The sequence below is a fragment of the Dipteris shenzhenensis genome, chromosome 7 (genome assembly GCF_047967505.1).
Source record: "Dipteris shenzhenensis isolate YYH24624 ecotype China chromosome 7, Dip_SZ_1.0, whole genome shotgun sequence".
Lineage (NCBI taxonomy): Eukaryota > Viridiplantae > Streptophyta > Polypodiopsida > Gleicheniales > Dipteridaceae > Dipteris > Dipteris shenzhenensis.
The window spans coordinates 13,289,957-13,362,045 of record NC_141602.1 but is presented as its reverse complement, the minus strand read 5'-3'; the positions used below and the strand labels follow the sequence as shown (position 1 = coordinate 13,362,045).

Sequence of the window (72,089 nt, the reverse complement as noted above, 5' to 3'; positions counted from 1 at the left end):
TCCCACCCCCCCCACCTCCCCCATTCCCACTCCCTCCCCCATCCTCCCACCCCACCCCTCCCACTTCCACCCCCACCTCCCCCATTCCCACTCCCATCCTCCCACCTCACCCCTCCCACTTCCGCCCCCACCTCCCCCATTCCCACTCCCTCTCCCACTCCCATCCTCCCACTCCCACTCCCCACCCCTCCCACTCCCACTCCCATCCTCCCACCCTCACCCCACCCCCACCTCCCCCATTCCCACTCCCTCTCCCACTCCCACTCCCATTGTCCCACCCCCACCCCCACCTCCCCCATTCCCACTCCCTCTCCCATTCTCCCACCCCCACCCCCACCCCCACCTCCCCCATTCCCACTCCCTCTCCCACTCCCACTCCCATCCTCCCACCCCCACCCCCACCCCCACCGCCCCCATTCCCACTCCCTCTCCCACTCTCCCTTTCTCCCACTACCACCCTCCCACACTCCCTTTCTCCACTTTCCCACTCTCCCTTTCTCCCACTACCACCCTCCCAACTATCAATTCCACTATTACTTATGAATTCTAATTAAAACTATTACTTAAATAAATGATATTACTTGGAAACACTCATAGGATTTAAGGTTTAGGATTTCGTGGTTTGGGTTTAGGATTTGGGGTTTGGTGAGTTAGGGTTTAGGGTTTAGGGTTTGTGAGTTAGGAATTAGGGTTTGTGAGCTAGGGTTAGGGTTTAGGGTTTGTGAGTTAGGGTTTAGGGTTTGGTGGTTTGGATTTAGGGTTTGGGGGGTAGGGTTTAGGATTTAGGGTTTAAGATTTGGGAGTTAGGGTTTAGGGTTCAAGGTTTGAGGGTTAGGGTTTGGGGGTTAGGGTTTAGAGTTTGGTGGTTTAGGGTTTAGGGTTTGGGGGTTAGGGTTTAGGATTTAGGCTTTACGGTTTAGGATTTAGGGTTTAGGGTTTAGGGTTTGGGGGTTAGGCTTTAGGGTTTGCGAGTTAGAGTTTAGGGTTTAGGGTTTAGGGTTTAGCGTTTGGGAGTGAGGGTTTAGGGTTTAGGGTTTAGGGTTTGGGAGTTAGGGTTTAGGGTTTGGAGGTTAGGGTTTAGAGTTTAGGGTTTGGGGGTTAGGGTTAAGGATTTAGGGTTTAGGGTTTAAGGTTTAGGGTTTAGGAGTTAGGTTTTAGAGTTTAGGGTTTGGGGGTTAGGGTTAAGGGTTTAGGGTTTAGGGTTTAGGAGTTAGGGCTTAGGGTTTAGGGTTTAGGGTTTGGGAGTTAGGGTTTAGGGTTTGGGGGTTTGGGTTTAGGGTTTGCGGGTTAGGGTTAAGGGTTTAGGGTTTAGGGTTTAGGGTTTGGGAGTTAGGGTTTAGGGTTTGGGAGTTAGGGTTTAGGGTTTGGGATTTAGAGTTTAGGGTTTAGGGTCTGGGGGTTAGGGTTTAGGGTCTAGGGTTTAGGGTTTAGGGTTTAGGGTTTAGGGTATTGGCAAATAATCATGCCAATACACGTGCAAATAGACGCGCTGATAAATGCAGTGTTAGACGGTCCTGTATTTTCTCAGTTTAGATGTGCAAATAGACGTGTTAATACATGCGCAAATAGAGGAGTTGTTAGACGTGGTTTTAGACATGCCCGTAATTCCTCTAGTAAAGCAATGCCTATAGATGCGCCCGCTATTTTGCACGTTTACCAAGCGCGTCTATAGTTGCTTTGTGTTGTTGTGAGCTTGCTCCATTGTGGTTGCTCTATGCATCCTTCCTTGCTTGGAGAGTTGCCTCGTTGTGTTCTCCACCCCGGCTACTCTCTACCCCATCCTTCCTAGCCTTGAAGCTCTCTCACAATTCCTACATCACCTTTCTCGTTTCTGCATTCTCCCTTTTCAGCTCCTCCATCATCTAGTATTTTTCAATGTTCAATGCATTTTGCATGTTGCAAAGCCGTTTGTAAAGACCCTCCTTTTTGGCTCTCTAATCTTCAAGGTCCTTGTGCATCTTTTCTAGCTTCTTTTTTGGCATGTCCCTGTCATCTCTCACTTCTTCGAGCCTATCTCGAAGCTCCTTCATGCACTTCTCTGCTTCTCTTCCATTTTTGGAGTGACCTCATCTTACTCTTGTGCTTACAAGGCCTTGCTTGTGGTTCCTCTACCTTGGCTTCCACACCTTCCCTGACACTTTTCTCATGTTGCACTGCCTTTGCTCCATCGGTGGCTTTCTCTTGTAGAAAAGTCACCTTCTAAGACATCTGCATATCATATTGTTAAAAAATCCCTTTGAGGGTAGATGCCAACAGGTGCATTGCAACTCTAGCGGACTAAGGTGAGAATTGGGATTTGCCATCGATGCAATTATTTAGCTTGGTTAACACACTCTTGGAGATTGCCCTTAAGAAAGATACATCATGTCCTTTGAGTTGCTCTACTGCTTCTTGAACCTGGCCAAACTTGCAGGTTACTCTCGTATTAGAAAAGAAGTGAATGGTCTTCTTCAACACATCTTGGAGGTCTATTGGCAAGCTTCAAATCTTGACTCCACCATCTTTACTAATCTGAGCATTGGGCTATACATCTAGTATATCCTATCTTTTCCACTGCTTCTCAAAAAAGTGTGCTTGCAAACTACTCCAGAAACTCCTAGAGCATTTTTAATCATGCTTTCATTGATGGTAATCTTTTGACCTTGATAGACTAGTTGCCCCTCCTTCACATTCTGAAGTTTTGTAGAGCATCCAAATTGGGCTTCTAAAGTGCAACAGAGGAGCTCCCATATGTCACGATTTCAAGATTAGGGGAGGAGGGGCTCTTGCACTATGCTGTAAAGGGGGAGGAAGGATTGTGTGAGGAGCTCCTGGACTATGCAGGGTCCATTATGAGAGGGGATAGAAGTTGCAGGAAGAGTGCAAGGGAGATAGACACATATTTCATTAATTTTGGACTTTTTGTGTTGTTTTTGGATGAAGCCCAAAAATCCTTGCCAAATGAAAACTTTACTTTGTGAAAATATCCTTCCCAGATCAAAATTTTACTTTCTGAAAATATTCTTTTCAAATCAAAAGTTCACTTTGTGGCACTATCATATTCACATAAAAATATTATTTTTTCAATCTATACTTTTGCACCAACATGCAAGAATTTGAAATAATCCTATATTAGAAATTCTAGCTATATCTAAGTTATTTGTTAATTTAATTATTTTTAATATTTTTCCTTGACGTTTTTCCTTAACGTGATAAATTTATAAATCCATGAAAGGAGACTTAAATATTTCATGAAAATAACATTGTCACTTGCAATATGCAAAATTTTTAAAACTTTTAATAAATAGAAAAAAGACATGATGCCATAAGACCCAAGTTTTATATTGAACCAAAGAGGTATAATAGCAATTATAGCTATTATTATATGATTACATTGATAGACGTTGCTCTCAGCTAGAGTCTTTATATCCAAAATGATATAGATTGAACATATGTTTACAATTTAAATTGTTGCTCTTAAAGAGCCTCAATTTGTGTCATCTACATAATTTGACTCCCCATTGTCTTATTGCTCAATGTCATGACAGTCCCTTGCCAGGTGCCATCTGCATAATTTGACTCCCACTTGTCTTGCCAAGCCTTGCCCCTTGGGTGCATTGACTCCCCATTGTCTTATTACTCAATGCGATAGTCCCTTGCCAGGTGCTGCTGTAAATGTTGTAGCTCTCCCTTGGTCATCTCTTTGCACATCAACTACTTTTGCAACCCAAAACTTCACATTCTCATATTCATCATCCGATGGCCGAACCACAACAAAACAATCGACCTCTATATCTACTTATGGCATAAACTCTCTCTTCTTCGGTCCACAATATGGACGTGGGAGTAATGATACAAATTCATTTTCAAAGACTAGAGCTGGGCGCAAATCGTTATGAACATTTGGCCAAAACATATTGCATTCTTCTTTGACATCCTTTGAGCCTCGCATTCTATCAAGGTCCTTTATTAAATTTCGTGTCTTGTTAATTACAGTGGTAGTGTGTTCCCTCCAAGTAGGCTTCGAATCAGGATATCTCCGGAGCATTTCCTCTTTGTATGTAATAAATGCTTTTAATCCTTCTATTTCACAGTTAGACCTCTCATTGAATTCTTGTATAGGAGCCCATGTTGGATACCTTTCCTTGCTGGGAATTGAAGTTAAGAGACTGTAAGGTTCTTCAGGTTCCCATTTTGTATCATGAGAATACTGTGTCCATTGCATTACGGGTTTTTCATCTTTAGAAAAAAAACGAAAGTAGTGTGGATTGGTATGACCTGTCAATGCATCACCACCCGTTTGTATGAAAGGTAGAATGAAGCTCTTCCAATCATACATTCTTTCGAGCCTCTCACATACTGTACTTTCCTTACGACCACCAACTTGCCTGCCACATCTTCTTACCAAGTCATCTATTGTCTCCACATCCTTGCATTTAAGCTCCCTTGAGACTGTGCTAAAAACCTGATTGATATCCTCATGTGTATGCCCAACATACAAAAATCCACATTCGACCTCATTGAAGATTCGATGAGCAACTAGCATGGAGCAGAATGCAAACATGAGTACATTCTTATTTTCTCGCCAGCAATTATCAGCTTGTATTCTCAAAGTCGATGGTAGCGACCTTTTTCTGCATGTACATTGCAAATTGCCTTCATATTAGATGTTACAACTTGATTGCTATCATGTAGATGCAAGGAATCAATCCATATATCTGCAAAGAACTTAATTCCATGCACTAACACTCCACATAGATGTGTCTTTAGAAAGTGCTTTCCTTGTAATTTAGGTGGAGTGGCAACAAAATGAGGCAATGTTGTTGTATTCTGATCCATGCCATCTACAATAAGGCACATGTAGTCATCGGGATGCGAAATAGCCTGCTCCTTCCAAAATGCATATCTTTGTCTGGAATGTCGAACAAAGTCATGATGAGATTTTTGATTTTTTTTGTATAATTCCCTTTGATTTGGACATGTTGCACTCTCAATCGCTCACTTTAAATCATCATAGACATTGCACTTTGAATTTTTTGCCTCCTTGGGATTTTAACATATCCAAAGTTCTTCTTCCAAAGAGTATACAAAGCATGAGAAGAAGCTACGGCATCCCCTCTTTGCCTTTGCTTTTCTGCAATAGAGTCAAATACTTCGAGCTTTGTCAAGCCCATTGGAAGGTGCATTTTAGTGATCGCGTCACCGTTAGGGAGTTTGGTAGATATATGGGGTTGAGGTAAAGCATTTTCATGTATGAAGTCTTGCAAAATTGCTGCTACCCTGACAGTTGAGATTCTTGATTTGGACCTTCCTCTATTACCGTGAATGCTAAATTTGTTGCCGCCCTTTGCCTTGGTGACTAAATCCCAATATGTACCATGGGATAATCCAGTAATATTGCGACATGCCTTATTGCAAATCCTTTTTCCATTTACAAGAGGTTTTACCTTTTGTCTTGAACTTCGCCTTTTATTGCCATTCTGAAGAAAGCAAGAGAGACTTGTGAGAAGGTATTCATTTCTTTTGCTTCCTCTTCTTTGCCACACGTGTCCTCTACATTCCCTGATGTCTGGAAGATCAATGAAGCGCATACATCTTCACTTGCAACATAGATATCCCAATGCATTTAACATGTTCTCCTCCTTCATACTCTCTTTCTCTTTGGTTGCTTTTGTGGATCTGCCTGGATTTGCTTTCTCTTCATGCATATGTATGACTGTTTTCGTTCCTCGTGCACGTTGTTATCTGTATTTATGCACTTCTTCTCCTCACATTTGTTTGTAACTAAGCATCCATGATTGGTTGTTGCATCCTTGTCCTCTGTTGATCTCATCCTCTGTTTTTAATCCTCTGTTGATCTCATCCTCGTTTTTAACATACTCTTAGGACCATTCAATGAATAATCCTCTATTGATCTCATCCTTGTTTTTAACATACTCTTAGGACCATTCAATGAATTCAATATTCTACAAGAGTATTGAGAATCTTGAAACTCTTCCACTCCTAAGAGAACATCACTCATTGGGACATCTTGCATGGCTTTCATAAATCCACAAGCTTGATTGACACCAGGTTTGTTAATATGCGTGAACTCATCCACACTTGACAAGACATTGCTATTGAAACCTTTGCCCTTCTCACTGTGCAAGAATTCATACACCCCAGATAAGGCTTCGCTTCTAAAATCATTTTGTTTCTCGGAACCAATGAACTCATCCACTCTAGTTAAGATGTCACTTCTATAATTGAGTATATTGAAATCATCCACATTTGAAGTGATAGAGCTTGGCACATGGGCATGCTTTTTAGGTCCTTTGATATTGTAGTATACCTTGTCTTTATCATTGAAAACCACGTCCTCTTTCTCATGTTTAAGAATTGCATGCTCCATCTCATATTCTTGCCTACCTCATAGTAGGGATCACATAAGGATGTTATGTTATGAGCCATACCATCATCAGTGACTTTTAGAATCCTCATCTGTGCAAATCACCATTGCTCCACTTGTTCAAATCCCAATACTTCACCTTCTGCTACAATCTTATTTGCAAATGATCTCATTTGTAAAATGTCCCCTATAGTAAAATCCAAGGTGGTGCACTTTGTATTCTTGATAATGTCTGTTGCATAAGTCTCATCTTTGTCCCATGCTATAAATGACTTGTTGGATGTATTGTAGGGCATAACATCTCCAAGTGTTTCCATATCTCCACATTTCTACTTTAGCTCAACATGTGCGCTAAGAATCTTTGATACAGTAACTGCCACCTTATCTTCGCCAAGTCTTCAAAAGTGACAAACTGAATTGGGATCACTATCATGGATTGTAGCAAATCCAACTACTTCTCTTTTGCTACATAAAATCACCTCCATCCCTGGAACAAAATCTATAGCCATCTCCTTTGTGAGAGTCCTTCGCAAGCAAGCTGCAGTAGCAACAATTACATAAATATTAGTCTCTTTTTAATAATCTACTCATTTTATAATTTTTAATTAGTACTTAATTTATTGGTAGGAGAAGTTATCTGATCAAGTACTCATCAGATGGACATGCCAAGTTATCCTTTGCATGGTCGATCGAGCATTAAATACTATTTTTGCTCGTGTCATGCACATCCGTAAAAAAACACGAGCGTGCTAGGTATGTTATCCAATCAAGCACTTATGGGATGGGTGTGCCACTTTGCATGTAAGTCCATTCCACCTAGTTGAAGGTGTGTACAAAGTATTGTGCCCATTGGATATGCTTTGCATTGTCGATCAAGCATAAACCACCATTTTGGCCTTAGTGTCATGCACAACCATGAAAAAACACGGTCCTAGGTGTGTTAATCAAACAAGTACTTATTGGATGGGGGCTCCACTTTTCACGCAAGTCCGTTTCAACTAGGTTCAGATGCATGCAAAGTATTGTCACCATTAGATATGCTCTACATGGTCGATTATGCATTATACAATGTTCTTCCCATAGTGATATGGACATCTGCAAAAAAAAACGCCCTTAGGTATGTTATCTAACCAAGTACTACTTATCAGATGGGTGTGCCTCTTTGAGAAAATTTCAATACCACCTAGGTTAAGGCGTAGGAAAAGTATTGTTGACATCGGATATGCTTTGCATGGTTGATCGAGCATTAAATACTATTTTTGCTCTAGTGTCATGCACATTCGTAAAAAAAACACGTTGCTAGATGTGTTATCTGATCAAGTCCATTTCAACTATGTTGAGGTGCATGCAAAGTGTTTTCACCATCAGATTTGCTTTGCATGGTCGATCATGCCTTATACACCATTTTTTCTCTAGTGATATGCACATCCGTAAAAAAACACGCCCTTAGGTGTGTTATCTGACCAAGTACTTATCGGATGGGTGTGCCTCTTTGAGAACATTTCAATACCACCTAGGTTGAGGCATACGAAAAGTGTTGTGCCCATCGGATATCCTTTGCATGATCGATCGAGCAATAAATACTATTTTTACTCTAGTGTCATGCACATCCGAAAAAAACACGCTGCTAGGTATGTTATCCAATTAAGCACTAATGGGATGGGAGTGCCACTTTGCATGTAAGTCAATTCCACCTAGTTGAAGGTGTGTGCAAAGTATTGTGCCCATCAGATATGCTTTGCATTGTCGATCAAGCATAAAACACCGTTTTTGCCTTAGTGTCATGCACAACCATGAAAAAACAGGGTCCTAAGTGTGTTAATCAAACAAGTACTTATCGGATGGGGGCTCCAGTTTGCACGCAAGTCCGTTTCAACTAGGTTGAGATGCGTGCAAAGTATTGTCACCATCGGATATGCTCTGCATGGTCGATTATGCATTATACAACATTTTTCCCGTAGTGATATGCACATCTGCAAAAAAACATGCCCTTAGGTATGTTATCTGACCAAGTACTTATCGGATGGGTGTGCCTGTTTGAGAAAATTTCAATACCACCTAGGTTAAGGTGTAGGAAAAGTATTGTGCCCATCGGATATGTTGTGCATGGTCAATCGAGCATTAAATACCATTTCTACCAAGTACTTATGCGATGGGAATGCCACTTTGCATGTAAGTCAATTCCACCTAAATGAAGGTGTGTACAAACTATTGTGCCCATCGGATATGCTTTGCATTGTCGATCAACCTTAAAACACCGTTTTGGCCTTTGTGTCATGCACAACCCTATAAAAACATGGCCGTAGGTGTGTTATTCAAATAAGTACTTATCGCATGGAGGCTTCACTTTGCATGCAAGTCCGTTTCAACTACGTTGAGGTGCGCAAAGTATTGTCACCATTGGATATGCTTTGCATGGTCTATCACGCATTATACACCATTTTTTCCCTAGTGATATGGACATCCGCAAAAAGACACGCCATTAGGTGTGTTATCTGATCAAGTACTTATCGGATGGGTGTACCTCATTGAGAACATTTCAATATCACCTAGGTTGAGGTGTACAGAAAGTGTTGTGCCCATCGGATATCCTTTGCATGGTCGATCGAGCATTAAATACTATTTTTGCTCTAGTGTCATTCACATCCGTAAAAAAACACGCTGCTAGGTACGTTATTCGATCAAGCACTTATGGGATGGGCATGCCACTTTGCATGTAAGTCAATTCCACCTAGTTGAAGGTGTGTGCAAAGTATTTAGCCCATCCGATTTGCTTTGCAACATCGATCAAGCATAAAACACCGTTTTTGCCTTAGTGTCATGCACAACCATGAAAAAACACGGTCCTAGGTGTGTTATTCAAACAAGTACTTATCAGATGGGGAGTCCACTTTGTACGCAAGTCTGTTTAACCTATGTTGAGGTGTGTGCAAAGTATTGTTACCATCGAATATGATTTGCATGGTCGATCACGCATTATACACCGTTTTTTCCCTAGTGGTATGCACATCCACAAAAAAACACGCCCTTAGGTGTGTTATCTGACCAAGTACTTATCGCATGGGTGTGCCTATTTGAGAAAATTTCAATACCACCTAGGTTGTGGTGTAATAAAATTATTTTGCCCATCGGATATCCTTTGCATGGTCGATCGAGCATTAAATACTATTTTTGCTCTAGTGTCATGCACATTCGTAAAAAAAACACGCTGCTAGGTATGTTATCTGATCAAGCACTTATGGGATGGGTTCTCTTTCCCCCTTCTCTCATTCTCTATTTCCGCATAAGCATAAGCATAAGCATGAGCATAAGCATAAGCATAAGCATAAGCTCATGCTTATGCTTATGCATGAGCATGAGCTTATGCTCATGCTTATAAAGCATAAGCATAAGCATAAGCTCATGCTTATGCTTATGCGGAAATAGAGAATGAGAGAAGGGGGAAATAGAGAAGGGGGGAAAAGAGAAGCATAAGCATGAGCTTATGCTTATGCTAGCATAAGCATAGGCATGAGCTCATGCTTATGCTAGCATTAGGATAAGCATGAACTCATGCCTATGCTTATGCTAGTAAGCATAAGCATGAGTTCATGCTTATGCTTATGCATGAGCTTATGCAGAAATAGAGAATAAGAGAAGGGGGAAAGAGAGAAGCATAAGCATGAGGATAAGCTCATGCTCATGCATGAGCATAAGCTCATGCTTATGCTCATGCATGAGCACGAGCATAAGCATAAGCATGAGCTTATGCTTATGCTCATGCATGAGCTTATGCGGAAATAGAGAATGAGAGAAGGGGGAAAGAGAGAAGGGGGAAAGAGAGAAGCATAAGCATGAGCTTATGCTTATGCTTATGCATGAGCTTATGCAGAAATAGAGAATGAGAGAAGGGGGAAATAGAGAAGGGGGAAAGAGAGAAGAATAAGCATGAACATAAGCTCATGCTCATGCATGAGCATAAGCATGAGCTTATGCTTATGCATGAGCATGAGCTTATGCGGAAATAGAGAATGAGAGAAGGGGGAAAAAGAGAAGGGGAAAAGAGAGAAGCATAAGCATGAGCATAAGCTCATGCTCATGCATGAGCATAAGCATGAGCATAAGCTCATGCTCATGCATGAGCATAAGCATGAGCTTATGCTTATGCTTATGCATGAGCTTATGCAGAAATAGAGAATGAGAGAAGGGGGAAAGAGAGAAGCATAAGCATGAGCATAAGCTCATGCTCATGCATGAGCATAAGCATGAGCATGAGCTTATGTAGAAATAGAGAATGAGAGAAGAGGGAAAGAGAGAATAAGAGGGAAAGGAAAGAGAGAAGGGGGAAAGAGAGAAGGGGGAAATAGAGAAGGGGGAAAGAGAGAATAAGAGAAGAGGGAAAAAAGAGAAGGGGGAAAAAAGAGAATAAGAGAAGGGGGAAGAAGGAAAGAGTTTGAGGGGAAGAGAGGGTTCCTACGCCCATCACTGCAGCTAGCGCTTAAGGCGCTAGCTACAGGCCAATGCAAATAACAAAAATAATAAATGGAAAAAAGAGGAAGCACTTACTTGAAATAGTATGTCCCGCTCGGTGTAGTGAACTGGCCCTACAAAAGAGAGGAAACAACCCATTTTTTCAAATAAGATGTTAGAGGAAGGAGGAGATTACAAAAGCAACTTCTTGAAAGGAGGAGATTGAGGAGACAAGGAGAAAGAGAAGGAAGAGAAATACAAAAAAAAGAGGTGAGTCTTCTTTCTTTCTTGAAATCTCGTTTTTTGTTTCAATCCTTTGAAAACAAGCATGAAAACTAGTTTACAGGTTTAGCAATACAAGAAGAAGCACTCACAAAACTGAAGCTAACAAACAAACAACCTACATTGTTGAAACAAACTCACCTCTTGAAGAACTTCCTTTCAAGAAACCAAAGAGGAAAAAGGGTAGAGAGGGAGTACAAGAGCTAGGAGAAGGGTGAGGAGTGGAAAATAGAGTAGGAGGTTGCTTGAAATAGGTGGGAGGTCATCGAAAATAGGTGGGAGGAGATATTGGCTTGCTATCTTGAGAGATTAGAGAATAGTATAGAGAAAACGCCGCACGACGAGAGTTTCGGGTTTCAACCCATAGCGTCGCTATATAGCGACTCTTATTCGTCGCTATATAGCGACGTTTTTAAATAAAAAATGTTGTTATAGCGACGGAATAGAGCAAAAAGTCGCTATATAGTGACGCTTACAGTCACTTTTTGTTGTAACATGAAAAGAAGCTCATACATGCTATTTTATAACTGTTAATATCTCTTCTTCATGCTTATGTTGTGATTTTATAAGTGTAGATGGAAGGGACGAGTGGAAGCTCATCTGATGATGCGCCAATGCCCGGGAGCACGAAGTGGCTTACGGAGAGGGTATACTATCATTGCACTCATTGCAAGCCAGAAGTACAACATCAATGTCATATTATCATGCGCCACTTGCGGATGTATGGGGAGGAGCCGGAACCAGTATCCACCGTTAGTGTTGCACATGTTGATGGACCATCGGTAAGTCAAAGCTATTTAAGTTCGCAGTCTTATTGTATACCAGGAAATAGAAGATCTTATATTTACACGAAATCTTAAAACAGGATGAGGAGGGTGACGAGGGTACGCATATACCTTCTCACTTTCAGCAAGACTATAGTCTCCCGGATGATGACGAGGGTATGGTCGACATGATGGATTCCATTTTTAGGGGCACTACATTCCACGTACACATGATGTTAGAGTCTGAGGTCAAAATGCGAGAGTTGCAATCAACACAATTGTACAAGGGTGCTAGGATGTCTAAACTACGTATGTGATAGGATGTCTAGGCAGTTCACATTTGTCACCGAAACAAGAGCACAGGTGCAAGGTACATAGTTGCTTGACAACCACGTTTTATGTTGACACGTTTAATAGTATAGTCACTCACTTTTAGAAAATTGTAGATCCTGCGGGCTGGGGATCTCTAGAGAGCGCACAACTGTTGTTGGATTTGCTTGAGCTGGAGAGCTACCTTGGGTAAGAACTGTGTGCATTGTTTAATGCTTTATTTTTGTTAAAACAAAAGTCTTTTTGGATTATATTTGAGTGAGAAAACATGCTATTGTTTGTCTTTTAGGACTGTTGCTGATTCAGGGTTTCTAATGAATCTCCACGTCCACAATCCTTTCGATGGACGAGTCCATTTGGGATATTACGCTGTCCTGGCTTGCCGGCTTCATAGGGATGATGGACCACAGACCATCACTGTTCGTTGGCTGGGATACTATGAATGTGTGTGGACACGAATTTTCTATCGAGGGCAAAATGGGGACTACACGTACACCTTTGCCAGCATTGTTGACAGCCCTTTGCGTCTGAGTAAGTACTCTAAAGAATGAGTTGGGTTTTACCAACATACATGTATAAAAGTTTTATGGCTCAATAATTATAGTTTCTAAGTTGTCTTTCTATGTGATGCTGGTCCAGATACAATTGTTGGTACTCCGTTGTATGTTCGTAGCCGTGGTGGACGCGGCGGACGTGGTGGACGTAGACTGAATGGCCGTCGCAGGCTTTTCCCTGCAGTACATGGCCGCAGACTTTTCCCTTAGGAATGTTTGTGTGTGTATTGTAGATTTTGTATGTTCAGTTATGACTTTATTTTGTGGCTCTGTATTTGGATATATCAGTCAGTTCTTTGATGTAGCTATTGCATGTTCAGACATGTGATTGCACTTTTGGATGTGATATTTTTTGAAGTACTCTATCATAGAGAAATTTTTTATTGGACATGGCAAATGTGGAGTACATGGCCGGCAAAGGCTTTTCCCTATAGTACATGGCCGCAGACTTTTCCCTTTAGGGATGTTTGTGTGTCTATTGTACATTTTGTATATTCAGTTATGACTTTGTATGCGGATGTGTATTTGGACATATCATTTAATGCTACGGCATTGAAGGCAATGCCCGGTGAGGAAAGGGAGTACCTAAGTGCAGACTCAGTGGACAACTTAGGGGGAGATTCCTTTTCGTTTGCAGTCCAGTATTTGAACAGTCTTGATCTTGGTGGTGGATATCCCCCGCATCGGTTGGTTTTGAAAAGAAATGCTCCTATAATTTTGTTGCGTGATTTGAATCCTCGCCAGGGTTTGTGCAATGGGACACGGTTGATATGCAAAGAGTTTCACACAAAAGTGTTAGAAGCTGAAATCATTACTGGTAACAATGCTGGTGATAGAACCTTTATTCCAAGGATAACATTCATTCCGACCAATGTTAAACTTCCATTCAACATGAGGAGATGGCAATTTCCTATCCGATTGGCATTTGGCATGACAATCAATAAGTCACAGGGCCAAACATTGTCAGTTTTGGGACTGTACTTGGCGACACCGGTATTCAGTCATGGCCAATTATATGTGGCATTTTCACGTATCCGAGCATCAAACGCTGTTAAGGTTTTCATTTCACAGAGTGCGTCTGATGCCAGGGGTGAGGAGATGGATAATACTTCTACCACAAATGTTGTGTACAAGGAAGTTTTGCAATTGGCAACAGCAAGAGCCTAGGAGTATGATGACATTGCTCTTTCAAGCCCTTCTTAGACTTTCTTGGGTGGAAAATCTTCATTTCGGTAATCTTTGTATAGCTTTTTTTAAGTTCTTTCAGTATTCCAACTATGATAGGTCTTTGGGAATGTTGGCTATTTATACAAAGATGAAGTGAGACGTAATATTTCATGACTTTGTCCTTGATAATGTTTGGATTTCATTTTTAATTTGAGTTATGGTTTTGCAATACACTACAGGCTATTTTCTCTTCAAAGCCTATTGTTTTTTTCCAGTATATGTAGATTGACACGTGCATTCTTTTTTTGCAATGTGATAGGATGTCTAGGCAGTTCACATTTGTCACCGAAACAAGAGCACAGGTGCAAGGTACATAGTTGCTTGACAACCACGTTTTATGTTGACACGTTTAATAGTATAGTCACTCACTTTTAGAAAATTGTAGATCCTGCGGCTGGGGATCTCTAGAGAGCGCACAACTGTTGTTGGATTTGCTTGAGCTGGAGAGCTACCTTGGGTAAGAACTGTGTGCATTGTTTAATGCTTTATTTTTGTTAAAACAAAAGTCTTTTTGGATTATATTTGAGTGAGAAAACATGCTATTGTTTGTCTTTTAGGACTGTTGCTGATTCAGGGTTTCTAATGAATCTCCACGTCCACAATCCTTTCGATGGACGAGTCCATTTGGGATATTACGCTGTCCTGGCTTGCCGGCTTCATAGGGATGATGGACCACAGACCATCACTGTTCGTTGGCTGGGATACTATGAATGTGTGTGGACACGAATTTTCTATCGAGGGCAAAATGGAGACTACACGTACACCTTTGCCAGCATTGTTGACAGCCCTTTGCGTCTGAGTAAGTACTCTAAAGAATGAGTTGGGTTTTACCAACATACATGTATAAAAGTTTTATGGCTCAATAATTATAGTTTCTAAGTTGTCTTTCTATGTGATGCTGGTCCAGATACGATTGTTGGTACTCCGTTGTATGTTCGTAGCCGTGGTGGACGCGGCGGACGTGGTGGACGTAGACTGAATGGCCGTCGCAGGCTTTTCCCTGCAGTACATGGCCGCAGACTTTTCCCTTAGGGATGTTTGTGTGTGTATTGTAGATTTTGTATGTTCAGTTATGACTTTATTTTGCGGCTATGTATTTGGATATATCAGTCAGTTCTTTGATGTAGCTATTGCATGTTCAGACATGTGACTGCACTTTTGGATGTGATATTTTGAAGTACTCTGTCTTACAGAATTTTTTTTTTGGACATGGTGGATGTGGAGTACATGGCTGACGCAAGCTTTTCCCTATAGTACATGGCCGCAGTCTTTTCCCTTTAGGGATGTTTGTGTGTCTATTGTAGATTTTGTATGTTCAGTTATGACATTGTATGCGGATGTGTATTTGGACATATTAATGAGTTCTCTGATTTCACTTTCGGATGTAATATTTTGAAGTACTATGTCGTAGACATTTTTTTTGGTTAGAATATGTTGCTGGTTTCAGACATTTTAGCATCTTGAGACCCGGCAGGGCGGGTCGCTAGCCCATCGTAGACGGGTCAGGTTACTCGAAAAAGTTTCACACGAAAGTGTTAGAAGCTAAAATCATTATTGGTACCAATGCTGGTGATAGAACGTTTATTCGAAGGATAACATTCATTCCGACCAACCTTAAACTTCCATTCGACATGAGGAGATGACAAGAGCGCAGGTGCAAGGTACATAGTTGCTTGACAACCACGTTTTATGTTGACATGTTTAATAGTATAGTCACTCACTTTTAGAAAATTGCAAATCGTATGGGCTGGGGATCTCTGGAGAGCGCGCAACTGTTGTTGGATTTGCTTGAGCTGGAGAGCTACCTTGGGTAAGAATCGTGTACATTGTTTGTTGCTTTATTTTTTTGTTAAAATAAAAGGTTTTTTTTCGATTATATGTGAGTGGGAAAACATGCTATTGTTTATCTTTTAGGACTGTTCCTGATTTAGGGTTTCTAATGAATCTCCACATCCACAATCCATATGGGATATTACGCTGTCCTAGATTGCCGGCTCAATAATTATAGTTCCCAATTTATCTTTCTGTGTGATGCTGGCCCATATACGAATGTTGGTACCCCGTTGTATTTTCATAACTGCGGTGGATGTGGCGAATGTCGCAGGCCTTTCCGTGTAACACATGGTCGTAGACTTTTCCCTTAGGGATGTTTGTGTGTCTGTTGTAGATTTTGTATGTTCAGTTATGACTTTATTTGCGGCTGTGTATTTGGATATATCAATCAGTTGTTTGATGTAGCTATTGCATGTTCATACATGTGATTGCACTTTTGGATGTGATATTTTTGAAGTACTCTGTCATAGATAAATTTTTTTTTGGACATGGCGGATGTGGAGCACATGGTCGGCGCAGGCTTTTTCCCTATAGTACATGGCCGCAGACTTTTTCCCTTTTAGGTGTCTATTTTAGATTTTATATGTTCAATTATGACTGTGTTTGCGGATGTGTATTTGGAAAGAGTTTCACAGAAAGTGTTAGAAGCTGAAAAACGGGTACCAATGCTGGTGATAGAACGTTTATTGGAAGAATAACATTCATTTCAACCAACCTTAAACTCCCATTCGACATGAGGAGATGGCAATTTCCTATCCGATTTGGCATTTTGCATGACAATCAATAAGCCACAGGGCCAAACATTGTTTGTTTTTGGGGCTATACTTGGTGACACCGGTATTCAATCATGGCCAACTATACGTGGCATTTTCACATATCCGAGCATCAAACACTGTTACCTAAGGTTTTCATTTTGCAGAGCGCATCTAATGCTAGGGGCGAGGAGATGGATAATACTTCTACCACAAATGTTGTGTACAAGGAAGTTTTGCAATTGGCAACAGCAAGAGCCTAGGAGTATGACATTACTCTTTCAAACCCTCTTGAGGCTTTCTTGGGTGGGAAATCTTCATTTCAGTAATCTTTGTATAGGTTTTTTTAAATATTTTGAAGTACTATGTCGTAGACTTTTTTTTTGGTTAGAATATGTTGCTGGTTTCAGACATTTTAGCATCTTGAGACCCGGCGGAGCGGGTCGCTAGCCTGTCGTAGACGGGTCAGGTTACTCGTAGCTTTAAATGTGGTTGCAGCATCTGCCCAACCAATAAGAAATGGACATTGACAACTCTGCAACAGAGATAGAGCTCACTGGAGGAAGACTGAGCTCCCTGCAGGGTCATCAATGGCCAACAGCGGTTACTACAAAGTAGTAAATGAGGTAGCATTTTTGGTCACGCGTTAGAATTCGGTAGAGGCTCCAACTGCGCATTTTTTACCGTGTGCACAGGCCCTAAGAAAATGGCGCTACACCACTCACCATTTATTTATGCAACTAGCACCGGTGGCCGAAGGACTCCCAGGTGCGCGGTACCCCTCCATCTCCACACCCGTGTGGACTAAATTCTTGCGAGCACCCGCACCCAGATGCTCGCATCTGCAGTGTATGGAAAAATGTCCTTACTGCCCTTTTCCTCGCGAGCGTGCGGTTGCGGAGTCCTCAGACTTGGCCACCAAAGCCTCGCAGGATCATTTCACCCGGGCCACCCGGGTCGCACGCGCTAGTCATCCTTCTGAAGCACTTGCGTGGAAACAGGTTCTTAGTAAAATTAACGTTGATGGAAAGTCCTCGCGTCGGCCGGAAAATTGACTATGACAAGCAGCGCGTGAAGATTGGACTTCTGTAAAAGAAACAGCGAGGATCAGACGGCCATGAATCGTATTCAGCCGTGAGGAGTTGGATGGGAGTAACTTTTTCAATCCCACGTGCTAAAGACTCAAGTTGGATGCTCGTCGCCATTCGGAAAAAATGTAGACAACGGAATCGAAAGAAAGAGAGAGAGCCATCGATACTGATATTTCCTTCTAGCGGACGCAAAGAACCCCAGATACAACTACACGGTCTCGTTTACGTCGTCATTAGACAAACGGAGAGAGAGAGAGAGAGACTTTTGAATTGGTAAAGGCCAATTCCATAGCTCTGTCTTGTAATGGGACAAGACTTGCTATGCCTCTAGTCACATGGGCCCAGATATTACCTTCTAGCAGACGCTAAGACTATTGGAGTTGGGACTACGACCAGATAACATCGCAGACCAGTCCATCCATATGATTTGCATGGTGGGCTAGAACAAGGTGCGTTCATTTTGAAGCCATGTGCGACGTTTGATCATCCTTCTGGTCACCGCTGTATACTGTATTGGCATTCATCACAGGTGCCACAGGAAGCGAACGAGAATCCCATACAGCTTTACTGTCAAGATTGATGCCTTTTGTAGAGCTTCCCCGTGTTCTTAGCTCTTCAAGTCTTGGTCAAGAGCAGAGTCAGTACCAGACGAAGATAACACCCTACGTTCTGTGTACATGTATCATGGCCGGGAGTGGGGGGCTCATGTATGGTTACGACCTCGTTATCGCGGGTTAGAAGGCCTCACCTTCTATTCTTATACCATCGATTTGTGGCACTTCTGCAGCTGATTTGTTGTGGGTTCTCTACTCGCAGGCGGAATTTCCCTCATGGACGATTTCTTGGAGCATTTTTATCCCAGCGTCTACAGACACAAGAAGAACACAAGTGAGGGCAACTATTGCAGGTATAACAATGCGGTGTTCCAGCTTTTCACTTCTAGTTTCTACCTAGCCGCTTTTTTGGGGAGCTTGTTTGCGTCCACGGTGAGCAGAAAGTTTGGGCGTCGAGCCACGATGCGGATCGCAGGCATCCTTTTCATCGCCGGAACCTTTCTTGGAACATCCGCTCTGAATCTGGAAATGCTAATGTTTGCTCGCGTACTACTGGGCTGTGGTATCGGCTTTGGCAATCAGGTCAGTACCGTGCGCCCTACAGAGCTCATGACTAAGCTGAAATGTTGGATAACTGTGCAACCTCTATTCCTGATCGCTTCAAGCTCCTTGACCCGCAGGCCACGCCCATATATTTGTCAGAAATAGCACCGGCAGGTTTGCGGGGTGGATTAAATGTGCTTTTCGTCGTATACACCACGGTCGGCATTTTCTCAGGAAACATGGTGAATTACATGGCCTCAAAAGTACACCCCTGGGGTTGGCGTCTTTCCCTTGGCGTTGCAGGTGTTCCGGCTCTTCTGATGATGGTTTGCAGCCTGTTGGTGGTTGAGACTCCTAGCAGTCTACTAGAGAGAGGCCACTACGAGGAGGCAAAATCCGTTTTACGTAAAATTAGAGGCTGCGAGCAAGTAGATGCTGAGCTGACCGACCTTGTGCAAGCAAGTCTAGCTGTACATGAGGCGAAAAATCCGTACATGGAGTTGCTGGCCAGGCGAAACAGGCCACAGCTGGTTTTGGCTTGCGCTTTCCCATTCTTTCAACAATTCGTCGGCTATGATGCAGTGTTGTTCTATGGACCATTTCTCTTCAAAATGGCGGGATTCAAGGACCAGGCAGCCCTCTACTTCTCTGTGACAACAGGAGCGACGTCCTTACTGGGCTGCTGTATCTCCGCGTTCACGGTAGACAAAGTGGGTCGGAGGCGGCTATTGCTGCTTGGGTCGGTCATAATGTGCGGGGCTCTGGTGATTACTATGTGCTAAATCTTTTGTCCAATTCCGATGTGAAGTTGGTCCCTTTACTCGACCAGGACTAGATTCTAAAAGAATTTGACGATCGAGTTGATTAAAAAATATACTCACTTGGGAAAAGCTTTGAAGATCAGCTTCTAAAATTCGTTGTTGTGATGCGATTAACGTTCGCTTGTCTGTTCCAAAATCCGCAGGTAGTGACGGGGAGTATCTTCGGGGCAAAGCTCCCTGGCAACAGGCAGAAGCTACCGAGGGGCGACGGAGTGGTGGAGGTGACAATGCTGTGTGTGTTCGTGCTGGCGGATCTTATGAGTCTAGGGCCGTTAGCATGGCTGATACCGAGCGAGATCTTGCCGCAGGAGGTGCGATCGGCGGGGCAGAGCGTGACGGTGTGCGTGAATGTGCTGTTCAAGTTCGTAATAGCGCAGACGTTGCTGTCGATGGAATGCACGTTGAAGTTCGGGATCTTCCTCTTCTTTGCGGGGTGGGTGGGGGTGATGGGGGTGTTCACGCTCTTCCTGGTGCCGGAGACCAAAGGGGTGCCTCTTCACAATATGACTGCTATTTGGCACACCCACTGGTTTTGGAGGCGTCTTGTGGTTCCTTGGTAAGTCCGTGAGAAGTGTATATAAATATATTTGTTTATGTCATTTTGTACCCACACTGGCTTTGCTAAAATTCATTTTGTCTTTAATGTTGACTTTGAGTATGGGAGGTTGCATTTTTTCAATCTATGACAAGGGATAGCGCTTAAAATGCATTTTGTGTTTAATGTTGACTTCACCACGGGAGGTTAGATCACAATGGGTTCCATTCCATGGTTCCAACTACATTTATTGGCCCTTCCCCAATACCACCTCTTTTCTCCCTTCTCATCTCCCCAATGTAAAATTTTACTTTTCACTTGCTTTTTCTTTCCCAATTTACTCCTCTCGCTTGTCCTTTTTGCATGTTATTTGCAGATTTTGTTTTATTGCCAATTTCGGTTACTTTACATTTTTTTAATATGAGAACTTAGTGCTTGTGCCACCTAGGTTTTCCTTTTTTCCCCTCACTTAAGCACACACTCCCCAACAAAACATCATTATTGCTAGCATGGAATATCAACAATATTTGGTTGAATTAATTTGTACGTGTGAAATCTCTAAATGCTTAGGGAACCATATCATTCTTTGATAAGAGTAGAACAGTTTCTAGATGTCACTAAACATTTTGAGAATGCCACCTCAAAAATGAATTCCTTTCTTTATACATTTTCTCCTTTAGAATAGTGTTTTTGGTCATATGGCCTATCATCTAAACATACTAGTGTATAAATCTGTGGTAGTAAAGCCATGGGAATGACTAGAGAAAACAAATAAGTATAGAAACAAATAAACAAAATTTTTGCAAGATATTTGACGCTATGATCAAGCTGTCACAAAGCTTGGCTACATGAAGTTTATGCTCTGGAAGAACAAAAGTTCACTTCCATTGGTCCAGGCTCTGGTGGAGTCAATGGCAAAGAAACCACTAGTGTCTCTCCTGACTGTAGCATTGGGACCATTGTAGATAGTTCTAAACCATTTGATATCAAGAATGAAAATACTAAATTGTTTAATATCAACTTCATAGATGTCACATATGGTCCCACAATAATCTAACTTTGAGGAGAGAAGATTGGTAACACAAGAACTTGCTCAACTCTCTTGTACAAAGTTAGACATGACTCCGCAATCATATATGGCTCTTCTGAATTGATGTGTTCCACACGAAAATGCCATCCATCTGACCACAATGCACTTTACTTTTTGTACTACAAAAGAAAATGATTAAGAAAATGAAAATGCATTTACTGGATTTGCATGAATACATTAAATTGAGCACTTCTCCATTAAACCGATGTATATGTAAGGAAGAAACTTGACATGATTTCAATTTATCATATCAAATTAAAGAAGAAGCTATAGCATACCCACAATACTCTCCTCATATTTTCTCTCCTCATCAAGTGCATATTTTGTAATTATTGGATAATGCAAGCATGTATTGCATCCTCATCTATTTGTGAAAGTTTAAATTTAATCTCCATCCTATGACAAAGTCATCTATCGGTCATTAGGAAAGTTGATGCTATTATGACTCATAGCTCATGATAGAAGTTGATGATGTTATCAGGATATCTCATAAGTTGGAGCAAAATAGCAATGAGCCATAATATGAATTGAAAATGGGCAATTAGAGCTACATTTATGCTGGGATTATTGCTTGGTACTTGTATGATATATGTGTTGGTTGGATGGAATTTCCTTCCATAAGACATTTTGCAGTAGATAATGACCCCCTTACCTTGCACTCAATTTTGGAATCATTAGGGGAGAATTGGGGTCTCAAAAGGGCCTCATAAGGAATGGATTAAGAAATGGATTAGTCCTAATGAAAGGGCCAAGGTAGGTCCCAAAAAGTCCTAACCCCCCCTCACCTAGGTGGGTTAAGCCCACAAGTGACCCCACCTCTTACACAACTCTTACTCCTAGGTGGGAACCAAAATTTTTAAAATTCAAAAATTCGAAGTTTGAATTCCCTCCCTCCTTCTCTCTCCTCCCTCCCTCCCTCCTCCTCCTCCCTCCCCCTCCCTCACTCCCTCTCCTCACTCTCTCCTCCCCCTCCCTCCTCCCCCTTCCTCCCTCCCTCCTCCCCCTCCCCTCTCCTCCCCTCCCCCTCCTCACTCCCTCACTCCCCCCTCCCTCCATCCCTCCTCTATGCCTGCTCCTCCTCACCCTCCATCTCTCCTCCACGCCTACTCCTCCTCACCCTCCACACCTGCTAGTCTGCCCCCCTTTCCTCCTCTCCAACTACTGGTCCTCCCTCTCCTATCCCTCCTCCTCCTTGCCCTCCCTCTTCTTGCATGTTGCACCTTCAAGCCTGCATCTCCACACCTTCTCCTTCTCTACACTCCTTTAGTCATGGCACCATTCGAGGATGTCTTCAACAAGTACCAGGTTCACTTAGAGTTGGAGGCTGAATATGCAAGCACATGTAGTCTAGGATTGAGGGGAGCTTCTAAAATCCATAGTCTTCATTCAGAAGGAAAGAAGCATCTCGACCTTTGGGTAGAAGGATCCTTGTATCCTTTAGATCCTGCCTACCAAAAGAGCCCTCCTTTCCATACAATGCATGAGCTAGTTCGGTTTGTTGGAAATGGACATGCAGGGTTGCTTGGTTATTGCAATCGGTTAAACAATGCTCAATCAATGGCTATGCAAGCAAGCGAGATGCACGGAGCCCAAGCAGAGATGCTAGCACATTTAGGAAATAGCACCATTGTTGCAATGCATAACTCTATGCAAGATCTTCAAAGGGAGAATCAGGATGTTTATGATAAAGCCAAAGCATTGGACTTGGAGTGACATAAATTAGAAGAGTCACTCTATAAGCTAGCTGAGTCCAAAGAAGGCTTGGAAAGATCTATATACAATCAAGTACGATGATCCATAGAGAAGGAACGAGAGAAGGCAGAAGAACGAGTGTAAAAGATGAAAGAAACAACTTTGGGATTGAAGGAGAGGAAAAGAAGGTACTTACATAACATGGATGCATTGGCACCCATTGGTGGTGCTAGAAAGAGGAGAGTCCGTGCTACAAGGTTGGTTATCAAATGTTCCAATGAGATTACACTCTTTTGTGCTACACTATTTGTGACTAAGTTTTTATTGTGTTCTTCTTTAGGAACTTCATGGAAGATGTGATGGGAAGAACAGATGGGGATGATATTGACTGTTCATATGCTCTAGCTAGTTTATTGAAGTCAAGCGATGTCATTGGGATACTAAGGGACCCAAGACACAAGCGCCTACATGTGCAAGTTGCTGAGGAGGTGATGAAGGACTTCAAGGATATTGTGGATGCAAAGGAGATGCTTGCAGCTTGTGATACTGCTGGTGTAAGTCGTGAAGCTAACACATCTATCTTCAAAATTTTTAAGTCTACTATTTTGGGAAAGTATAAGAAGTTTACAATGCCCCTACCCACACCTTGGTGTGTGAGATGTGCACGGCGAGAAACAAACCAATGTGCAAGAGAAATGCTTAGAGGGTACCATTGCATAAGGGGCACAATGACTTGGAAGAGGAAAAAGAAATATGGCTTGCAAACCTTTGAGATGAATGCTTTCAACGATGTCTACTTAGACGTTGAGAAACTGCAACAAGCAATGGTCAAATTCTATGGCATGAGAGAAGATGATAAGGGGAAATCCATTATAGCATTGCACTTTACTTAGTTCATTTCCTCTATCATGTTTATCCTAATGATTTTTCTCTTTTGTTGTACAGATTGCAATGGAAAGCTCATATTTGTCATCAAAATGGATGAAGCTCAATTGGTGAAAGAACACAAGTTAGAGAGATTCAACATCTGCATTATGAATAAAGCCTTAGTCTTGACAAAACATGTGTGCCTCAGGATCTATGGAGCACTCTAAGGTGGATGGAACCTGTGTGGAAACATGATGAAGAGAGTGCTCATGACATGTATCTCAAGTCAATTAGGTTCTAAGATAGATTAGCTTGGACTCATAAAGAGAATCTTGAGATAGTGCAAAGTGCTTGATTGATATTACTTCAAATGAACCTCCCTTTTATAGGTGAGGGTACTTACATCCATTTTGTTTGCTCACATGTGGGATATCTCCTCCATGCCATGTGGCAGCTTACCCTTTGCTCATACCTTTGCTCTACAAGTGCTCATGGCACCATATCTCTCAACACCTCCCCTTGGTGCCATAATCCTTTGGCTACTGCAAGGTGGTCAGATGTGAGTTACAAATCCATCACCTCCCCTTAGTGCATGCATGCTACTTAAGGTGGTCAAGTGTGGCTTCTACATGTCAATACCTCCCCTGCATGCTTTCATAGCTACTCTCAGGTGGTCAGGTTTGATTACAAAACATAATAGGCAAGGTTGGCAAGGTTTTTGCTTTTCAATACATTCCATTGATGTCACCTTTTGGCTCATGGCTTGATGACGACTCATTTGCTTCTTTGTTTGGTGTAGCTACCTGCATGATGCTTTGTTCTTCCATGTGCCTTGATGCTTTGTGTGTGGATGCCATGCTTCCTGCTATGGTCATCTCATGCACTTGTGCTTTTGGCATTCTTTTTACATCGATGTTTGCATTCATGCTTTGCTTTTCCAATGGTTGCAAAGGTCTTACCAATTGATTTCTTTCAATATTGGCAGTGTCTAATGTCTAATTGCATACAATGTTTCTAACATGACAGGTGCGTAGAGCTTGAAAAGACGATCACTTTTCCTTTTTGGAGCGTGTGCAAATTCTTCCTGGATTGCAAGTTATACCTTGTCAAAGGTTTTGTGAAGAAGAGGGGGCCTTGATGATGTGGCACAGGGATTCACATGCTGAATTCCATACTGTGCTTAGCAAGAGGCTCTGTGTGCTTAGGTGGCACTGTGGTGACCTTGAACCTCACTTGGTTAAACTCAAGGTTACATTAACTTTCCCATGGTCCAACTAACCATAAACTTTAACCAAGGTTAACATAACCATAGTGATTTCAAACTCAACCAAGGTTCACTGTAGTTAGATTAACTTAACCACGGTTAGTTCTTATCCTGCCACGTGGCATTTGTAGAGGATCTTAGCAAAAGAAACCTTTGAAAATGAAACACTGCGAAGCGTGATGGCATCGTCGTTTGGAGTCGTCTAGGGAATCCGCGTGCGTGAAGTTGTTGCAGGTGCTGTATCTGGCAATCTTCAAGCCTTACATTAGCAAAGCGGTGCAAACGGTGGAGACCATCTCGTTGCTGTGCGAGGCAGTTGCTTGCTGGCTGCGCTTGGGAGGCGGATGCTTGGCTATTGCAGGTCGTGCTGCTGAGTTCGACGGTCTGCAGGATGAAGCTTCTCATGTCGTAGCCGATCATCGAAGGCCGATTCATGTCGATAATTCTGATTCCACAAAGGAGGAGGATAGATATCCATGTCCAGGTCGCTTGTGTCTTCCAATGGATGATTTGACTGAGTGATGCGAAGGAGGAGCATAGATATTTGTCTCCTCTCGATAAGCTTCACAATCTAAGGTCGAGCCGTTGTTAGGATGTGAGCCGCTCTCAGAGACAACAGAGCCACTCTGATTTCGGCTATGATCGCCAAGCTTCGATTGCTGCTCCCTGGCTTGTATTTCGTCCTGGCCGTTATGGCTAGGGTCTATTCACTCTTGTTCTTGAACGATGCAATCTACGGCTGTGTCGTCCCTTGAATGCCATGGCAATGGGGCGATGCAGCCATCTCGAGCTTTGGGAGCTTGAAGCTCTATTGGAGAACCTCTCTTTGGACCTCTCTTTCTACTCAGAACCTCTCAAAGATGGGTGTAGGTAGAGCTTCGGGCTCTCTCTCTCAAACCTTTCAAATCTCTCCTCACATGGATCCTCACAAAGAAACTACTCAAGGGACTCTCTTGTTCTCACAGAATAAGGAACACTCAAGCTCACAATGAATCTCTCATGAAATGGATGGACGGAAATTTTCTCTCAAGGGATGGAAATTTGTTCTTAATCTAAAACTAAAACTAACCTAGGAGAAAAACATGAGCTCCTAAGACATGCCTACAACTAATCTAGGAATGGAAGCAATCCTAGTGAACTACTAATGAGCTAAACTAGGAGAGCTAAACCTATGCTCTGATACCATGACAAAACATGTGTGCCTCAGGATCTATGGAGCACTCTAAGGTGGATGGAACCTGTGTGGAAACATGATGAAGAGAGTGCTCATGACATGTATCTCAAGTCAATTAGGTTCCAAGATAGATTAGCTTGGACTCATAAAGAGAATCTTGAGATAGTGCAAAGTGCTTGATTGATATTACTTCAAATGAACCTCCCTTTTATAGGTGAGGGTACTTACATCCATTTTGTTTGCTCACATGTGGGATATCTCCTCCATGCCATGTGGCAGCTTACCCTTTGCTCATACCTTTGCTCTACAAGTGCTCATGGCACCATATCTCTCAACAAGTCTTTGTTCAACGGGATGAAGAAGTAGAGCAAGATTTCTCAGTGCAATCAGAGAAAGATATATGGTGGCTTGCAGCATTTGAGACTCCGAAAGAGTGCCATGAGACATTGAAGTGGATTCTAGATAGAATAGGAATCCCATCGACCATCCGAAGACAAGAGGAAGGGCAAACATTAACAGTCAATGGCCATGGAACCTTTCAAGTTGAATGGCATCTTGTTGGTGATTTGAAAACCCTCAAGTGCTTGCATGGTTGTGATACAGGGGCAAATGCGATGAACACATGCCTTTATTGCATGTGTTCGCAATGTAAGCAAAAGGCTGGCTTACAATGGGAGAATGGCATTCTATCTTGTAGCCAAATGCAAGCTTCGAATCGTGACAAGAAGGATCCAAAGTGGGATCCCATCTTGCCCATCCCACTTGAGAGAGTACACATATGTACTTTACATGCAGAACTATGCGTACTTGATAAGTTGTATTTGCATCTTGTTTATGCTTGGAATTTAATTCCATAAGAAGTATCTGCACGGTGCACTGCAAAAGCTAAGAAGTTGTTGTCAGAGATGGGGTTCCATAGAGGACATGTCAAACTTAAGGAGGATAAGAAAATGTCTGGGGCAACACAGAATCTTCTTGCAAAAGTGTCCAGGGGTGGAGGGAAGGCAAGGAGATTCCTATCGAACCACAATCTCGACAAAGACAAACATACATTGTCTCAAAGTAGTTTGGGTTGGGAATACTGGAAAGCATTGTGTGAATGCACAACCAATAAGGCTTCTCATCCTCAAGTAGCAACTTTGAGAGCTAAAGTATGGACAAAGGTAGATGCATTGATAAAATTGCTTCGCCAGGTTCAAATCGATGAGATGTATTATGAAAGGTTCAAGATGGCTGTGAAAGAGTTTATGCAATTAATGGTGAAAGCATGGGGGGAGTCACACATTATGCATTACATGGTAATCTTGGCACCATCGTAATATTTAGCACTTGCTTTATAAATAGTTTTTGTTGCTAATTTGATTCTCATCCTGTTTGCAGCATATTCTCTATGCACACGGACCATGGTTTGTACAAAATTGGGGTCCTTTGTCAATTTGGAATACACAAGGCATGGAGAAGTCGCACTATAGAGCCAAGGCAGCCTACTTCTAGAACTCAAGGCACGGTGGTGGTGTCATTCACATCAATGCATTGCATGAGACATTCGACTGGTTTTTTAGATGCTTACTAGGAAGGACTTTGAAGTCTAAAAAGGCAAAGGCATCAGAACTTGCAAAAGCAGTTCAAATTGTATCAAAGAATAGAAGGCATAGTGCTTGGAAAGCATCCATAGGGAGTCAAGGAGTTGCACATTGGTTGCAAGCTAGAGTGAGAGAAGGGACCAGATGGGTCCAACCACCAACAGAAGCTATGGTGTAATTGTATACAAATATGAAATAAATATATTACTTATTTTGACCACAATTTGTGTACTCACTCTTTAATTTCTTGCTTATTTTGACTACAATTTTTGTACTCACATGACATTGGGAAAGTGGGGACATGGTGAAGGAGGGGGGAGAGAAGGGAGGGGCATGGGATAAGGCAATGGGAGGGGTGGAGTGGTAGCAAAGGTGGGGGGAGGGGGGATGGGGGTATGGGGAAGGGCGACGGCTGTGGGTGGGGCAAGTAGGGGGAGGGCAAGGGGGGGGAGGGTGAGAAGGGTGGGGGGGGTGGAGGGGTTAGGGCAAGGGTAGGGGGCACGATGAGACCCTAAATGTAATTAAAAGGGATGTCAAAACATGATGGGACCTTATAAAAAGTTTAAAAAAACCCTAACCCTCATTATTCAATGGCAAGAGTGAAGAACACTGCTAGACCCACTAGACGTCGCCTCCACCCTTCCTCCTCTAGCTCCACCACCTCCATGGCATCCATGCACTCGAACCTATCTAGTTTTGGTGGCACCTCCCCTGACTCTCATGAGCCCTCCCCCAACTCCCTGAAGTCCCATGAGCCCACTCCCTAGTCTTCTGAGCCTTCTTCTCCTCCCAAGTCCCGTGAGCCCACTCCCCAGCCCCAAGAGCATGAGCCTTCCCCTCTTAGCCTCAACCTGTGACCCTCAGCCTGACCCTCAGCCTTCCCCTCAGCCTTCCCCTCAACCTTCCCCTCAGGCTTCCCCTCGGCCTTCCCCTCCCCATGAGATCCCTCTCCCGATCAAACAAAATGTGTTCGATAACCTCCCAGATATAGAGAGGCTTCCTGAGGGTCAATAGACTGCCAGGAAGAGCACCATCTTCCCTCTCTCAGTGATACAGCCCATGGCAGAGATGAACCCTGTGCCCATGAGTAGGGTAAAGTAGACTCCGAGGAAGCCCCATCCCAAAGAAGGTCTAAGCTCCAGACGTCAGCAGTGAAAGAAGGACTCAGAGGAGGACCAATGCAAACAAGAGCAGCGGAAGAAGTTCAGGTAGACAGGAGGCCATGGGAAGGTGTTCGGGTACTTGTAAGGCACCCACCAAGAGTCAAGAAGCTATACCAAGCAAAACCAGGAGCACAGGCCCTGAGGGAGATCAAGAAAATGCATAAGACCACCGACAACTTGATCCCACGTGCTCCCTTCCAACGTGTGGTACAAGAGATCGCACAAGGATACAAGAATGACATGCGCTTCAGCACAAGAGCTATGGGGGTGCTCCAGGAGGCTACAGAGCAAGTGACCACCGCTCTGTTCGAGGACACCAACTTGTGTGCCATCCATGAAAAGCGCGTCACGGTCATGGACAAGGACATGGCTTTGACAAAGCGCTATGGAGTGACCCAAGTTTGAAACCCTAGATTCTCTTGTAGCCCACTCTTCAGACTTAGATCACTACTTGCCCTTAACGGCACTATCTTGTATCTAAGGCCCAAGGGTCGATTCTTTTAAATAAAACATATCGACATTCTCTACACTCTCGCATTGTTGTATATTTTCCATTTCAATGCTTGCAGTAAATGATCATTTCAAGTTAAGTTTTGCATTCTGTCAAATCCTAAAGGAATTTCACCATCGCGCAGAAGGGAAAAGTGTCTGGCACATTGCCAGGACCCCAAAAAGTCCAAAACCTGCCACGGACTTACCAAAATGCCCAAACTCGTGCCGTGGTAGGTTTTGGGCTTTCTGGGGTCCTGGTGACGTGACTGACACTTTTCCCTTCTCCGCCATGGTGAAATTCCTTCAGGATTTGACAGAAATGAACTCTTGATACCATGAATTGGTGAAAATGATACTAAATTCGCTAGAAATTTATTAAATTAACACAATTAAAATGATGGAGAAAATATATCATCAATGACTTAAACAAAATACAATGGAATTCATGACGAGTAATGATAACTTAAAATAAATAATAAAGACATGTAGTCATGTATCCATTTAAATATATGTTTATATATAAAAAAGGCCTCACATGCTGTCTTTCTTCTTGGCTAATTCAAGTACATCGAGAATAGGGGTCTTTGAATCCCCTAGTGGATTCCTAGATATAAACCTAGCTGCAACATCACTATCATCCTCCTCTCCTGCTGCCAAAGACATAGCCATTGCCATCAATGCCCTGCCATGAATGCTTGATCTAAAGGCATTGATAGAAGCCAGGCAATGTACCAAAATTACTTTATCAGCATTTCGAGTAATGTTGGAGTATCCGATAGTGCATGACAATGCCTTACACTTCAGCAGCTCCGAAGGACCTCGAGCGCCCAAATGTGCTGCAAACATTACCGCATCGAGATGAGAATTCATCAAGCTCGAACGCATCCTACAACAATTCAATAAACATTAGAAGACTGACAAAACAAATTATATTGAACGAACATCAAAATAAAAAATATTGTTCGAACTTACCACTACAATGTCGTCGGCTTCTATCCCTTCCTCATTTGCAATGTTGATGGATTCAGGTGCTGTATGATGTTCCATTTGGGAGGTGGACGCTTTCTCCTGACCTATGTTGGAGGTGGAAGCTTTTGCATGAGAGGGTTGTGCATCGTATACAAACATGCACTACTACACACGCATCCTATTGCGACGTTTACGTACCGACGATTAGCGCCCGCTTAGCGTTAATCGTCGGTATAAAAATCGGGTTTCGTAAATCGTCGCTATATAGCGACTTTTGCCAAAAGTCGCTATATAGCGACACTGAGACAAAATATTATAGCGACGTTTTTACAGAGAGGGTTTTTTTTTTTTTTAGGCCTTAAAAATTAGTTTTTTCCAATGATAAAATTTTTTAAATTTTCATACATGTTTGAGATCATAGAGAATAAAAAAATGAGAGCATGTACATCAAGCCTTTGAAGCTCATATATTCATGTCCAAGTTTGAGATGAGAAAAATCAAATAAGAGCATTTACATCAACTGTTTCATCTTGAGCCAAGTTTAAGGCGCCAAGCAAGTCTATCTCCAACTCTATACCGAGTTGATCTCCTATATCATCATCGTACTCTAGTATCGTACGTTCACCTAAAAGTATTTGATCATCTTCTTCAATAAAGCTTAAGTGTGGTGATTGATCTTGATGATTGTTGTCTTCCTCGTCAATATCGTGATCTCCATCCTCCTCCCGTGCGATGTCATTATGCGCATCTTCCTCTTGCCTCATATGGTGATCTACATCTTCTTCGCTAGATTCATCAATTGGATCCGGCATTGGTAGTGGCATCTCCATATCCACATCTCGATCTTCAAAAATTTGCTTACTTCGTGGTGCAACTTGGATCACGTACCACCATCTTGGATCAGAACGATCCGGATGAAAAACCACCTATATTGAAGATGGGTGCCAAATGTCGTCCATTATATATATATCAATGGACTTTAAAAACGAAAGCTTCGACTAATTAAATCATTAGTATGCACCTGCTCACAGTGCTCCGGAAGAACAAAAGTATCACTTTCATCGGTCCAATGTTTGGTGGAGTCTATTGCAAAGAGACCGCTACTATCTTTTCTCACTGTCGCATGGGGACCGTTGTAAGTAGTTCTAAACCATTTTACATCAAGAATGAAAATAGTAAATCATCTGAAATCAATTTCATAGATGTCGCGTATGGTTCCACAATAATCCAACTGTGAGGAGAGAAGATTGGTATCCAAAGCACTTGCTCGGCTATCTTGTGTGAAGTTAGCCATGACTCCACAATCATATGTGACTCTCTTTGAATCGATGCGTTCCACGTGAAAATGTCGTCCATATGACCATAATGCACTGTACTTTTTGTACTGTAAAAGAGCATCATTAAAACAATGAAGATGCACCTATTTTATAGCATATATTGCCACAAATAATTACTTAATTACGTCAAGAGATAAGAAACTTACATGCACCATACATCCAGATGATAACTCCCGCTCACGCTCGTTTATTGTCTCTCCATCACGTTCGGCTTTACGTACAGCCAGTTGTAGCCAATCAAGTGACATGTGAGTAGGGAGAAGAGCTAGATCTCGTGGATATGGTTGTGATCGCCATGTCGACCAAGATGTCGACCAAGATGTCGAGCGTAACTCGAAAGGATTCACGCCGTCCATGGCTAGCTCAAGATGTAAGTTGCGTGGCTCTCTCGCAAAGTCCGGCCACTGATTATCTATGTGCTTCCAAGCTGCACAATCTGCGGGAATCCTCAATGTGTGATCAGTGGACCGATGAGATGCATGCCATATCATCAACTCCGCTATGGATTTGCATCGAAACATGTGTTGTATTCTTGCAATGATGGGAAAGTGTCTTAAGACCTTTACCGGTATCCACTCACCCTGCAAGTCATCTCTATATCGTTGTTCCCCACACTTTAGACAACTAGCCAAATCTCCATGCTCACGATGAAAGAGAATACAATCACTACGGCAAGCATGGATGGTATCATAATCCATACCCACCATTGTTAGCATCTTTTTCGCTTCATCTCTTGATGCGGGTATGGTATTTGGTGCAGGCAACATCTTCTGGAGCAACCTATGACAAAGACACTATCCAAATGATGATTCTCAAAACAAACAATATCCAAATAATGAGTCAAATTAATGCAAGGGCTAACCTCATTAAGGCCGAGACACTTGTATCCGACCACCCATACTGTACTTGTAGATTCAAGATTGAGAGACAAGCACATAGTTTAGACATCCTAGCACCCTCGTACAATTGTGTTGATTGCAACTCTCGCATTTTGACCTCAGACTCAGACATCACGTGTACGTGGGATGGAGTGCCCCTAAAAATGGAATCCATCATGTCGACCATACCCTCGTCGTCATCCGGGAGACTATAGTCTTGTTGAAAGTGAGAAGGTATATGTGTACCCTCGTCACCCTCCTCATCCTGTCATAAGCTCATTCGTGTAAATATAAGATCTTCTATTTCCTGGTATACAATAAGATTGCAAACTTAAATAGCTTTGACTTACCGATGATCCATCAACATGTGCAACACCAACGGGGGGTATTGGTTTCGGCTCCTCCCCATACATCCACAAGTGGCGCATGATAATACGACGTTGATGTCGTACTTCTCACTTGCAATGAGTGCAATGACAATATCACCTCTCCGTAAGCCACTTCGTGCTCTCGGGCATTGGTGCATCATCGGATGAGCTTCCACTCGTCCCTTCCATCTACACTTATAAAATCACAACATAAGCATGAAGAGAAGCATGAAGAGGAGATATTGACAATTATAAGTATAGCATGTTTAATTTGAGCTTCTCTTGAGGCCATATAAAAAGAATGACGTCACTATATAGTAAGGATTGAAACAAAAAATCCTATATAGTAAGGCTATATAGTAAGAGGAGATATTGACAATTATAAGCATAGCATGTTTGAGCTTCACTGGAGGCCATATAAAAAAAATAAATAGTAAGCGTCGCTATATAGCGACGCTGTGGGTTAAAACCCGAAACGCCGAAACGCACGGCGTTTTGCTCAATCCATTCCTAATCTCTCAAGTAAGCAACCCAAAATCTCCTCCCACCTATTTTCGACGACCTCCCATCTATTCCAAGCAACCTCCCACTCTATTTTCCACTCCTCAACCTTCTCCTACCTCTTGTACTCCCTCTCTCTCCTTTTCCCTCTTTGGTTTCCTGAAAGAAAGTTCTTCAAGAGGTGAGTTTGTTTCAACAATGTAGGTTGTTTGTTTGTTAGCTTTGGTTTTGTGAGTGTTTCTACTTGTATTGCTAAACCTGTAAACTAGTTTTCATGCTTGATTTGAAAGGATTGAAACAAAAAATGAGATTTCAAGAAAGAAAGAAAGAAAACTCACCTCTTCTTTCTGTATTTCTCTTCCTTCTCTTTCTCCTTGTCTCCTCAATCTCCTCCTTTCCTTGTCTCCTCAATCTCCTCTTTCCTTGTCTCCTTTCAAGAAGCTGCTTTTGTAATCTCCTCTTTCCACTAACATCTTATTTGAAAAAATGGGTTGTTTTCTCTCTTTTGTAGGGCCAGTCCACTACAACGAGCGGGACATACTCTCTCTTTTGTAGGGCCAGTCCACTACACCGAGCGGGACATACTTTTATAGGTAAGTGCTTCCTCTTCTTTCCATTTAATATTTTTGTTATTTGCATTGGCCTGCAGCTAGCGCCTTAAGCGCTAGCTACAGTGATGGGCGTAGGAACCCTCTCTTCCCCTCTCTCTCTTTCCTTCTTCCCCCTTCTCTTTTTCTCCTTTTTCCCCCTTCTCTTTTTTCCCTCTTCTCTTATTCTCTCTTTCCCCCTTCTCTCTTTCCCCCTCTCTCTTTTCCCTTCTCTCTTTCCTTTCCCTCTTATTCTCTTATGCTTATGCTTCTCTCATTCCCCCTTCTCTATTTCCCCCTTCTCTCATTCGCATAAGCTCTTTTTCCGCATAAGCTCCAGCATGAGCATGAGCTTATGCTTATGCTTATGCTTATGCATAAGCATAAGCATGAGCTCATGCTTATGCTCATGCATGAGCATGAGCTTATGCTTAAGTTTCCGCATAAGCTCCTTCTCTTTTTCCGCATAAGCTCCTATTTCTCTTTTTATGCATAAGCTCCTTCTCTTTTTCCGCCTGAGCATAAGCTCATGCTTATGCTCATGCATGAGCATGAGCTTATGCTTAAGTTTCCGCATAAGCTTATGCTTATGCATGAGCTTATGTGGAAATAGAGAATGAGAGAAGCTTATGCTTCTCTCATTCTCTATTTCCGCATAAGCTCCTTCTCTTTTTCCACATAAGCTCCTCTTTCTCTTTTTATGCATAAGCTCCTTCTCTTTTTCCACATGAGCATGAGCTTATGCTTAAGTTTTTGCATAAGCTTATGCTTATGCATGAGCTTATGCGGAAATAGAGAATGAGAGAAGCTTATGCTTCTCTCATTCTCTATTTCCGCATAAGCTCCTTCTCTTTTTCCGCATAAGCTTCTCTTTCTCTTTTTATGCATAAGCTCCTTCTCTCTTTCCACATGAGCATAAGCATGAGCTTATGCTCATGCATGAGCATGAGCTTATGCTTAAGTTTCCGCATAAGCTCCTTCTCTTTTTCCGCATAAGCTCCTCTTTCTCTTTTTATGCATAACCTCCTTCTCTTTTTCCGCATGAGCATAAGCATGAGCTTATGCTTATGCTTATGCTTTAGCATGAGCTTATGCTTATGCTTATGCTTAAGCATAAGCATAAGCATAAGCTCATGCTTATGCTCATGCGGAAAAAGAGAAGGAGGTTATGCATAAAAAGAGAAAGAGGAGCTTATGCGGAAAAAGAGAAGGAGCTTATGCTTAAGTTTCCGCATAAGCTCCTTCTCTTTTTCCGCATAAGCTCCTCTTTCTCTTTTTATGCATAACCTCCTTCTCTTTTTCCGCATGAGCATAAGCATGAGCTTATGCTTATGCTTATGCTTAAGCATAAGCATAAGCATAAGCTCATGCTTATGCTCATGCATGAGCATGAGCTTATGCTTAACTTTCTGCATAAGCTTATGCTTATGCATGAGCTTATGTGGAAATAGAGAATGAGAGAAGCTTATGCTTCTCTCATTCTCTATTTTCGCATAAGCTCCTTCTCTTTTTCCGCATAAGCTCCTCTTTCTCTTTTTATGCATAAGCTCCTTCTCTTTTTCCGCATGAGCATAAGCATGAGTTTATGCTTATGCTTATGCTTAAGCATAAGCATAAGCATAAGCTCATGCTTATGCTCATGCATGAGCATGAGCTTATGCTTAAATTTCCGCATAAGCTTATGCTTATGCATGATCTTATGCAGAAATAGAGAATGAGAGAAGCTTATGCTTCTCTCATTCTCTATTTCCGCATAAGCTCCTTCTCTTTTTCCGCATAAGCTCCTCTTTCTCTTTTTATGCATAAGCTCCTTCTCTCTTTCCGCATGAGCATAAGCTCATGCTTATGCTCATGCATGAGCATGAGCTTATGCTTAAGTTTCCGCATAAGCTTATGCGGAAATAGAGAATGAGAGAAGCTTATGCTTCTCTCATTCTCTATTTCCACATAAGCTCCTTCTCTTTTTCCGCATAAGCTCCTCTTTCTCTTTTTATGCATAAGCTCCTTCTCTTTTTCCGCATAAGCTCCTCTTTCTCTTTTTATGCATAAGCTCCTTCTCTTTTTCCGCATGAGCATAAGCATGAGCTATTGCTTAAGTTTCCGCATGCTTATGCTCATGCATGAGCATGAGCTATTGCTTAAGTTTCCGCATAAGCTATGCTTATGCGTGAGCTTATGCAGAAATAGAGAATGAGAGAAGCTTATGCTTCTCTCATTCTCTATTTCTGCATAAGCTCACGCATAAGCAGGAGCTTATGCGGAAACATGAGCATAAGCTCATGCTCACTCATGAGCATAAGCATAAGCTCATGCGGAACAAGAGAAGGAGCTTATGCGGAAATAGAGAATGAGTTTCCCCATAAGCTTCTCTCCTTCTCTTTTTCCGCATAAGCTCCTCTTTCTCTTTTTCCGCATAAGCTCCTTCTCTTTTTCCGCATGAGCTTAAGCATGAGCTTATGCTCATGCATGAGCATGAGCTATTGCTTCAGTTTCCGCATAAGCTATGCTTATGCATGAGCTTCTCTTTTCCCGCATAAGCTCCTTCTCTTTTTCCGCATGAGCATAAGCATGAGCTTATGCTTATGCTCATACATAAGCATGAGCTTATGCTTATGCTCATACATAAGCATCCGCATAAGCTCATGCTTATGCTCATACATGAGCATGAGCTTATGCGGAAATAGAGAATGAGAGAAGCTTATGCGGAAACTCATTCTCTATTTCCGCATAAGCTCCTTCTCTTTTTCTGCATGAGCTTATGCTTATGCTCATGAGTGAGCATGAGCTTATGCTCATGTTTCCGCATAAGCTCATGCTTATGTGTGAGCTTATGCAGAAATAGAGAATGAGAGAAGCATAAGCTCATTCTCTATTTCCACATAAGCTCCTTCTCTATTTCCGATGCATATGCTTTCCGCATAAGCATAAGCATAAGCTCATGCTTATGCTCATGCATGAGCTCAAGCTTATGCTCAAGTTTCCACATAAGCTCATGCTTATGCATGAGCTTATGCGGAAATAGAGAATGAGAGAAGCTTATGCGGAAACTCATTCTCTATTTTCGCATAAGCTCCTTCTCTTTTTCCGCATGAGCTTATGCTTATGCTCATGAGTGAGCATGAGCTTATGCTCATGTTTCCGCATAAGCTCATGCTTATGCGTGAGCTTATGCGAAAATAGAGAATGAGAGAAGCATAAGCTCATTCTCTATTTCCGCATAAGCTCCTTCTCTATTTCCGATGCCTATGCTTTCCGCATAAGCATAAGCATAAGCTCATGCTTATGCTCATGCATGAGCTCAAGGCTATGCTCAAGTTTCCGCATAAGCTCATGCTTATGCATGAGCTTATGCAGAAATAGAGAATGAGAGAAGCTTATGCGGAAACTCATTCTCTATTTCCGCATAAGCTCCTTCTCTTTTTCCGCATGAGCTTATGCTTATGCTCATGAGTGAGCTTATGCTCATGTTTCCGCATAAGCTCATGCTTATGCGTGAGCTTATGTGGAAATAGAGAATGAGAGAAGCATAAGCTCATTCTCTATTTCCGCATAAGCTCCTTCTCTATTTCCGATGCCTATGCTTTCCACATAAGCATAAGCATAAGCTCATGCTTATGCTCATGCTTGAGCATGAGCTTATGCTCAAGTTTCGGCATAAGTTCATGCTTATGCATGAGCTTATGCGGAAATAGAGAATGAGAGAAGCTTATGCCGAAACTCATTCTCTATTTCTGCATAAGCTCCTTCTCTATTTCCGATGCCTATGCTTAAGCATAAGCATAAGCATAAGCTCATGCTTATGCTCATGCATGAGCATGAGCTTATGCTTAAGTTTCCGCATAAGCTCATGCTTATGCGTGAGCTTATGCGGAAATAGAGAATGAGAGAAGCATAAGCTCATTCTCTATTTCCGCATAAGCTCATTCTCTATTTCCCACTCTATTTCCCCCTTCTCTCCTTCTCTATTTTCCCTCATCTCTTTCCCCTTCTCTATTTCCCCCTTCTCTCATTCTCTATTTCCTCATTCTCATTCTTTTCTTTCCTTTCCATCTTCTTTCCCTCTTCTTTCCCTCTTTCCTTTCCCTCTTCTTTCCCTCTTTCCTTTCCCTCTTCTTTCTTCTTGCCTATGCCTATACCTATGAGAATGCTTATGTTTGTTTTTTGTTTTCTGTTTTCGTGTTTGTGTCTATGTTAGACATGGGATCACGTCGCTCATCTGACGAGTATGGACAGCCTCGCAGGAGGAGAGCTCACGATCTATATGCTCCAGAGGACTTTGATTCCTCTCAGGCGAGTACCTCGAGGACTACCCCTGGTCCGACATCTCTCGGTCCTAGCACTGCGACTACCCCTGGTCCGACCCCTCTTCCACGTAGCACTACGACTACCCCTCGGGGAACTCCTTTGCTAGCCGTGCATGGCTTTGTCGGGACTCTCGACGAGTTTGTAGCACAGATGAGCGATGAGGAGGCAGCAAGATTCTTCTCTCTGCTCTCTCAGAGGACCTCCGCAATTCCTTCCCCTACACCGACTGGTGGACGTACTGCCCAGCCATCCCCTCGCGCCCCTTCGACCGCGAGATCATCACCTGTGCATGCCTCCCGCAAGAAAAGGAAGAGTAGGAGGGGCGGCTCATGTTGTGCTGACTCAGGAGATGTAGACGAGTCAGCACACTCACGCTCCTTTAGGTCTCCACTTGGTCCGGAGACACAATATCAGTCAGGTCCCTTTCCCTCTCCTACTCCCACTGCTACTTCTCGATCCGGAAGCGGTCGTGCAGCTTCCACTCCTTCAGACTCTGCTACCGTCAGTCCCCCTTACTCATCAGGGGATCTCTCCTATCAAATCACATCTGCTGGAGAGATAATAGAAGACAAAAAGGGCAAAGCAGTGATGGCCGCCATGAGGAGGTTGATGAGTCATCACTTCAAGAGCGGCATAAATACCGATTGGCGGTATCAAGATGCCCAAAAGAAGCAGGCGGTGATTGATGAGTTAAAACAAAGATACCCTAATCCGCCAAATGTGGAGTTTAATGACAATTATATGCTTGAGCGCATGGGTTTGGTCCTAAAGCATCGTAGATCAACCTTGCGTACTTCCATTACAAAGGGGTTGGCTAAACCCAGCTGGGCAGACAAAGCTGATTGGAAGTACTTCAAGAACCAACATAGGGACCATCCCGAAATGTTCGAGGGTCAGAGGAGGGCTGCAAAGAGATGGCTGGACGTCGTAGGTACTTCGCACTTTGGTGCAGGCGGACGGTATGCGTTCGAGGCAACCATGGTAAGTCTACTTCTTCCCATTTAATGTATTGTTCTATTTGTTTTACTTACATATTACATGCACTTTAGCTAACTCTAACTCTTGTAAATTGGATCCACAGCAAGCTGCGATGGGTCGTCTTCCTACGGATGAAGAGACGCGGTGCGCATTTCGGATAGGAACAAAGCCTTGGTTCATTGAGCAAGAGGCAATGGGAGCGACAGTCGATTGGGCTGAGGTGGCTGCTCGCATGGTATAAGTTTACTACTACTTGTAATCTCACTTTTTAATTTAAGTTCCAATCTAATTTTCGATTTATATGGTTCACTCGTAGGGTCAAAGCTCAAGCGTCCCATCATCGGAGGCGAGCGATCAACAGGGGCATGGATCGGACGCAGGTGCCGAGGACGAGGGAGAAGATGCAGGTGTCGAGGACCAAGGAACAGGCCAACAAGACGAAGATGATTCGGATTCGGATGAGTAGTGGTAGTAGCATTTTGTATATCTGCTCGTTTGAGCAATTTTGTATCGCCCTTTCAGAGGGTAATTTTGTTACAAACACTGTTGTATATGTATATGCATTTTTTCCTCATCATTTCGCAAGAACAATTTTGTATTACCCTGCAAGCAAGGGAAATTTTGTTATAAAAAACTTTCTTTTGTAATTACAAAAAAAAAAAAGGATTAGTGGGGCTAAACAGGGCCAAAAGGAAGCCCTGTTTAGCCCCACTAACCCTTTTTTTTTACTTCTGTTAATCGTCGCTATATAGCGACGTTTACCAGTGTCGCTATATAGCGACGATTAACAGTGTCGCTATATAGCGACGTTTGCATCGTCGCTATATAGCGACGCTCCTTTCTCGACGCTTTTAGTGACTTTTATAGCGACCTTTGTGCCTGTGAAAAAAAAAAAATTTAATGTAAAAAGCGTCGGTATTTCTGTCGGAAAATGGCCTATGCCTTGTAGTGATGTCTGCATCCCTCATTGAAACTAGCGTCGTTAAGAGAAAGTCTTCCATTGTCTGGTCTTCAGTACCGAAAACCCCGAGATCTTTAACACGTGTCAACATCGAACCCCGATAGGACTCCGAGTGCCTCATCCTCTTGTAGTCCAAAAAGAATCTCTATGTCATGGAGGAATATGTACTCTTCTCCATCGATGATGAGGGGGGACAAGGACCATAATTCTGAGTCTGGGTCAACGGTCTCCGATGTAGATTCTTGCTCTATTGGGGGCTCTTGAAGTAGGCTCAATGCTTGAGTTGCTTCCATCTCCTTTGTTGGATCATCAAGACTCTCTTCCATGTAGATGTCTGAGTCTAGTCTAGGGATGACCAGATCAGCATTTCTAATAGAGGGGGTGCTAGACGATGAGGCTTCTTTCTCTAAATTTCCTTCTTGGAGAAGGAAGATGAATGTCATCTCCCATTAAAGGAATTTGGTGCCTGTATTTCCTATGATCCCTACATCTAGGATGTCTTGAACTTCGACTTTCCTAAACCCTTCATCTATAAGGTAGTTACAAAAGCGGGCCAAGTGCTTTACAAACTTAGGTTCCTCTATGAACAGATACTTTATGTGATCTATGGGAACCCATCTCTTTGAAGTGTGGTCAAGTGTATAGGCAAAATTTGAGAAATTATCTTGCATGTAAAGGATGAGATCTGAGAAGTCATCCTTGGCTCAGATATATGTGCCTAGGACATCTAAAGTCCTATCAAACACTAAAAATAGCTCTTCCTCATGATCTGCAAATGTAGTTCGTGAGATGAAGTCATGGAACACAGTTCTAGCCGAATCCATGGCAAATAGTAGTTGATGTAGGGAGTAACTTCTGAGGACGGGAGTTTCTATGGCTCTCTAAATGTGAAAGTGATAATGTGATGTAAAAAGGGCTCTTACCCCTTACTATATATCAAAACCCTAAAATTTAAAATTAATCATAAAATCCCCAAATTTTTTGAAAAACATTTACCACCATGAACTGAAAGGAGAAAACATTAAAAGAAATAACATTTTAATTTAATTGTCCATCATCTTTTGAAGCAATAACTAGGATTTGATAGACAAAAAATTAAATGCTACACTATTCAAACACATTGTTAGCAATCTTTAAAGTTGCAGGAGCAATGAAATTGGCACTATGCATGCACTTCTCCACATGGCGGCTGATCTTACCACCATTTAAGGTAAAGTAGAAGGACTCTGACATGCCATCCTCCATGACCAATAGGTGTTCTCGCACATTCCTTAGAGTCCATTGTGATGTGACATTCACATTCTTGACATCTCCCTCTTCAACATCAATAGACAAACTTACCCCCATATTGTCTTCATCATTGGAGTCTAGGGGAAGCCACCGGCCATTTGTTTTCTTCCAGCGCCTGTACTGAAAAGCTAAATATAACATTTGGCAAGACAAATGGTATCTAATAACCACATTGTCTTTACATGTGCGAAATTAATACACATCACCCTTTTGGTCACCTAACCTGGTTCCCCAATTCATCCCAAGTAAATCTTCAAGAGCATTTTCATCTACACACTTGCAGGACCACATAGTTTTTGTTCTATGCATATGTATATTCTGAAATAAAGAAGCAAAATGTGCAGAGGCATAAACCAAGATAACCTTGCCCATTTGGATCCAAATATAAACTTCATGGCCATGCCACATCCTTTGCAATATTGTCCTTGTATGATTGCAATGTCCTTGAGTCCACATTGCTGCAATCCATGTCTTGAAGTTGTGGTGGTGCAATGGTTTGCAGATGGCCATAGCTTGGTGGTGTCGTTGGAGTGATGTATTTTGCATTATACCAATACACATTCTTCATTTGCAAGGAGGCCAACTTCTCCTCGACATGCATTTGCTTACCTAAACTCGGGGGGGTCACTATGTATAAACCCTCTATATCACGTGCGTTCAAGGCCTATATTTAAAATCCCTTATCTGTAAAAGATTTTGTTAATAAAATGTACCCCTTTTCTATACAAATCTGTAAATTTTTCCCAAAACTATTTTAAATAGTCCCTTATGTATATTTATTTCTGTAAATTTTAGAAATAAAAAATATCCTTCTGTTGAACTCACATGATAGGGTTACATATGATGAGTGACTCCCCCGAGTACCTAAATCCTCATGAATCGTAGTTAACTTGCCTATGAATGATTCAATTGGTTCCCACTCCTCGAGGTCCGAAGGGAAGACATCTGCACCATGAATAAGAGCTCTTAGAAACCAAACACAAAATTTCCAAATGGACTCATTACACTTAGAAGTGAAAAAAGTACATAGATAGAAAGGCTCACAGTGTGATGGTATCCTAGGTTGATTGAATGATGGAGGAAGCTGCATATCTTTTCCCATGTAAACATGTTGCACTTTTGCGAGCCATCCTTTCTTCCCAAACTTGAACTTCAAGATGCGCCCCTTCCACTCATGCAAGATGTCACCTCTCACTCTTGGGAAGCTTATGTGGACCTTTGGCTGATCCTTTCATCACTATCTAGTCATTTAAGCTGTAGGTGCAAGGGATCCACTCATCCAATGCATTTATGGTGTTGTGCAAGGCACAATAGGACACATCATTGTGTGGTCTTGTAGCCTTTCTCCTCACCACGCTTGCAGAGGTTGCAACAACAAGAATGGGACTCCTACACAAGGCAATGTAGCTCCAACAGAGGCACAAAAGAGGGAGAAGGAGAGGGACAGAGCAATAGCAACAGAGGCACAAGAGAGGGAGAAGGAGAGGGACAGCAGAGTAGCAACAACAGAGGCACAGGAGAGGGAGAAGGAGAGACAAAGAAACAGCAAAAGAGGCACAGGAGAGGGGTTTAGTGGTCTCTTCAAGCCAACCTTCAATTTTAATGATCTGCATGGGTGTGGTGCCCATTGACAGGTGGCAAAGCTACAGCAAAACACTACGTGATGATAAGTGGTCATGCGACTTAAGCCAGAGACTACGCTGCATAAAGCAATGCAGAGATGCCATGTGTCAAGCTATGCAGTGTTCAGAACAAATATATTACATCTCATTATCACACCACTACACCTTCATGATGTCGGGATAATTTTTGGCGAGAGCACGGGTCCATGCAAAATTTAAATATTCACCCAGAAGCGCATCGTGTCACAGCCCCAAAATGTTCCCGAAAATAGTTTTGCGATTGGCTACAAGCAAACATTGACCCTATTGATCTTGCATCCAACTTGGGATTTTGTTGCTCCCTCACATACAGAACTTGCATCAAAAGAGAGGAATGTTGTAAGAATTCATATTGAAAACAAGCAATTTTGAATAGAGGAGCAGTTAAAAATATTTATGTGATAATATATAATATATAATTATTATAACCACACATAGTATGGGAGGGGAGGTGGCACACTTCCCTTCCCAAAAAGTTATAATCTAAGGGAAGAGGCCCTTCCCCACATGCCGAGATAATGTCAAGAATATAAATGCAAAAAATATAAGCTCTGAGAATAATTCTCGTGAATGGATAAGTTACTGGCATATTATGTGAATGTCAATAGTTGTAATCGTAATCAAACATCTGATAAAATCGATATGAGCTACATATGATAGGTGAAATTCAAACCTGCCAATTTGAGCCTGAGAGGACCTACATGTGTCCTTGAATGAGATGATCCCAACATTCTTAGATCATTCATTAGACTATGGACAACACAAAAAAGACAACTATCATTCAAGGAAGTCCAAAGTAAAGCATATAACAATCTCACTTTCCAACTACTCATCATCTTTGGCAATTTCTTTGATCTTAGATGCAATATACTAGCTTCTAATTCTTCTTGCTTGCATGTCTACATATCTCCGTCATTGAATTGCATTGCAATGAGGGATGCCTTTTAGATGTAGGACAATCATTCTTTTTATTGCAATTATTTTTGAAATATTGCATCAGCAATCCGCAAGGCCAACCCATCTGTGATGATAGCTTTTCCAATGCTAAGCTCTCCAATGAGGCAAGGAATTTTGTCAATTATGCAACCATTTATCTGCTCATCCAATGTGGCAAAAGGACCTTTGTCATCCAGGTACTTTGTAGTCTTCCTATCATCTCGTTCTTCGTGAAGTTTGCCTGCTTCAATAAACATCCCCGCTTTTAGTAGTATATTGTCATCTTCTATCATCTTTCAATCCCAACTGTCCAACAACGGACTACTACAATCATCATTTTTTCCTTCTAGCTCTTCTTGACCTTTATATGCACTGGGATCCCTATCCATAGACTCTCCACTTGTCTTTCATGAAATACAGCTTCCTTTCCCTTCCCTACTATTTGGCTCTGCTACCCGCATAAATGTCACACTACCTGTTTTGTTACAAATTTCACTAGCATCTTCCATTTCAAGATGTCTTTCTGTAGAGGTAATTCAAGCACAAATAACTTTTAGTTTAAGAATATACAAAATTGCTTCAACTATTAGGTCTTATTCTCTACCTAAGTGAAAGCAAGTAATGTGGAATGCTTTTTCCACTATATAGCATGAAAATATATCAAAATACATAGTACTTAGATGAAGAAAAAACAAAATGGTTGTTATATTTTTCAATAAAGTATAGAGATCTCATTGCATAGGTACGTGCACCACTACCAAGTAACTAAAAGAATGATGAGACATTTCAGTTAGTTCTTCGATTCCAACTCCAAAGTTTTGTTCCCTCCTCAGTGTAGGTGATCGTGTTGTCAACCATTTGTTCCCCTATCCTTCAAGTTGAAGATGCTTCAGTTCGCTATATTCACAATATGTGCTATCGCCTAGCTATATTGACCATATGCACTATCATCCAGCTCCACTTCAGTTTACCCACAGCTCCAGTCTACTGCGGATGCAAACAGGTATAGTGCTATGGACTTTTTTGAAAGCGTCAGTGGTGGTGAAGCTGAGAATGAGTGCTTAAATTTGCTGTGCACTTTCAACCTTCATAAAAAATTTTAGGAAGTTTCCAAAAAAAAATCACGCTTAAAAACACTGACTTTCCCACTCCCCTCCCCTACTTAACTTTTACAAAACATGCATTGACTATGGCTACTCATTAGAACACAAGGCATATGTATAGAGGTCCTAGATTCTTATGTATATGCATGAAGCTCTTAGGATAGGCTCAAGTTCCCTCTCTATGCTACTCTGCTCTCTCCCTCACTCCCTCTCTCTCTGTGTGCCAATGAAGCTTTGTTGGTCGCAAGGTTGATTTAATTCTAGTGACATTTTTGGTTTTCAAGGATGTAGTGCCATAAACCGAGAAGCTCAAAAATTTAAGCATTGTTGAGAATACACTTCCATAAGCTGCCCTTTTTTTCTTCAAAATGACTTGTGAATTCAAAGCTGCGCAACATATATTGACTTTTAGTCTTTCTGTCTTTGTAGAGATCATGGTAGCTAATGCAAATTGCAAGGCATCTAAGAAGATATCACAAGTGCAGGTCCCTAATACAAAAGAAATGTTGTTCAGTATGGTTGGAATATATCCAAGAGATATGGATAGGTTTGAAAGACATCATCCTTGTATACGGGGAATCTATATTTGCATGTCCCAAACCGGTTTTTGGACAGAAGAAAATAAAGTCCTATCATGTACGTGATCAGTTTGTCGAGAAGCCTATGCGACGTCACAATGAAGTCTATCAAAAAGGGCCCCCCAATTATGAAATCGGGCTATTTTTTGCAAAGTCTTTTGGCTTGGAGAAATTCAAGCTAGCGCAAAGAGATGAGGACATGTAGCCTTTCACCATTGTATGGGCTCCATTTGTAGAGAGTGTGGAACATGCTGAGGTCAGAGGGCATCTAGGTGCAAAGCACAAGAGGTGGAAAAAGAATATGAGATCTTTGGATGATGTGTTCCCTTCACCCTCCAATGTAAAACCTGTCATTTCCACAACAACATGTTTTATATGAGCCTAGAATTCCATAAAAAGCATGAAGATGGAATCATCAAAATGGCAAGTGTAGCTGAGATTAAATTTGGACGTTTGAAATCAGCACTTGATAAGGAACGCCAAGTTCTTGAGGTTGCTAGTCAGGACTTGTATAGAGCAGAAGGCACATGCATAGAGATGAATATGATGGAAGATGAACTGTTCAGTCTTGGAGAGGATGCTAATCGAGAATGGTTGCTACAAATGTTCCAAAGATTGCATACCAAAGACAATGTACAAGAATTATAGAAAAGGGTTGATGATCCCAAGGTGAGTCTCCCAAATTATTCTATCTTATTTTTTGACTTGTGCTATATAGCACTTAATCTCTTAGGCATTCTACATGAGCTATATATCTCATGCAGTTTGCTACGTACAATATCTGTATAGCACGTAATCTATTCTTTCGAGCTATATTATATAGCTCATACTATGTGCTATACATTATTTCTGTTATATATTTCATTATTTAATCTTTCAAGCATACTGAATGAGCTATATGCTCATATTGTGTGCTATGTACTTTATCTCTGGTATATAACACTCAACTCGGGGGGGTCACTATGTATAAACCCTCTATATCACGTGCGTTCAAGGCCTATATTTAAAGTCCCTTATCTGTAAAAAATTTCATTAATAAAATGTACCCCTTTTCTATACAAATCTGTAAATTTTTTCCAAAACTGTTTTAAATAGTCCCTTATGTATATTTATTTCTGTAAATTTTAGAAATAAAAAAAATCCTTCTGTTGAACTCACGTGATAGGGTTACATATGATGAGTGACCCCCCCGAGACACTCAATCTATTCTTTAAGCCTACTAAATAAGATACATATGTCATGCTATGTGCTATGTACCTTATCCTTGCTCTGTATCATTCCATCTATTCTTCCAAGCATATTGTATGAGCTACATAGCTCATATTGTGTGCTAGTACATTATCTCTGCTATATACTAGCAAGTAGTCTATTCTTCCAAGGATACTAAATGAGTTATAGCTCATGCTATGTTCTATTTACAAACATAATGTAAGAAATCTATATAGCATGAAATCTATTCTTCCAAACATAATGTAAGAGCTATATAGCTCATACTATGTGCTATGTACATAATCTATGCTATATAGCACTCAATCTATTATTTCAAGCCTAGTGAATGAGCTATATAGCTCATATGTTGTACATTATCTCTAATTTACAATACTTCATCTAATATTTCAACCATGCTGAATGAGCTATTTAGTCATGCTATGTGCTATGTACATTATCTTTGTTATATAGCACTCAATCTATTCTTTCAAGCCTAGTAAATGTGCTATATATCTCATGTGTTGTAGCCTTATCTCTACTATATAGTACTTAATCTAATATTTCAAGCATGCTAAATGAGCTATAGAGCTCATGCTATGTGATATGTCCTTTTTTAAGAGAGCCAAAAGATGTGCTATATTTAATTACAACTTCAAATCAATGAATAGAAGATGAACTTCAAACACGGGTCCCCTCCAATTTAACTAAATATTCTAAAATTGTAAGAAAATATACAAGAGCATAACCATGAAAGAAAGCCTAAAACCAAGGGTTTGGAGAGAGGACATGATCAGACCACTTATAGCAATTTTTATGGTATTGTACACAAAACAATTATATTTTATCCCAACCAACAAGCAATACTCTAGAGTAGATTCTTGTATCACTCTCCTAGTCCATTCAGGATGACTTCAACCATTTCTGCTGGGTTCAAAGTCTCTCCTGCTTGCTGCGAGTTGATTGTTGTACTCTGTCATCCTAAGTACGATGTAAGCATGACCAGTTTCATTGCTGGTACGAAACTCTAATTGATTTGGTTTCTTAGTGTGAGAATCATGGAAGTGTTCTTGGACTCGTAGAGAGATGCAAACATATCACATGCTTCTTTTGATGTCTTGATGGTGTTGAGCTATCCTAGCATGACATCTTGCACATTCTATTTGATAAAATGATCTGCATACTTATCTTTCATATCCCATTGAGATCCCATTCTACATGTACTCGTGCAATGGCAGGATTTGCTACAGGTACTCAGGCAATGGTAGGATTTGCTATAGGTAGATCCCACTGTAGATCCTGCTACTAGTTCTGTGAAAACAGAAGGAGTAGAGCTACTGCTAGCTGGATCATCCAATGGTCTAGGTGTAGATCCATCAACAGAATCCCATTTGTCCTAAAGTACAAGAATGGTCCCAATTTGTTATTTCCATGTTCCGTAATTGGAGTTATGTATCTTAGTAGATGTCTCCAGAATGAGGTTGCTAGTCATAGACATGGTGCAAGAAATGTACTCAAAGTGTCATGAAAATTAGTGTCTGAATCAACTGCAAAAAATTGACTGTGGCAAGTGAAATCTGAACTATCGGTGAGGGTAGAATTGCAATATATATAATCTAGTGATTTGAATTACAAGGCTTGTGGCAAATGATGCCGGGAATAGCCAAGAGGCCTTACAAGGCTGAAATAGAGTGCATAATGCCATGAAATAGCCAAATAGGCTTTACAATGATGGCATGTGTGTGTGATATCAAATCATGTGCTATCTGCCCAACACTGATCAATCGGCAAGGCCTCTAAACACTCTAAAGTCTGCTCACTGAATTGATGAACTTCAAGTTTCAAGTAATGTGATGATGTGAAGCCATATGTGAGTGTAGGGACTGAGTCCGAGTAGGTACTAGATGGGAATTTTGGGCATGGATTAGATTGGCAACTTGGGGAAATTCAAAGCATCCCCTTTATGGCGATCTAGTCTACTCTAATCTAGATCTATACCAACCGTCAATTGATGAAAGAACAGCAAATAATTTCTTTTCTTTTCAAATTGAAACCACCTATGACCTAAGCATAGTAAATGCCACATATGAAACACTAATTGGAGGCCCTTTTGGGACCCCAAATCTCACCTAATAGTCCTTCGCCCACCAATCTACCACGCAAACCCTCTGCAAGTGGAGGATTCAAGACACTGCAAATGTACAAAACCTCTCAAAACATGGTTGAAGTAACAAGATTTTCCCCGCTGTGACGACAAGAGTGGCTATAGCAACTGTAGGAAGTAGTCCTACGCTCGCAATTCTGGCACAATGTCAAGGATTACAAATTATATTAGCACAATGTAGCATCATACATGGCCCTCCAGAACCCTGAAGTGGTGCCATGTATTAGTGCAATCAGGCTACAGATAGTGGCAGTGAAGTTTTCTTGCTACCTCAATCTCCAACAAGATGTGGAGTTCATCGCAAACTACAAAAAATCAACAATAACCATGAGCTGGGTGTATGCAAGCAGCTAGCTCCACCACTATCACTTTATGGTGGAAACCATCTAGTGTGTTTTTAACCTGCCCATCATCTCCTAGCCATACCATAGGCTAAGAGCAATGGTGGAAACCATCTAGTGCATGTTTGACCTACGAGTCATCTCCTAGCCATACCATACACTTAGAGGAATGGAAAAGAGGTTGGCGTCAGTGGCCCCCTACAACAACAAAATCCATTAGGGAGGGGTTCCACTCAATATAATCAAAGATCCACAACTGGCAAAAGCACCTCGAGTCATTATGCTACTAGCATAAATCCAGTTGACAGAGCACCATTCCCTCCCAAAACTCTTGCTATGAGTAGACAAGTAGAAGCCTACTAATTGAGCCGATTTCATTTATAGGGAGATTGTTAGCATCTGTCATCATGATAAAAAAATTGGTAATCCAATGTTCTTGATGCCCATCATCTATCATCTTTCTGATGACCCCATTCCAGAAGGCTATGTTGATGTGGATAGAGACATCAAGTTATTAGCAATGCCATCCATCCAATTAATGCCAACAAAGAAGAGAAGGGAAGAAGATGCAATCAAAATGGCCCAAGAAGAAGAAGCATCTAAGAAGCCCCAAGAAGCAAAAGCAACCAAGAAGCTCTAGGAGGCCCAAGTAGCTCGAAAGCTCCAAGCAGAGGAAGAGGCCCACAAACAAAGAGAGGAAATAGCAAAATGGGAGCAAGATATCCTAAGGCAATAAGAGAAACAAGAAAGACTCCGGACACAAGAGGAGTAAAAGAAGGCAGCAAAGGCACTGGCAAGCCGTGAGCGACAAGAACACTGGCTCAAGCAATTGATCAGTCTAGACGAGCAAATAATGGACTTGACTTAGGATTCTCAAGAGCCTAATCCCCTGCCATCTACTCTACAACCAGGAATAGCCTCCAAAAAAAACCCTCTCCACTCTCCCTTCATCCTGAATTTGTACAAACAGGCCATGGAGTACTATACATCAACTTCATAAAACTTTGTTGAAGGGTACAGGGATTTGTTCTGTCATGGTCGCAATCTTGATATAAAGGATTTGGCCCTATTGCAATCAATCAGTGCTCTCATGGCCGTGATGAGATGATAGAGAAAGCCTTGAAACACCTTTATACTTTAAACAACAATCACATTTACAATCACTTCATGGTGGAAAATGGCATCTAAAATAGTGGTTATACATGCGTTTAATAGCTCATCTATAGTGTATAATAGACATCCATTTAGACACATTTATAAACACACGAGAGAGTTTAAAATTTTATTCTAGAAGCTAATAAATGTGCATCATGGCTTGCCAAACATTGCCCATGATTACCAAAGCACCTAATTTAATAAAAATATCAATGCTATGCACGTATCACACACCATAATATGATTTTTTCCAAACACACATATAAAAAAATTAAGTGAGGTGAGTAGAATGAGACTCTTTGCTATCACAGTGCTACGGTGTGATATCACCAAGTAACACTCTTTCTCTGATGAAGTGCTCTCTGACATCAATGTGCTTTGTCCTAGAGTGATATACTGGACTCTTGGCCAATGCTTGAGCTGATTCATTATCACATTATATTGTTGTTTTCTTTGATTCATCAAAGTAATCTATTTCTGACAATAGTCTTCTAAGCCATATAGCCTCACACACACATGTAGTGAGTGCTCTGTATTCTACTTCATCAGTTGGAGGCAAAGAAACAATTGGCCATTTGTTTGAAAACCATGATATAAAAGCTTAACCAAGGAAAAATGCATATCCCTATGTGGATCTCCTGGTCTCATGATCTCCGGCATAGTCACTATCATAGTATCCATGCAACCGTGGATGACTTCCTCTGTATTCTATCCCGAATTGTCTTGTACCTATGATGTATCTCAAGACTCTTTTGGCTGCATTCCAATGAGACTATTTTGGATTTGCCATAAATAGTGCTAGTGAGCTTACTGCATAACAAATAATAGTCATATATATAAGAGATTCGATGAGCTTCCTGTAGTATCTGTCATTGACTATAGGCTTTTCTTGGGGTGCCTACTCCCTTTAGTAAGAAAACCTATCAAAATCTTGAGTATGAGATGAATGTAACAATATGCCATGAGTAGAAATTTTTCATATTAACATGGTTGTGTTCTACACTAAAAGAGCTTCAAATATGTCTTTACACATTGAAATTTGGGGGGAAGCATGAGCAGACAAAAGGTGGGAGGGGTCAAAATATATAGGCTCAAGTCATTTTTGGGGAGCAAAAAATTCCAAATTATTTCAAGGAATATGTAAGTAAATATGAAATCTTGATAAATAGACATAGATATAAATATACCTTTACATAATATACATATATAATGTCCAAGTGGTGACTTATTTTATGACTTTCAAAAATCCTTTCTTTTCCTTTCACCATTGGTTGGATGATGAAATTTTGAGCAAATATCCTCTTTACAGTTCCTTAGGATGACCTAAGAAAAATATATAATACCTTTTTAATAGACCCTCTAAGTGTATTTTCCCAAAGGAATATGGTTTCAAGAGCCTGCCCCAACCCTATTCCACCGGCGGAATACCCTTGGAGAGCCTACACAGAAGGGGTCATAACTTTTGCTCCTTGCTCAGACTCAAGAGCTTTAAAAAGGAAAAAGGTTCAAAATTTCATGATCTATGCAATGGTAGGATTAAAATTATAACTTTTATAGTTATAAAAGAGAAAATTTGAAATTTCAAGATGTATATGAGAGTTACAACTTCTCCCTAATTCATATTATGGTAGGAAGGAGTTTAGTAGAGACCACATTTCCTTAAAAGTACTTAGGTTTGGAGAATTGGGAATATTTTGAAAATCCCTCCCTTGCCTTTCCATATTTGATAATGTATTAGATATTAATTTATGATCAATTATAACAGCTTAAAGTATGAGGTTTCCAATATCTGTTTCTTACTCATCTAAGGAATATGGTATACATTGTTATATGAGAGCTTAAAATATGGGATTGCTAAAGATTAGGGAGACTCTGATTGAATTTACCATAATCCTCAAAAGAGAGAGTATGGTAGGGAGGTATTTATAGGAGTTTCTAAAGTGTTCACTATTTGTTTATATATAGATGATGTTCTCTAAAATGAGGGTTATAATGAAAAATAAGTATATGGTTCCATAAATGAGAAATTAAGAAAGAATTGTATATTCCTTTGAGAAAGGGTGTGATTTTTTGGTGAGCTTTTTGTCATGAGCTTTTTTTCAATTTTCATGAATATTGGGAGCTTTTCATTCACCTGAGAGATAGAGAGAGGGGGGGGGGGTCATGGAGTGGGGTGGGTTGAAAGTTTGGGTTGTGGTTGCAGTTAAGAGAAGAGAGGGGGGGAGGGGAGATAAAGGAAAGGGGGAGGGACGGGCGCATGGGTAAGGTGGCATGGAGAAGGGAGGGGAGGGGAGTTGGAACATATATTCATTATCATAGTGGAGAACATAGAGGGGGAACTTATAAGGTATGCAAAGAGGAGTGCAAGGAGGAGAGAGAGGATGAGGAATGTGAAAGTTATGTTCATCTACTAAATGTAAAGGGGAAGGGAGAGCATGTGGGAAATTTGTTTATTTTCAAAGTGTATAATTTGACAGATTTGACCTCTAGCGCAGACTCAAAACAGGCCCCAAATAGGCCAAAATGAGAAAAACACCATTTTTTCAATTTTTATGAGAATATGGTCATGTTGGTACTCAAAATGACCGGAATTCGACGAGGAATCCAAATATGAGGTCAAAAGTTTCAAATTATACACTTTTAAAATGTACATATCTCGCGCAGACTCAAAACAGGCCCCAAACAGGCCAAAATGAGAAAAACACCATTTTTTCAATTTTTATCAGAATATGGTCATGTTGGTACTCAAAATGACCGGAATTCGACGAGGAATCCAAATATGAGGTCAAAAGTTTCAAATTATACACTTTTAAAATGTACATATCTCCCATAGTTCCTCCCTTCTACTTTGAATATGGACATATCTTCCATAATTTTTTGCCTCCTACTTCCACTCATATCCTCCCCCCCCTTGTGCATAGTATACACTCTTCCACCCCTCCCACATGCTATGAAAATGAACATATCCTATATTCTCTCCCCCTCTTTCTAACCTCCCCATCTTTCTTATAACAAAAACATGTATGGATTTCTAAAAAAAGCTTGCAAAAACAAAGGAAATGGTAAAAAAGCTCACATTAAAAAGCTCGCCAAAAGATTTCCCCCTTTGAGAAATATACAAGCATGGCTTGTGTCAAAAATTATCGCTCAGACTTTTCTGCTCTGAGGTTTTGCTCGAAAACTGTGCACATCCAAATTTGGGTAACACATGAAAAAGTTATATTAATTTGAAAGGAGATGGATTTTCATATTTTAGTATAGTTTTTGTTTTACCCCCCTTGATCCAAAAGACCCCCACATATTATGAAAAATATGAGCAAATCTTAAGATCTTGCATATTTTTCAAGGTATATACCTTATATTTTGTGGAAGGGGGGACATGAAATTTTCATATTTTTCCCTTGCATATCTGAAGTTTTAAAAGGAAATCCATGCATATTATATATGGACCTTGTCCCCCCATACCCTAGATTTTGGATGAGGGTGGTAACATATTACATATTGAGTTGGCACCTTGGGAGGCTTTTTTGAATCTTTAGTAAGTTTCAAACTTTGTTCCATGGGAGTGGCTGCAATCTTGCAATCTGTCATATGAAACTTCTTCAGGAGACTGTCAACATATTTGACATGACTCATAAAGGTGTTGTCTAAATCTCTCCAGAACTCAATTCCAAGACAATAGTGCATAAGTCCAAGATCTTTCATGTCAAACTCTGCAGCAGATAAGTCTTGTTTTAGACTTTTTATGAATCTATCCTTGCTTCCGGTCACAATCACATCATCTACATACAAAAGTGCAATAGTAATGTCTTCTCCTTGAACTTTGTAGCAGAGAGTATGATCTGCATTGGAGTTAATGTATCCTATATCTACAAAATACTTGTCAATTCTGCTATACCAACTTCTGCGTTCTTGCTTTAAGTCATAGAGACTTTTCTTAAGATGGAAAACCTGATTCACTTTTCCTCGTTCAACATAACCCACTGGCTTTTGCATGTAGACTTCCTCGTGTAGGTAACCATTGAGAAATGCATTCTTAACATTGAGCTGGTACACATTCCATCTGTTGAATGTCGCTAGTGATATCAAGAATCGTATGGATTCCATCTTTGGTACTGGAGCATAAGTCTCATCATAATCTTGACCATATTGCTATGCAAATCCTTTTGCAACTAATCTGGCTTTGTATCTTTGAATGCTGCCATCTAGATTATACTTCAAGTCTTTGTATACCCATTTGTTTTCTATGGCCTTCTTTCCTGGTGGAAGGTCGCATAATTCCCAAGTATTATTCTTGTACAGAGCTTCCATTTCTTCATTCATAGCAGTTTTCCATTCTGGCTTGTCTACTGCATCTTCGAAGTACACTGGCTCTTCTATAGCCATGATGGTAGTCATAAGAGATAGTTGGTGGTTTCAACCTAAATTGCTTTGCCTTTTTGAGCATATGTCAATTTGGCTGGAGGTCTGCTTTCCCTAGTAGACCGTTTGAGCTGCTGTGGCTCTGCTTGGGGTGTTTCTGGCAATACTTGCTCTTCTTCATCAACCTTTTCTGTAGATGACTGTGAAATCGGTGCATCTATCCCCTGTGTATTTTAAGTTTTCCATTCCGATTCCTCATCAAAGATTACATCTCTAGAGATAATGATCTTTCAATTGATGCGATCATATAACTTGTATGCTTTGCTTTCTTCACTATAGCAACCATGATGCATTTGCATGACTTTGCATCCAATTTCCTGTGATGATCGTCATTTATGTGGGCATATGCTATGCAACAAAATATGTGGAGATGCCCAATGTGTGGCTTATGTCCAGTGAATGCTTCATAAGGTGTCATACCCTGTATTGGTTCGGTAGGAAGTTGATTAAGACAATAGTTTGCAGTGGCTATTACTTTTGCCCAATATTGATTCGAAAGATGCATCTCACTAAGCATTGCTCTAGCACTGTGTCTGCTAAAGTACCACTCTTCCTTTCAGCTCTTGCATTCTACTAAGGAGTATCTGCACAAGTGAATTGTCTTCGAATGCCGTGACTTATGCAAAAGTTCATGAATGCTATGAAGCCATATATTCACGTCCTCTATCTGATGTCATGACTTTGATCTGTCTGCTTGTCTAGTTTTCTACCATGGCTTTGAATTCTTGAAATCTGGAAAACACTTTAGATTTCTCTTTCAGAAGGTAGACCCAACAATATCTACTATAGTCATCGATGAAAGTCAAAAATGTAAAGTAAACCATTGATGCTACGGGTCTACTGGGCATAACCCCATACATCTGTGTGAATCAAATCAAGAATACCTTGTGCTCAAGAGGTGCTTCTGTCGAAGTTTGTTCGCTTTTATTTGCTGAAGTAGGATGCTTCGCAAACGTTTCCAAGAAACTGTAGTTTAGGAATCCCAATTGCCATATTTTGATTCATGACATCTAACAAGGTCTTGAAATTAACATGATCATATCTCTTGTGCCATTTTGCAGATAGTGAAATCTCCTGCAGTTGAGCTGACATGGCATGCAAATATGGTACTGTAGCTAGCATTCTATACAAGCATGCTTCCTTGACACCTTTTCCTACTAGCGGAAATCTTTTGGATTTTTCTCTAATAGTGCATTCATCTCTGTCGAAGATGACCTAGTAGTTGTGTTCCATCATTTGACCTACTAACAAGAGGTCATTGTTGCTGAGCTTCATAACATAGAGTACATCTTTCACCAATCATTTCATACCAGTGAAACTGTTCATAGGGATAATGCTTGTCCCTTGAACTAGATTCGGTGTATTATCTAATGTGTAGATGACATTATTTTGACCTTCTAATGGTTTCAACTCTATGAACCATCCCTAATGATTTGTCATATGAGATGATACACCATTGTTAATGTACTAAGGATCTTGTTCTGCTTGGTTGACTTGGTAGCTGAAATCCCCTTTTGGATTGCAATCAATTTCTAGATACACTGTATCAATCTTCTGCATTTCCTTGTTTGCAAGAAACATATTCCCATGTTCATTTGCAAAAAACACCTATTTCATTAATTTTGGACTCTTGCACTATCCAAATTCATTTTGTGAGATAATTCTGGATAAAACATTTCAAAAAAAGAGGCTCTTATAAAACAAAACATTGAGTCAAAAGTGAAGATTTAAAAAAATCAAATTAGAAAAAATGACGTGAGATGTTAAAAATAGAGTACATCACATTGTTAAAAGAGACAAAAAAGTAAGATTTTAAAAAATCAAATTAGAAAAAATGGCATGACATGTTATGAAAACTAGAGTACATTTCAAAAAAGAGCACATCACATTTGTAAAGAAGTAGATCATATTACTCAAAGCCATGTGGTGTCAAAAAACACCTTAATACAGTCTCTCTTAACATCATCTTAACATCACATTTGTACAAGAAGTAGATCATATTACTCAAAGCCATATGGTGTCAAAAAACACCTTAATACAAAGCTATATGGTGTCAAAAAACACCTTAATACAAAGCCATATGGTGTCAAAAAACACCTTAATACAGTCTCTCTTATCTAAGTCTAGAAGATCTCATCATTGGTCTCTCTTATCTTCTCAACAACCCAATCCTTCACTGCCTCCACAGCTGTATCCTCAACATAATTACATGTGAAGAAGAAGTTTAAGCAATCACAAATTGTTTCTTTATAATTTCTCTGAGAGGCTCTTATTGTTCTCTCAGCATCCGCATCAAATCGCCCATGACGAGAGCTGCGATAATGCAGGTTACTTAAGAAGTCTAATAGATCTTGTCGTGCTTTTATCATACGTCTTAGAAGTCTTTCACTGTCTGCTATCTTGAGAGTCTCCTCCCTCTCTACGTGCCTTTGTGCAGCAAATTCCTCTCTCTCCATGTGTGTCAAAGGAGAACCTTGTCGAATTCTGGCCTCTCTCTGTGCTCCTTGGTCAGCAATCCATTCTTTGAGATTGTTAATTCCAAACTCCACGTCTTCGACAATGCCAAGGACATCCATGGGTGGGGAGATGATAAAGAAAGGGAGATGGACTACGGTGCAAGAAAGAAGAGAGTGTCTGCGGAAGAACTAGGATAGAAGAATACTTGGTTATCAAGATGGATGAAAGAAGACTCTGAGAGTGTTTGCGGAAGGACTAGGATAGAAGAATACAAGTTAATGAGAAGCACTAGGATGCAAGAAAGAAGAGAGTGTCTGCAGAAGAACTAGGATAGAAGAATACTTGGTTATCAGGATGGATGAAAGAAGACTCTGAGAGTGTTTGCGGAAGGACTAGGATAGAAGAATACAAGAAGAATACAAGTTAATGAGAAGCACTAGGATGGATGAAAGAAGAGAGTGTTTGTGGAAGAACTAGGATAGAAGAATACTTGGTTATCAGGATGGATGAAAGAAGACTCTGAGAGTGTTTGCGGAAGGACTAGGATAGAAGAATACAACTTACTCAGAAGGACTAGGATGTAAGAAATAAGAGAGTGTTTGTGGAAGGACTAGGATGGAAGAATACAAGTGCACTAAGGCACGATGTGTTCACTACGATAAGGATAAGGGTTGGAATAAAGTGAGTGGCACGATGTGTTCACTATGATAAGGGTTGGAATAAAGCGAGTGGAGATTGAATGCTCTACTTTAAGTGAGTGGAGATGATAAGGATAAGGGTTGGAATAAAGTGAGAGAAGCATTGCGAATGCTCTACTTTAAGTGAGTGGAGACTGTCCAACTGAATAAAATTCTCATCACACAAGGATTTATTTCCAAATAATCACATCATCACACATTCATATCATAAAATTGTGTGCATGAAGAAATATATTACAAATATTACATCATCACATATTCATATCAAAATTCTCATCACACAAGGATTTATTTTCAAATAATCACATCATCACACATTCATATCATAAAATTGTGTGCATGAAATAAATATATTACATCATCACATATTCATATCAGAATTCTCATCACACAAGGATTTATTTCCAAATAATCACATCATCACACATTCATATCATAAAATTGTGTGCATAAAGAAATTATATAAATATCATGATTATGCTACTTAAGTAATAAGTCACAAATTGGTGTATAATCAACAAAAACTACAAACACAACATCATACATGCATCACAACTCTTGTGATGCTTCTAGTGGAGACTCTGGCAACTCTTCGGATGCTTCCAATGGAGGCTGTGGTGCTGTAGATGTACACTCGGTCTCTACTTCTTTTGTAGTATGTAGTGCTTTCGGAGTAGACTCAGTATCCTCTTCCTTAAATGCAAGCGGAGGCGGTGGCAACTCTTCTGATGCTTCCAGTGGAGGCTGTGGTGCTGTAGGTGTACATTGGGTCTCTACTTCTTCTGTAGTATGCAGTGCTTTCATAGTAGACTCAGTCTCCTCTTCCTTAAAGGGAAGCTCTGGTATTGCTTCAGTTGCATGTTGTATTCTAATGGCCCAAAAAGCAATTGTAGCCCACCCTCCATCCACAATTATAGATGTGGCTATTATCTTGATGTGATACCTGACATGTTATATACTTTATTTGTTGTGCCAAGTCACATTGCCGCATTACTATGTCGATAGCATCTACTAATTTTCGAGCTGATCTGCATATCAAAACATATAACAACAGTGAATATGTGCATTGCATATCAATCTACATGTCAAGAAGTGACAACAAGTGTAGTCTATACTTACTCTAACACATTGCCATGGACGGATGTCATTGAGTTTGCAAAGAAGCACTTCTTCGCAAGGATGTCCACGACTACCAGACTCCAATGTGAGTTGCATTATCAATAAAGAATAATTACTGTGTTTGAGACAATTCTAGCAATGCAATAGAAAAAACAAGTAGGGTTTGATGCTTACTTCTCATAATATGCTGTAAAAATAACTCGTGCATCATTCATAGGAATGTGCTTCAACCACTTGCAAACATTCTCTATGGTTTCTTCTTTGTTGCTAAGCACTTCCGAAATACGAGGATCGAGCATATATGAAACGCTTTGTATATTTTGCGGAAAATTTGCTATAACATTACTATATTAAAAAAAAAAGTATTAGCTTCTTGGGTTTAATCAAAATAAGCAAAGTATAAAGCCAAGGAAAAGGCTGCATCAAACCTGAGGATGGTTGTAATGACTTTGACATTAACCTCATTCTTAGGATTCAAGAGGATTGAAATCTCTTCTTCACCAAATTCAAAAAAATGAGGTTGTTGTCGAATTAACAACATAGCAGTGAATGAACTTCCAATCTGCTCCAATAGATTCATATTTTTATGACTCATCTTATTGAGGGAGTAGTCTACATCATATTCTTCTTCACTTGCTATGTCCTCCACATCCTCCTTCTGCCATAAAAATATAAAAAAGTTATGCGATGTACACATCCCAAATAAAGGCTTAAACAAGCAGATAAGGTTTCATACATGCTTTCATTAGTGTAAGTCTCTCCTCTGCTTGGAGCAAAAATTTAAAAAGGTTTCATACACGCTTTCATTAGAGTGAGTCTCTCCTTCTCTTGGATGAAAAATTTAAAAAGTTATGAGATTTACACATCCCAAATAAAAATAATGGTTTAAATAATTATAGAAGTATAAAGATAGCATGCTTTCATTAGACAAGTTATGAGATTTACACATCCCAAATAAAATTAATGGTTTGAATAATTATAAAAGTATAAAGATAGCATGCTTTCATTAAACTCATTCTCTTCTCCTTTTGGAAGAAAATATAAAAAAGTTATGAGATTTATACATCCCAATTAAAGGCTGGAACAAGTATACAAGTATAAAGATAAGGTTTTATACATGCTGCAATGTAGTCATATTTTCATGTTGTTTCCCAATGGTAGTAATTAGATGCTGAATACTCTCAGCCCGAAATGCTAGCAGATCAGCTTCTGTATATGATTCCATTTTGACTGGTAACTCCAGATCAAAAATCTCTCTAAGAAACAACATGCAGTTGTAGGCGACTCTCCACCCACAGCTGTGTCCATCTTTTTGCTCCACTGGCAGACGTCTTTTGAATTCAACTTGATCTTGTTGCTCCGTGGTTGTTCTGACAGCAGATACTAGCCGATATGCAGCAGTGTCCAGCATGACATATGAAATATATTAATATGTCATGATCATAAGATACAAAATAAAAAAGTATCAAAAATATTAAGAGAATAATTACCTTGGGGAGTTGGCATGATAGCCTTCTATTGAATTCACAAACCATAAATGGTTGAGTTCAAGGTCCCAGAAGATCAGACTCCAATGTGAGCTACACGACCAGAATAAAAATGATTATTGTTTTACACAAACTTGCCAAAGAAATAGTAAAAATAAGGTTAGAGTTGATACTTACGCCTCATGATAAGGCATTAAGATGACTCGCACCCCATCTAAATTCAAAGGGCTTAACCAGGTACAAACATCTTCTATAGTCTTTTGAGGAGAGCTAAGAATAGAAGAAAGGAGAGCATCGAACATGTAGACACGATGCTGCACTGTACTAGGAAGTTGAGAAATAACTACATTGCACCAAGAAATAAACAAACATTAGCTCATAGAATTGATTTGCATTCTGCACTAGGAAACTGATATATAACTGAATTGTGAATAAATAAACAAATGTTAGCTTATTGAAGTAGCAATAAATAAATAAACATTACCTGAGAATGGCCAAGATAACATTGTCATTAACCTCTTTTAAAGGATTGGAGAGGATTGAAACCTCCTCTCTACCAAAGCTTAAATACTGAGGTTCTCGTTTCAAAACGATCTTAACTTGAAATGAGCTCTCCATTTTATCTAATGCAGCTAAATTTGATTTTTCAATCAAATTTAGAGGTGGTTGCATTGTTGAAGTAGAAGGGAGTGCCTCTGTATTGACTTCATCCATTTCTTCTCCCTCTATTGCCTGTAAACAAATATGAGAGATTAGATTCATTATCTTTAAATTTAAATCTTATTTAAAAAATTGTATTTAGTTGAGAAATAGAGAGTTCATACCGCTAAGTATTGTCGTAGTGGCCTTTTTTCATAACCCTGCGAGCCATAATTATCAAAGAGGGCATCATCATATTTGTCTTCATCCACCAACCTCTCTGTGAATGGGTCATGTAAGTCCATCTTTTCATCATCAACAACTGGGACATTATGATCTTCAAGGTAATCATCCATGTCATCGGTGTCCTTGTGGTCTATCTCTTTTTCATAGCCTGTGGTTAGATCTGCTTGAAGCTGGAAATAGGCCATGAAATGCTTATTTTCAATAATATTGGTGGAGTTGCCTTTTCTTAGGAGATCCTCAAATAAATATCCCATCCTGCACAAGGTGACCTCCCAACCTGCCGGCAGCAAATTCTCCATCATGGTAAGCAAGAGACTCCCACTTTTTGCAGGACTTCCATAGTTGTTTTTTTGATAATGTATGGACCTGGGAATATCTTGCTCTTCTAGCATCAATCTCAAATTATTTGAATTCCCTCTTATGTTCTTTTGTAAAGAGTGATCAGGGTTGGGACTCCGCATACACAGAAAGAATGATTCAAGAGTTTGAATCGCTATGCCACATTCTCTCTTGCCTCTCTTTGCTGCATAAACACCACTATAGATCTTCAAATCTGATGAATATGCTCGCTCTAGAGTAACCTGCATGGCTTCTTTGTCTTTTTTATCAACAAATATGACAATGTTACAAATCGCCACTTTGCTAATGGTGGTATATACTATTCTATCAATGAAGTTATGGATATCATCGCTAGAAACTTCATTGATAAAGAATAGTTGTGGCTTATCCCATGCTGACTCATTCTTAAAGAAGTCATCTTCTGAGACTCCCCTGAAGTTGACAAGCTTTCCAGACTCTGCCGTAACCTCTACATTGAATTGAAAGCTTTGGTGCATATCTGTCGGCATTCTTATCTCGCTGATTAATCTTTCCACATATGCAACCACCTGTTGTGGGATCTCTTTTCTCATATAAGAGGTTACTATTTCTGACCCATCTTCATCCTTTTTAATCCACCTGTTTGCCCATAGCTTTACCTTGGGTGTTGACAAAGAAGCTATATGCTTCACCACATTATAGTCAATGTTACAATGAGGAAGTGGAATTTGTTTCTCTGACAGCAAATACTTGATCGCACTATGCACTGCATCACGCCTCACCTGTACATTGATGCATTCTTCCATGTAGTGGTCTTTGTCTTTTTTTCCAAAAAACCATTCTTTCTTTAAAATTTTTTGTGCTGCCATGGATGCATACTTATCAGGTAAGTACTTTACAGGCCTCCACATCCTTGCCGTCAACTCCTTCTTATCCATTACCTTTGACTTGCCGGAGATAAACAAAGGAGCCTCATAGGTCAGCTGTCCACGCTCACAAGCAATGCACGTTTCAAGCATCTCATTGAACACTTCAACAGGACGAAATATGATAGAAGTATAGTCGGCATATCTGTCCCTCACCACCTTGAGGCTTGTCATACTTTCTTCCCGCTCTTGGGTTCCCCTAGGCACAACTGCACTCAAAGAAGTATAAAAGTTTGTGAGTGTGTCGGCGTCTGCTTTTGTGACCTTTCGCTTCAAATCAGGATTTGGGGAACCAAATGTTGTCCATATCACCCTTGCCTTCTGTAAGACCTCTGATGTTGAGGATATCTTACGCTTTCCATGGACATAATGATTAAGTCTTTCGAACTCAATCAAATACTTAATCTCATGCTTGAATATACAGATCGTTGCAGGATAATAATGGAATGAGCTTATCTTTACAAATTGTTCTGGAGTGAGTCTTTTGCCCTCCTTTGCTTCCCTTGCGATCTGATTACAAGCATAAGCCCAATGTTGACCATCAATGGGCTGGAATCTGCAATGAAGGAGAAATTCCTTCTTGACTTCCTTTAGCATATTCTCTCCTTGTGCCTCTTCGCCTTGTTCATGTGGAATATTTTTTAGAGTGTTTTTTAAGAATTGACTGAAGATCTCCTCGAAATGTGTAGGCCCTGTAAATGTTATTTGATCCAGAAAACTATTTTTGGTTAGACAAAACATTATTGGGCGCAAGACCACATTACTTGCCACAGGTTTCTTACCATCTCTCAAAGCCTCGTATATTTGCATTGCATAGGATATATCAAGGCTTCGGCTATTAGTAAACAGAGCTGCAGCTTCCACATCTTTGGCATTCACAAACCACGTCCTTTGACCCCAGATATATCCCACATCATCATCTATAACTGCTTCATTAAGACGCAGATTAAGATTTTTGATTGATGTGAGTTCATCTTGATCATCTTCAGCCTCGGATTCTGAGTCTTCTTCATCTTTCTCTTTTTTTGACCGTTTTTCATCCACATTATCTTTCTCTACAGTGGGACGATGTCTTTTCTTACTGCTTGGAACCGTGGCTCTTGCAGTACTAGCCTTTTGCATTTCACGTCGTGGTTTGCTAGCAAGAGCTTCTAGCATAACTGCAGTGGATCGACCTTGATCTTCTTCAATTTTTGCTAATTCCCGTGCACTCAAGGCTTGTTTTTCATCATCCTTAGTTACATTCACCATTTCTGGCTCTAGAAGTTTGCGCTCATGTTCTACAGGTTTGTGACAGTGTGCCTGTTCTTCTTGTCCCTGCATTGAAGTCTGAGCTTTTTGATCTCCTTCATGTGATGATTCTTGCATATGGAGAGCATATTCTGCATCCTGAAAGTATTCAAACATTATCTTTGCATGCATCCTTTTTGCCACCACACTAGGAAATTGCTCCCAAGTATATGAAAGAGTCTCCAATGCCCTTTGCAGCTCTGGAAACTTTGATGGTTGAGGAGGAGGCATCACAAATGTCTTTGCGTCTCTCCTTGACACAATAAAATGCATACCGCCAACTTCAGGATCTGAACTCTTTGTTAAAATATCCACAAAGGTGTCTTTTCGCTGAATTATTATGCCTACTACAAGGCTTGAAGTCATATCTTTTTTGAAGAAAGTAGCATCCCATGGATCTTCAACACCATTGAACTCCCTTTTTGACATAAGTAGAAAGAGTCTCTTTTCCTTTTGATGAAGAAACCAAGCTCTTCTACCCATGTGATATCGAGTCCACCTACCAAAGCCATTGGGGCTATATTCCTTTCCTTTGAAATTCAAAGTGACATCAGAAACCCATTCTCTGATCTCAGAGTCATCTAGCATAGCCATCACATTAGCTGATTGCTCCATAATCCTACAAGAAAAGATAATGAAGAATTTAGATACATACAAGTAAAGTACAATATACAACCCTTGATACAATAAATGTGGAAAATAGCCCAAAAGGCTTTACAAGGCTTCATATGGCAATAAATGTGGGAAATAGCCTAAAAGGCTTTACAAGGCTTAAATATTTGTACAAATGTAAAAGAATTAGCCAATAAAGCTTTACAAGTAATATAAAACGTCGTTTAGTAATAAAGCTTCAATCTTCGTGAAGATTCATGTAATCTGTCCATCCATTGATATCTGAGCACTGATACCCAACTGGTGCAATCTATCCACTAAAAACTGTTCCACTGATATCCACTTATGCAGCCCACATGATATCCACTTATGCATCCCACTGATACTCGTTAATTAGTGAATGGTCGGGATGGTCGGGTTTATTACAAGGCGCTTCATATGACAATAAATGTAAAAAATAGCATAAAAGGCTTTACAAGGATTTTTATGACAATAAATGAGCTTTAATATTTATACAAATGCAATAAAAGTAACCAATAATCATCAAGCTCCAATATGTCCCATGACACATCCGTCCACTGATATATGCAATCTGTCCACTGATATCTGCTCATGCAATCTTTCCACTGATATCTGCTCATGCAATCTGCCCACTGATAAACTTCTTGGTAAATGGTAAAAGGTCTTATTTAATAGCATGTTATGAGTGTTAAACCGCATGTGAGCGAAGGGACTGACAACGATTAGGAACTAGTTAGAAAAATTTGAGCATGGCTTCGATTGGCAACTTGGAGAATTGTCTCTCCTCTAAGGAAATCTAATCTATGCTAAACTATGCTAAACCAACCGTCGAAGCGAAGAAAAGCAATAAATAATTTCTTTTTCTGTGTTCATTTTAATGTGCTGGGGTTTAAGAGGCTTAAATATGCAAAAGAAGGGGTTGTGATGTAGAGGCTAAACCTGCATGTGATATAAATAAAGAACAAGTATCTAAAGAAAAGTTAACATTTTTCAATTTAAAAGATGAATATATATAAAAACATTATCTCACCTTCAAAACAAACCATAAATTCACTCTTTTATAATTTTTTAAAAGTATAATATAAAAGATGTAAATATATAAAACTCTCTTTACTTTCTCTCTCTCTCTGTCTCTCTCTCTCTACTCCTAAATCTCTTTGTAGCCATAGTCAAGACACCTCATTCTCTCTCTTAATCTCTCTCTCTCTCTCTATAACTCTTAAGTATTTTTCATTCCTCTCTCTCTCTCCCTCTCTCTCCCTCTCTCTCTTTCTCTCTCCCTCTCTCTCTTTCTCTCTCTCTCCCTCTCTCTCCCTACTCTCTCCCTCCCTCAAGGAGCCACGGTCCCCAAGAGAAGCCACGGTCCCCAAGAGACCCGCTTCTCTCTCTTAATCTCTCTCCCTCTCTCTCCTCTCTCTTTCTTTCCCTCCCTACTCTTCTCTCTCATTTAAAAATATAATATAAAAGATGTAAATATATAAAACTCTCTTTACTTTCTCTCTCTCTCTCTCTCTCCTCCTAAATCTCCTTGTAGCCATAGTCAAGACACCTCATTCTCTCTCTTAATCTCTCTCTCTCTCTCTTTGACAACTCTTAACTATTTTTCTCTCTATCCTCATCCCACTTATTCTCTCTCTCCCTCTCCCTCCCTCTAGCACAGAAGTTTCATTCCTCTCTCTCTCTCTCTCTCTCTCTCTCTCTCCCTCTCTCTCTCTCTCTCTCTCTCTCTCCCTGTCTCTCCCTAAGTCTCCCTCTTCTCTTCTCTCTCTCTCTCTCTTTTCCTCTCTCCTCTCGCCACGTTTCATTCCCATAAACATCTCTCTCTCTCTCTCCCTCTCTCTCTTTCTCTCTCTCCCTCTCTCTCTTTCTCTCTCCCTCTCTCTCCCTACTCTATCCCTCCCTCAAGTAGCCACGGCCCCCAAGAGACCCGCTTCTCTCTCTTAATCTCTCTCCCCCTCTCTCCTCTCTCTTTACCCGCTTCTCTCTCTTAATCTCTCTCCGCCTCTCTCCTCTCTCTTTCTTTCCCTCCCTACTCTTCTCTCTCATTTAAGGAGCCCCTCTTCTCTGTGTGAATCTCTCTCTCTCTCTCCCTCTCTCCCTCTCCTCTCTCATTTAAGGAGCCCCTCTTCTCTCTCTTAATTTCTCTCTTTCCCTCCCTCCCTATTCTCCCATTTCTCAAATTTACAAACTCAAATATAAATAAAAAACTAATTAAAATAGAACTCAAAAACTCAAATAAGAAACTAATTTAAAAAGAATTGTAATGTCTTCTAAAAGACCACCGTCCTCAAAAACTTTAATTGAAAAAGAATTATAAGTAAAGAAAAAGAATTACAATACGAATTTTAAGAAATAGAACTCAAAAACCTTAACAAGAAACTAATTGAAAAGAATTGTAAGTAAAGAAATAGAATTACAAGATGAATAAAAAAGAATGCAAGTACCTGGAAAAAGTGAAAAAAGTAAGGCTCGGCTTATCCTTTCTCTTCCGCTCTTGGTTGCTTCAATGAAATGAGGAGAGAGTTAAAACTAGTCCACTCCTATGCATAAATTTGAATTTTCAAAAAAGAGAGGGAAATTTGAATTCATTATAAATTTGAATTCAAATTTGTGTTCAACATTCTTCTTATACTTTCTTCTCATACGTTCCTTTTGAATTCAAATTTATGTTCAACATTCTTCTTGATACTTTCTTCAACATTCTTCTCGATTCTCGTAAGTCCTTTTCATTCTCGTAAGTCCTTTTCATGTAAGTCCTTTTCATTCTCGTAAGTCCTTTTCATTCTTCTCGTAAGTCCTTTTCATTCTTCTCGTAAGTCAAATCTTATTTTTCGTTCTTGCTAGTGATAGTAAGTCAAATCCTCCTCTCCCATCTCTCTCCTTCTGCTCCCTCCTCTCCTCTCCCTCTCTCTCTCTCCTCTCTCTCCTCTCCTTCCCTCCATCCATCCCTCGACCCAATCCTCTCCTCCAACCTCCTTCCCTCCCCTCCCTCCGCCGCTGAAACTCCTCCCTCGACCCCTCCCTTCCCCTCGCCCCCCTCCTTCCCCAAAATCCCCCTCCCCCCCCCCTCCCCCCTCCCCTCCCGCTACCCTTCCCCCTCTCCCGCCGCCTAACCTCTTCCTCCCCTACCCCTTTTTCCCCCTACCCCCTTTTAACCTTCCCCCCTTTTCCCCACCCCCCTTGGCGACCCCCCCAACCCTTCCACCCTCTTCCCCACTCTCCCTTTGGCCCCCTCTCAACCCTCCCTCCCTCCTTGGGGACACCCCCCTCCTCTCACCCAGCCCCCCCTCCGCAACCCCTCCCTGGGGCTGGCGGCCGCGGCCGCCAGCCCCCCCCCCTCCTCTCACCCAGCCCCCCCCTCTTCACCCTCCCCCCCCCCTTTGCAACCCACCCATCCCCCCCCCCTCCACTCTCCCTGGCTGGCGGCCGTGGCCGCCAGCCCCCCCCCCCCTCCTCTCACCCAGCCCCCCCTCTTCACCCTCCCCCCTCCCTTCGCAACCCACCCATCCCCCCCCCCTTCACCCTCCCTGGCTGGCGGCCGCGGCCGCCAGCCCCCCCCCTCCTCTCACCCAGCCTCCCCCCTCTCCTCTCACCCAGCCCCTTCGCAACCCACCCTTTCCTCTCGCCCCTCTCCTCTCACCCAGCCCCTTCGCAACCCCCTCTCCTCTCTCCCTGGGCTGGCGGCCGCGGCCGCCAACCCCCCCCCCTCCTCTCACCCAGCCCCCCCCTCTTCACCCTCCCCCCCCCCCTTCGCAACCCACCCTCCCCCCCCCCCTTCACCCTCCCTGGCTCGCGGCCGCGGCCGCCAGCCCCCCCCCCCTCCTCTCACCCGGCCCCCCCCTCTTCACCCTCCCCCCCCCCCTTCGCAACCCCTCCCCCTCCCTGGGCTGGCGGCCGCGGCCGCCAGGCCCCCCTCTTCACCCTCCCCCCCCTCCCCCCCTCCCCCCCTCAGCCGCGCCCCCCCCCTCCCCCTCTCAGCCGCTCCCCCCTCCTCTGAGCCGCTCCCCCACCTCTTCACCCTCCCCCCCCCTCCCCCCCCTCAGCCGCTCCCCCACCCTCCCGGGCTGGCGGCCGCGGCCGCCAGCCCCCCCTCTTCACCCTCCCCCCCCTCCCCCGCTCAGCCGCGCCCCCCCCCCTCCCCCTCTCAGCCGCGCCCCCCCTCCCTCCCCCTCTCCTCTTAGCCGCCCTCCCCACCCCCCTCTCAACCGCGCCCCCCCCTCCCCCTCTCAGCCGCTCCCCCCTCCTCTCAGCCGCCCTCCCCACCCCCCTCTCAGCCGCTAGCCCCCCTCCCACCCGCTTCCCTCCCACCCGCCGCGCCAGCCTCCCCTCCCACCCCCTTCCCTCCCACCCACCTCCCTCTTCGCCCCTTCTTCCCCTCCCTTCCTCCTCCCTCCCCTCCCACCCTCTTCCTCCCCTCCCTTCCTCCTCCCTCCCCTCCCTCCCCTCCCCTGAACCTTTCTCTCTCTAGTTTCTCTCTCTTCAAATTTTAAAAAAGAAACTAGAAAAAAAAGTTTGCAAGTGCCTGGAAACAATTTGTAAGTTTGCTCTTTCTTGCTTTCTTGCTCTTCCTTCCTTGCTCTCTTGATCGTCCTTGCTTTCTTGCTTGAATGAAATGAGGGGAGAATGAATGAATGAAGGAAGACTATATATAAGAAAAATTAGGTTTTCCTCCTTCTCTCCTATTGGCTTTCCATTCCTCCCCTCTCTCCTATTGGCTTTTCATTTATCTCCTCTCCCATTGGCTCCCATTACTCCCCCTCTCCTATTGAACCCCCATCCCTCATCCATTAGCCCTCCTCCCATCCATCCATTTCTTCTTCCTCCCCATTGCCACCACTGTAACCTGACTTCTCTTTTCTCGCTTCTATTTCACTGATCACGGGAGTAGCACCATAATTATCCACCCAGCCGATTCTATCAAGGCTTCCCAGCTTGGGAGAGAGAGAGCTGTATCAAAATCACGTAATTCACAATTCTTCCATTCTCTCACAAGCCTTGACAGACCCCAATTCCCTAGATAGATCTAGATGCCACATGTCATCCATATAGGGCCTTTCTAATGCAACATTTCACCCCTCTCTTGGGATGCATTTAATTCCTTGCCCCTAGGCACATTCTTTGCACTAGGCCCTTGGTCTCAGATCTATCTAGTCCGGTGCTATCAGCCCTCACCTAGGACCTTGACATTAATCCCTCCCGATCATTTACATAAAGCGCAAACACATATATTACAAAAATAGATCCTATAAGGGAAATGTCGACTGATTCTTCCGAGGTCATGCTACCTCGGCTAGAGCGTAACATTCCTTCCCTCTTCAGACATCAGCGTCCTCGATGATAAAGTCTGGGAACACTCTCCGCAACTGATATACGGATTCCCAGGTAGCTTCGGATAGAGGCTGACCATGCCATGCAACCAACACCGTGGGTATCTTCCGATTTCGTATTTGCATTGTTCCTCGGTCCAGGATTCTTGTTGGTTTGCGCCTTGCAATATCCTCTATCTCCTGAAACAAAACCACACCTTCGATTAGTGAGTCACCAGTATGTAAAAATTTCTTTAAACGAGAAACATGAAAAACCGGGTGCACCTTACACCCCTGTGGCAATTCTAATTTATAGGCTACACTGCCTATTCTCTTTAGAATTAACCACGGCCCACAGTATCGAGGTGATAACTTAGCACACTCTCCTGAAGTCAACGACTTCGAGTGTGAAGGAATCCTGAGAAAAACTTTTTCTCCTTCTTCAAATACTCTTATAGACCGATTTTCATCCGCATACACCTTGGCTCTATCCATAGCCTGGCGGATATTAGCTCTCGCAAGTGCTAGCATCTCCCGCATCTGAACTACAAAGTTCGCGGCACTAGGCACTTTCTGAGGTACTCCAACTATAGTTGGATTGGCTGGCCTATAACCATAGTTCAGCTCAAACGGACTGAACCCAGTAGATGAATGTTTCCTATCATTGTAGGCAAACTCCAACAATGGCAACCACTTGTCCCATGTATGTTGCCTCAATGACACATATGCTCTCAGCATATCCTCTAAAATCTGGTTGACTCTCTCCGTCTGACCATCCGTCTCAGGATGATCCCCACTACTCATTCCCAACTCAGTCCTTAGTGTCTCGAATACCGCAGTCCAAAAGTGACCGGTAAACCTGACATCTCTGTCTGACACTATGGATCTAGGCAATCCATGCAGACGAAATATGTGTCTAATAAACAACTCCGCTACTTGCGGGGCACTAATAGACTCTCTAGTCGGAATGAAGTGAGCCATCTTGGTTAGACGATCAACCACCACAAGGATAGAATTATACCCACCTTGTGTTGCAGGTAACCCTACAATGAAGTCCATGGAAATGCTTTCCCACTTACTTAGTGGTATTTCCAAGGGCTGTAAAAGTCTGGGTGGCTTCACCCGCTCGGCCTTACTTACTTGACACGAGAAACACCGTGTCACATATTCATGAATATGCTTTTTCATCTTTGGCCAAAAGAAATCTCGCTTCACGAGATCATATGTCTTCTCGACTCCTGGATGTCCCGCACACGGGCTATCATGGCATTGTCGAATGACTCTCTGCCTGAGATCATTCTGACCAGGTACTACAACCTTGCCATTTCTAACTAGCATACCATCCCTTATGGTATATCTTGCATAAGTTTGGCCTTTTCTGGATGCCAGGTCATCCTTTTCACTTCCCCCGGGTTTTAGCACATGAGCCTTAGGCCATAAGCTCTGGACAAACTCGTCCACTTTTTGAGTTTCTCTTATCTCGGTCATTAGAGCACTCTCTAATACCGTGAAACTTAGGTTGTGCATAATGCGAGACAACGCATCAGCTACCTTATTGTCTTTTCCTCTTCGGTACCGAATCGTTAGATTAAACTCCTGCATGAGCTCTGCCCACCTAGCTTGGCGGCCCCTCAAGTCAGGCTGTTTACAGAAATGTTTCAGAGTATCATGATCCACATCCACATAAAACTCTGAACCATACAGATAATGCCTCCATGTTTTCAAAGCATGGATAACAGCATACAACTCCAATTCATGAGTTGGCCAATTCCTTTGAGAGGGAGAAAGCTTCTTGCTTTCGAA

At 41.5% G+C, this 72,089-nt stretch overlaps 1 protein-coding gene across 1 annotated transcript; it reads left to right on the top strand.

The window, feature by feature from the left end:
• The first annotated feature begins 17,911 nt into the window (after positions 1-17,911).
• Positions 17,912-46,527, top strand: LOC147899972 (sugar transport protein MST4-like). Its single transcript, XM_087377156.1, has 7 exons — positions 17,912-18,382; positions 18,466-18,556; positions 18,644-18,785; positions 18,884-19,510; positions 19,711-20,123; positions 27,570-27,691; positions 46,343-46,527. The coding sequence occupies exons 1-7, from the start codon at positions 18,229-18,231 to the stop codon at positions 46,525-46,527; spliced, it is 1,734 nt and encodes a 577-aa protein (XP_087233282.1). The 5' UTR covers positions 17,912-18,228.
• The last annotated feature ends 25,562 nt before the right edge of the window (positions 46,528-72,089 follow it).

Coding starts and splice junctions, on each gene's coding strand:
- LOC147899972 (XM_087377156.1), top strand. CDS start 18,229: ATGCCTTTTGTAGAGCTTCCCCGTGTTCTTAGCTCTTCAAGTCTTGGT. Junction 18,786..18,883: donor GTATCGGCTTTGGCAATCAG/GTCAGTACCGTG, acceptor CTTGACCCGCAG/GCCACGCCCATATATTTGTC. Junction 20,124..27,569: donor AGGCGTCTTGTGGTTCCTTG/GTAAGTCCGTGA, acceptor TCCTGTTTGCAG/CATATTCTCTATGCACACGG.